At 41.8% G+C, this 72,089-nt stretch overlaps 1 protein-coding gene across 2 annotated transcripts; it reads right to left on the reverse strand.

Moving 5' to 3' along the window:
* Nucleotides 1–4,948: 4,948 nt before the first annotated feature.
* TMEM121 (transmembrane protein 121) lies at nucleotides 4,949–57,486 on the reverse strand. 2 transcript variants are annotated; one of them, XM_081948913.1, is made up of 3 exons: nucleotides 56,767–57,486; nucleotides 21,132–21,190; nucleotides 4,949–8,348 (listed from the first exon to the last, which is right to left on the reverse strand). In XM_081948913.1, exon 3 carries the CDS (start codon nucleotides 7,623–7,625, stop codon nucleotides 6,687–6,689), a length of 939 nt encoding a protein of 312 aa, XP_081805039.1. In that variant the 5' UTR covers nucleotides 7,626–8,348; nucleotides 21,132–21,190; nucleotides 56,767–57,486; the 3' UTR covers nucleotides 4,949–6,686. The 2 variants fall into 2 exon arrangements, with proteins under 2 accessions (XP_081805039.1, XP_081805040.1); XM_081948914.1 differs by lacking the exon at nucleotides 21,132–21,190.
* Nucleotides 57,487–72,089: the final 14,603 nt, after the last annotated feature.

A 72,089-nucleotide genomic window follows, 5' to 3' on the forward strand; every position in this document is an offset into this window, starting at 1 on the left:
TGCCTGCTGTATTGCTCTACTTGGACTTGCCTGGGCAAGTCCCTCTGGTGCAGCAGGCAATGGGATGCATGTGCAGAGAGAGAAAAGGAGAGAAAAAGGAGAGAAAGGAAGGACCACAAACCTGGCACTAGACGCAGCTTCAGAGGATGCTTTGAAGCAGCACAGCAATCTAGGGCTAGAAGGGACCTCAGAGGTCATTTAGTCCAACCACCTGCTCCAGCAGGAGACCTTATATCATCTTGGTTATTTTGGTGCCTCTAACATAGAGGAGAAATTCCCAGAAATCCCCAGGCATTGTCAACCTCTCTCCCCTAGTAAAAAAAAAAAAAAACTAGAGCAAAAACTTCATGCAGTATTAAAAAGAATAGAAAAGAGGGCTGCTGTGTATTATTAATGGATTGCTAAATTGGCAAAATGGATAACTAAATTGGCCACGCCCACCCAGTCACATGACCACCAAGCCTCTCCCACCCGGTCTTATGATTGCCAAACCATGCCCACAAAATAAGCCACACCCACAGAACAGGTAGTAAAAAAAATTGAAACCCACCACTACCTTAGTTCTAGGTTGCTTCTCTCTTTGGTTTCCATCCATTGTTTTTTGGTGCTTTGGAAAGTAGTTTGACCTTCTCATGTTTGTAGGAGCCCCTCAAATATTGGAACACTACTATCATGTCTCCTGTAGTCCTTCTTTCCATTAGATTAGATTTACTCAATTCCTGTAACCATTCTTCATGTTTTAGCCTCCAGCCCCCTAATCATTCTTGTTGCTCTTACTGAACTTTTTCCAGAGTCTCAACATCTTTTTATATTGTGGTGGCCAGAATTAGATGCAGTATTCCAAGTATGGTCTTACTAATGCTTTGTAAAGCAGTATTAGAACTTCACCTAATCTTGATTCCATTTTTCTATTAATTCAACCTAGGATTGCATTAGCTTTTTTGGCTGCTGCTACACACCATTGGCCCATATTTAAATGATTGTCCACTAAGACTCCAAGATCCCTCCCATAATTATTGGCATTATGCCAAGTTCCACCTAGTCTGTATCTGTACACTTAGGTTTTCTTGCCTAAGTGTAAACCCTTAGTTTTATCTATTTTGAGTTTCATTTTGTTGGATCATTGTTCAAGTGTGTCAAAATCTTTTTGGATCTAGAGTTTGCCTTCTGGGGTGTTGGCTATTCCTGCCAGATTAGTGTCATTTGCAAATTTGATGAGTTCCCTTCAATTATCTCATCTAGATTGTTTATGTAAATATTGAAGAGTATGAGGCCTTAAATGGAATTTTGGGGTGTCCCACTACTTACTTCCCTCCATGTGGACATAGTTCCATTGAGAACTACCATATTTTTCAGAATATAAGATGCACCTTTTTCCCTCAAAAAAGAGGCTGAAAATCTGGGTGCGTCTTATACACTGAATACAGCATTTTCCCCGTCGAAACCCCACCCCCTTCACCAAAATGTCCGTGCATAGCTTTTAGGCGCCTTTCAGAGTGCTCCTGGGGGCTGGGGAGGGCAGAAATGACCAACAAATTGGCTGTTTTTTGCTCAATTTTGCCCCCCCCCAGCCCCCAGGAGCACTCTATAACCTATCCATGCCCATTTTTTGACAAGAAACGGGCCTGTTTCTTGGGCCATTTTTTCCTCATTTTTGGCACCTTCCCCAGGAGCTCTCTACAAGCCTCCTAAAGTCTATTCATGCCCTTTTTATAAAAAACCTGTTTTTGTGAGGTTTGCAGAGTGCAAAAACTTTTTTTAAAAAATTGCCTCTTCAAAACCTTGGTGAGTCTTATACTCTGGTGCGTCTTATGCTCCGGAAAATATGGTACATGTGGAGCATGATTTGTAAGTCAGTTACAAATCCATTTTGTGGTGGTGTTGTCTATCTCACATTTTTATAGCTTGCCAAGAAGTAGGTTGTGGTCTACTTTATCAAATACTTTACTGAGAACTAAGTATACTATGTCCACAGCATTTCACTGATCCATTAATCTAGTCACTTTGTCAAAGAATGAAATAAGATTGGTTTGACATGATCTGTTTTTCATGAACCCATGTTGGCTTGCTGCTGTGACAAACCCATGTTGGCTTTGTTTTCTGGTAGGTGTTTGTAGATTATCTTTTCCAAAGTCTTCCCAGATATTGATGTCAGGCTGATTGGTCTATAATTTTCTGCATCTGTTCCCCTCCCCCCTTTTTTGAAGATGGGAACCACATCAGCTCTTTTCAAGACCTCAGATAGTTGCCTGGTGCTCCAAGATCTTTGTTTCAATGGTACTGAAATCATGTCTGCCAGTTCCAGTGGTGGGTTGCAGACAGTACGCCCTGGTATGGGGTTTTTTTCTTGGATTTCTTGTTTTTCTTTTTTAGTAGTATTTAACTCACTGGGCTTTCATTATTGTATTTTTCTGAGTTTCCCAAGCTTCTTGAATCGATTTGCTCTTTTAAGATTTGGTATCCTTCACAAGCTGTTTGAGTTTGTTAAAATCAACTTTTTAAAAATCTAAGACACTGGTTTGATTATGCTATTACTTGTGTTTGTTTTATATTGAATTCTAATATGACACGGTCACTCTCCCCTAAAATTCCTGCAACTTCAATCCTCTCGATCACTTATTTGTTGTTAGTAAGAATAAGGTCCAGTACAGCTGTCCCTGTAGTTGCCTCTTCTACCTTTTGGGTGCTGAGTTCGTCAGCTAGGTGATCAGGAATCTGTTTGATCTCCCACTTAATGCAGAGCTTGTCTCCCAGTTGATGTTAGGATAGTTAAAGTTCCCCATTACTACTGTGGTGTGTTTCCTACATACTAACTGAATAGCAAAAAGATCATCTACTTGGTTGGGTGGCCTATAGTATACACCTATGGCAATGCTACTGGGTTTTTTCCTTTTATGTTGACCCATATGTATTATAGAAGGCTTTCATCCTTTGTCATGTGTATCTCTGTAGAGAGAAAGTGAACTCTAACATAAAATGCAGGGGTGTCAAACTGGATTTATTTGAGGGCTGGATTAGCATTGTAGTTCTCCTCTGCGGGCTGGATAGGGTTGGGGAGATGAGCCAGATGCCTCCTGTAGCACCCTGTCAGTCAAAACGGGCATGGGCTCCCTCATGCCTTTTTTTTTTTGGCCTGGACGGCCTCCTGCAGCACTTTGCTAGCCAAAATGGGGCACAGGGGGCCTCCTGTACCCACACACCCCATTTTGGCTGGCAAAGTGCTGCAGGAGGCCATCCAGTCTGAAAATGAGGTGAGGGGGGTCTCATGTGGCCTCCTTGTGGACAACAGAGTGCTGCAGGAGGCTGTCCAGGCCAAAAACAGGGGCACGGGAGAGCCACGCACAGCCCCCAATGTCCCATTTTGGCTGCCAGGGGACTGGTCCTTTGCTATTTCCAGGCCAGCCCTGCAGGGCAGATTTAAGCACCCCATGGGCCGGATTCAGCCCACTGACCTTGAATTTGACACCCCTGATATAATACAACTCCACCTCTTCTTTTGTTAGGTCTGTTTCTTTTGAAGTTTGTATCTTTCTATTAGTACATTCCAGGCATGAGTTTCATCTCACCAAGTTTCTGTAATGGTAACTACAGTATACCATACTTGCCTTCATGTACTAGTATTTTGAGTTCATCCTATTTGTTCTGTAAACTTTAAGCATTAAGTGTATAGGCATTTAAGTTTTTTGTGGCTTACTCTGGGTATGCTTCCTACATCTACTTTGCATCTGCATTTTTCTTCTTTTTTTCTCTTTACTCCTTACCTCCTTATTTGACTGTTTATCTAATGGTTTATGCTTGGAATTAGGTCACATAAATATATATTTAAATTAAATATAATTTAATATAATGAAAAACCTGTTATATTTTATTATAATGTATTATATATTTTGCATAGAAAACCTACAATGGAATTGGCTTGATAAAATAAAATCCTTACCGTATTTTTTGGAGTATAAGATGCTCCGGAGTACAAGACACACTTTAGTTTTTGGGGAGGAAAATAAGAAAAAAAATCTGCCTCTGCCCACCAGCATCCATGGTATTCAGATGGCTAGCTTCCTAACTTGGAACACATGTTAACAAGGTAAGCCAACGAATAGGCATAGCAAGTAGGTCAACCAATGACGGCTATTTGGACTGAGTATTTGTCATGTGACAAACAAGGAGACAGGAAGGAGCCTTCTGGCTTAGCTGAGAACTGAAAGTGAAATTGCTTGTGTTTTGCTTGTATTTACTGCTACCTTGGAAAACCTGCTTTTGGTATTGGATTGTATATTATTGTTATTTTGAATCCTGCTTACTTTTGTGTGCTTTCTGAATGGGATTGCTGCTGCAAACTCTGACCAGCCAGATCAGCTTCAGAACTTATTGCAACCTGATTCAGGACAGCTGATTGGCCAATCGGACTGACGGAATACCCCCAATCAGTTGTTGCAGGCTGCAGGGATTGCCACAGACCATCGCTGTCTCCATGCCTCATACGTATTTGTGGCCTCTGATGGAGATGAGTGGGGCTACATTCAGTGTATAAGACACACCCAAATTTTCACCCTCTTTTTGGGGGGGGAAAGATGCGTCTTATACTCTGAAAAATACGGTATTTATTTACGGTCCTTCCTGGTACTATTCTCTGGCACATGAAATACTGTTTTGAATCAGTCATTTTCCTTGTACCTTGTCAAATTATTCAACCACGTTTCTTTAAAAACTATACTCTTCTGATGAACTTTATGTTGAAAGGGTTCTCTTTTACAAATTGGTTTTTGGATGTCTGCCTAATCGATTAATGTCCTATTTGCATAGGCTTGAAAAAAAGCAAAGACTTTTGGTTCAAAAGTTAACTCATTGCTCTTACCTTTGATGTTCATAGAGGACATGCTGACTTCTGGATAAGTAAGAGCAACAATAACCACAAAAGGAAAATATGCACATCAAAAAAAATGCTTGGTGGGTGGGTGTCCAGAACCCTTTATTACATAGAATGATCTTCAAACAAAATAAAATGCACAGGCCAAGGTGTGACTAAACTCTTTGGAGCTGCATCACACAGATCTCAGACAATTGACAAAATAATGAAATGCAGTAAGCATCTTCATATATTTCCTTCAGGGATAGCAACACCCTGAACATGTTTTGGGAGCCTAAAATTAGTAAACTAGTAAGAGCAATAAGGTCAATGTAGGTAGTGACTTGGTTAATTCCCAATACCCTACCCCAGATCCATGCAGAGCAAGACTGCATTATCCTTATACATTTGCATCCTTCAGGATATGTAGTATCTTCAAAACTTAGCTTCCTACTCCTTCTTCCCTTTACATTCCTCTCCACTGCTTTTTTGGCTGAGAGAATGGCTACTTTATACAACAAAAATGTTTGTTGCCAATTATTTTGCTTTCATTCACTGTAATAAATAAGTTGAATATTTTCTATTTATAGGCTAAATGTTCATATCCTTACCTAATGACAAGACTGAGCTTAAAAAGCATATAGTAAATCCCACCACAATAAGATTGACTATATATTTTTATGGGGATGGCAAAAGAACAAATTTGATTCCTTGTTTCAGGTTGCTAAGTGAGGAATGGCTATGCATGGCCAAATGAGGTATCTGATGCAGAATGAGCATTCACTGGAAAAAAAATCTGTTGGTATGTGATCAAGACATCAGTGAGGGAATGAGATCACTAAGAAAAAATAGTCTTGCACTGCTTTCAGGTTTGTGCAACATTTTTGCTAGGAAACTGTTGCTCTGTTTTGTGTCCCAATAGTTTTTGCCTAAAGGTATTGTCCCATGCCTTATTTTAGAGACTGTCTGTGTAGTTCATATAAAAGCAGCAGTTATAAACTAAGCTGCTGCAGGAATAAAAGTGAATGCTCATCATTCTGAGAATCTCCTTTTTCATTTATAGTACTACCTGTATATTTCCCCAGGCCAGTGTAGCTTGAAAAACTCTGGAACTTCATTCCATCAGAACTCAAGTGTGCATACAAGTGAATGAAACAGAAATACTTGTTTTCTGAAAAACAGAAATCTTGCACTGAATCATTTTAAATGTTCTTAAAATATGGGGTGTGATGTTAAATAAGATTCTTTGAAGGGCTGGCTGAAGACTTTGGCAATGTTAGAACTTTCCTGGCCAAATGAGTGAGGCTACTGCTTGCTGAGTGGAACTGAACAGAGCAAAGGATCTATTTAGTAAAGATTTAAAAAACTGCCCCAAATCCAGTTTTATGCAGCAACTTTACAGGACCTTTTTTGTTTTTGTTTTGTTTGAAAATAAGAAACTGTAAACACAACCATTTCCAATAAGACTCAATATACTGGTGCACTGACTGAAATGCCAGTCCTGATTCTCCCATCCTGCCCCATCCCACCCTGTCCTTTTCTTTAAAAAAGGCTGTGATAACAAATTCTCATTCCTTACAAGTTGAAGCACAGGTAACAAACAGATAGAAAAGATCAGATGCTGGAGTAGACGAGGTTCTGCTTGGAAGGTCCATTGGTTTTGCTTTCTTTCCAGAGGGCCCCTTGGAAATACCTGAGTTGCAGGGGGATGTTCCTCCATTTTTTAAAATCTTGTGCTAGAAGCAGCTCTCTATGCTGGAATGAGAGCAGTATTATTTCTCTGCCCATTCTCTCCACCCAAGTAAACAAGAACCAATGCTGATATCTAAGAGGAGGCTCATCATGTGTCCAAAATCTCCCTGGTGGGGGATGGCTCATGAGGAAGGCCTTGTGTATTGTGGAGGGTCTGGTTGTGGGGCACTGAATTCTGCTGGAGCTCAAGTGCAATGGCATTTTGTGGGAACTCCTTCACTTGCTTCTTGTATTCTAGGAATGTGCAGACCTTGGTAGCAATGGCAATTATATTCTTGCCAATGAAGATTGTAGAAACTCTGCTGTCTTGAAACAGGACCATATTAATGGCTCGGATGAATATGGTAACCATGTTTATGGTCACTAGACTCAGGACAGGATAGAGCATCATTTTCTGGGGAGCAATATGCTCTCCTTGCATGCTAATCTCACTCAAGGAAACACAGGGCAGGATCAGGAGCAATATGTAGCAATAGAAGAACATGAGTCCTTCTGCCCAGATTGGCAGACCAGTCTTCTGTGGTTCCCACAGGTTGGCTTGAATATCTAATATATCCAATAAGTCCAAGGCCACCCAGAAGAGACGCCCTCGCAAATCCTCTTTCTTCCGGAAGGTACGTATATATTCCATGCTGTCCAAGGCTACTAGCACTAGGTACAATCCTGGCACACAAATAGAGAGAAGCAAGGTCAGTGCCTTTCTAGCCACCGTCTCCAGATTTCTCTTATCAGCCTTATAATTCTGGAATATAAAATACAGTTTGATTTCCAGCACAAAGATATAGAGGAACCAAAGAATCATAGCATAGCCCCGTTTGGCTGTCTTCACCTCAGCCCCCACCCAAACAGCCACATAGCGCAGCACAATCAAAAAGCAGATGTCTCCTACCAGAACAATGATGCAGACACCAATTTTACGAGGCCCTTGGTTCTGCTCTACCAGATAAGCATCCATGAATGCCATGCTGGTCATAATAACAATGGTAGTAAGACACACATGGCGCTTATCTGGGGGTGGAAGCACCATGATGAGATGATGGAACTACCCACCCTTTTCTTCCCACTTTGTGGTATTGCTCCAAGGGCCAGTCTTACATTTATCAAGGGTGAAATTTCTTGAAATCGTTGGCAGTAAAACTTAATTATAAAAAAAATTCCAGTAAGGCAATGACAGATGAACCTTATATTTCATCTGATACTCTCAAGTTCTGATCACTCAAAAGTATAGCAATCATCTGAATTGTTTGCTGCATATAGATCAAGATTTCCACCAGCAGAAAGATCCTTTGCTGCTTCCCACAGCATTCACCTTCTGACCATGCCTGTTGTTAGCATTTCTGACAGTATCTTTGAGAAGACCTTCATTTCAGTTATAATTGTTTAATTTCACTATTAATGTTCTTTTTGAAGAATGATGAAGCCCTCACTGGCTTGTAGATAATCCTCCTTATGGGATTCTTGGCAGTAGCTCATCACGTTTTTCAGCAATTAAATAAATGATCAGGCATCAACCATAGTAGCATGCTAGAATAGCATGTCAAAACTTATTGCTCCCCAAAAGCTGAATGATTCAGAGTTTTTCAAAGCTGTAAACAGGGGTGATCATTTCCCAGGGTATCTTTTCCCCTGTAGGTCCCCCTGCTCCTCCATCCATGACTCTATCCGGAGCAAAATCCATGGAGAGTAATACTTGCACATCCAAGAGAGGCTTCTGATCCAGCATCTCTTTCTTGCTACTATCCATTCTGAGCTGGAAAATAAAAACCCAGAAGAAAAATAAGTGAGGGAAGTTTCAGTAACGTGATTCAAGAAGCTGCCTTTTTCATCATGGATATTGAAATTAGTGGAAAGGAACAATTCCTCTTTTTTACAACCTTGTATTACAAAACACCTTAAATACTTTTGGGGAGGGGGGCAAATAACCTGCATTTGGGAAACTTTGCTGGCTTTACAGATGATACAAAAGAAGCTCTGTCATCAAGGAAATTTAGGCAAAGTTAAATTTGCAGCATAACAGTATACTGCTGTTCTGCAATTGCCTTTGATGACCCTCCTTTTAACTGCTTTTCTAAAATTGAGATTCTTGCCTTTTAGAGGGAGATACTCAATCTTATAGGGAGTAGTGACCTTCCTCCCATATTTAGGCATACCAGGGGTTGTAACACAAATACATACCTAATTCCCTGGCTCAACTGATAAGGAGGCGAGCCTGTGGCTTAGTGGCTAAGACTCCTGCCTAAGATATAATACAGCCCAGGTTCAAATCCCAGTAAGGGTATGGCTAGCTGATGAGAGCTAATTAGCTCGAAATAGATCTATACTAGTCTCCCTTTATTTATTTATCAGTACAAATACAACACAAATATAAAAAGGCAACATTAAAAATAAAAAAATGGTTTTCTGCCTGCATGGTCTTCTGTGATGAGCCGAAGGACAGAAAGAGGGAGTAGTGACCTTCCTCCCATATTTAGGCATACCAGGGGTTGTAACACAAATACATACCTATTTCCCTGGCTCAACTGATAAGGAGGCGAGCCTGTGGCTTAGTGGCTAAGACTCCTGCCTAAGATATAATACAGCCCAGTAAGGGTATGGCTAGCTGATGAGAGCTAATTAGCTCGAAATAGATCTATACTAGTCTCCCTTTATTTATTTATCAGTACAAATACAACACACACACACACACACACACACACGTATGTGTGTGTATATATATGTATGTATGTGTGTATATATATGTATGTATGTGTATATATATATATATATATATATATATATATATATATATATATATATATATATATATATATATATATATATATATATATATATATATATATATATATATATATATATATATATGTTGTATTTGTGCTGATAAATAAAAGGAGACTAGTATAGATCTATTTCAAGCTATTTAGCTCTCATCAGCTAGCCATACCCTTACTGGGATTTGAACCTGGGTTGTATTACATATCAGGCAGGAGTCTTAGCCACTAAGCCATAGGCTCTCCTCATTATCAGTTGAGCCAGGGAAATAGGTATGTATTTGTGTTACAACCCCTGGTATGCCTACTGATCAGCATTTTAAAGCTGCATTTATTAGATGCCTCTTCCTCTGTTCTATACCTCAATCTAACATCAATTTTGAAGCTTCAAACTAATTTTTCATCTATTCACAGCACTTTCTCAACTCCTCTCAGGAAATATATATTTCAGAAGGCAAAATACATTGTATTGGATTCATTCTTCTGGCCCAGGTGTGCATTTATAGAACCAGAAAGAACTGGGCCATGACCAGAAAGAATAAGAAAGAAAATGCACTAATGGTTGTTGTCAAGAAAGAATAGCCACTGAAATCTTTCAACTATCTGTTATTTTACTATGCTGTTTCATTAGTGGGGTAATTGGGAGGGGGAATAGTAAGGAGTAGAATGTGTTTTTCCAAAATAAAACATTCCTTTCTAGAAGCCCAAGGTCATTCTTTGTCTCTGCACCTCTGCACCTGACCGGAAGTGGATGGGTGGAGATGCCAGCGTGGCAATGGAAGATTGGACTATGTGATGGACTTGTGGGTGTGGGGGCAAGATCATGAACTTTCAACTGGGTGGAAACCCCAGGAAGTTTTCAGATTCGGGTTTCCACAGATGTGCCAACATGTCTCTTAATAAATTGGAACTTAGAGCAATGCTTTGCCTTGACTCCGATTTAATTTTGGATGATATTTGGAACGCTGACACTAACCTGAGTCTCCTTTAAAAATAAATCACTAGCAACCCCCCTCAGTCCAATCTCACCTGCAATGCCCCAACAGGTTCCTACCCCACCTTCCGACAGAGAAATGTTCTCGACAATGGAAGAAGGGATGAATGAGGGGGGAAACTGCAGGATGGATAGCCAAACAATGTGATGAGGCAGTTCCTAAGTTTAGAGATGCAACTGGGTTCCGTCCCTTGCGGGGGGGCAATAAAATGCCGTTGTTACTGGCAACTTAGTCACAGAGTGTCAGAGTGCTTGGCTCCAACCCCAATATCACAAACGTGTGCACCAACCACCAGCATGGTAAAAGGAAGGCCCCAGAAGCCACCACAAAAGAGTCATCTAGGCCAACAACCTCAGGGAGGCAGATGCCCAACCTAAGGTGATGAAAAGTCCAACCAATGGGGAGGCCTTGGAGGAGGAAAATGCTGAAGACGACCCAATGGTGAGTGCACCCATCTGCCCCTTTATTATAAAATGCAACCTCCAAGTGCCTGTAATGGGAGTGGAGGGGGAAGTTGGGGCAATTGTGACACCGGCTGCACCCAATGCTTAATCAGCATGTCAATTGTGGAGCAGCTATGCATATGCACAAGACCTCTACGCCATCCCATTTGGTTTGAGCAAGTGGATGGAACACTAATTGGAGGTGCCCCAGCCATGAAAATTACCGAGTTGGTAAAGTTAATGATAGGCCGCCACTATGAATTCCTCAATTTCATTGTAGCTCCAAGAATGCAGGAATCAATTATCTTGGGGCTTGCATGGCTGGACAAGTGGGAGCCTACAATAAAGTGGGAGGACGGCATTAGGAAAATGACTATAGGCTTTGGGCCGTTACCACCGGTGGAGCCAAAAGGCGACCCAGGAACAATTGAACCCAACAGCCCAGACCCTCCGGAAGCTGCAGCACCTGCAACAGACACCAAACCCCCAGGGATCCAACAAGTACCCAAAGACTACTGGGACTTGGTGGGGGTGTTCAGTGAGGAAGATATCAACTATCTACCCCCTCACCAGCCCACAGATTGCGCAATAGACTTCAAACCTGGGGTTATCCTACCAAAGCCGAAAATGTACTCCATGATTCCGAAAGAGATGGTTGAATTGAGGAAGTACATCGACATCAATTTGAAACGAGGCTTTATTGAACCAGCGAAGTCTAAAGTAGCGGCCCCAGTGCTCTTCAGAGAAAAAAAAGATGGCGATGTTCGTCTCTGTGTTGATCTGTGAGCCTTGAATGTGGTATGCAAAAAGAACACCTATCCCCTTCCCCTCATGAAAGATATGTTGAACCACTTGGCTAAAAGCAAGATCTTCACCAAGCTGGACTTGAGAGAGGCGTATTACCACATATGAATCAGAGAGGGAGATGCGTGGAAGACCGCTTTTAACACCCCCCTTGGCAGCTTTCAATATAAAGTCATGCCTTTTGGGCTACAAGGAGCACCCACAGTCTTTATGCAGTACATAAATGAGGTGCTACATGAGCACCTGTACCGTTTATCTCAATGACATCTTGATCTTCTCTGAGACCCTGGAAGAACATGTGAAGCTGGTACGGCAAGTCCTGAACAAACTTCTGCCCGCCAAACTATACACAAAGTTATCGAAGTGTGAGTTCCACAAGACCTCACTAGATTACTTGGGTTATCGCATCTCCAACGAGGGGATAGAAATGGACCCAGGAAAAGTGAAAGCTGTGTTAGACTGGAAACCTCCAAGTACTCGCAGACAACTACAAAGCTTCCTTGGATTCACCAATTTTTATAGGCAGTTCATTCCAACTTTTGCGGAAATTACCCCCTCATTGACTGAACGAGGCCTTCCCCAACAAAGCTAAAAGCAACTCAATCCCTAAAGTGGACAATGGACTGTCAAAAAGCTTTGAGAAATTAAAACGGCTCTTTGCCCAAGAGCCCATACTGTAACATCCTGACCCAGAGCGACCATTCATAATCCAGATGGATGCCAGTGATGTAGCGATAGCTGCAGTGCTACTACAAAAGAATAAAGAAGGCCACCTCTTGCCATGCGCTTGCAACTCCAAGAAACTCACCACTGCTGAAAGGAGGTAGGCCATTTGGGAGAAAGAAGCGTTTGCGATCAGGTGGAGCATGCTCACGTGGAGACATCTCCTGGAAGGGGGGGGATATGCCGTTCGAGGTCTGGACTGGTCACAAAAGCCTCAAAGCTCTCAAAGCCCATCGAAGATTATCCCCCAAACAAGTTCGCTGGGCACAATACTTTCATAGGTTCAAATTCGAACTTAAACACATCCCTGCAGGGAAGAACTTGTTGGCAGATGCTTTGTCGAGAAAACCGCAGTACGACAGTAATAAGGAAAAAGTTGTTCGCCCATCATTTCTTCCTCCCTCCAAAAGGCGGCCCAAGTCACCACCCAAAGCCAGGACAAGCTGATGACAGAGCTAAAATCAGCACTCCCGGCAGACCCCTGGCTCAACAATAACAAGGACATTCTAACGATGAACCGTGGCTTACCCTGGAAGGGGTCCAAACTGTACGTCCCTGCGGAGTTGAGGCTGGAAGCTCTACAGCGAAGTCATGATGCGAAACTAGGAGGCTACTTTGGATTCCTAAAAATGCTCCACCTCGCCAGGCATCAATTTTGGTGGCCAAAGATGAAATCGGAGGTGGAAGATTACGTAAAAAGCTGTGCTACTTGTGCAATGTTGAAGACACGGCTGGGGAAGCCCCCTGGACTACTATAACAAGTGGCCAGCCCTAACCAACCATGGGAGGAGATCGCAATGGACTTCATCATCGAGCTCCCAGACAGCAGTGGGAATAGAGTAATCTGAACAGTCATTGATCTGTTTTCCAAGCAGGTGCATTTCATCGCTTGCTCAGGGTTGCCGTCTGCAAAGAAATTAGCGAAAATGTTTGTGAAACATATTTATCACCTGCAAGGTGTGCCCAAGAGAATCACTTCAGACCATGGAGTTCAGTTCACCGCCAAGTTCTGGAGAGAGTTCCTGAGGTCCATTGGGTCCACACAAGGACTCAGCTCAGTGTTTCATCCCAGCATGAACGGCGCGGCGAAGAGGGCCAATGCAATGGTGGAACAATACATCCAGTGTTATGTGGACTATCAGCAAGACAACTGGTCTAACTTGCTACCCTTCGCCGAAGTGGCATACAACCATGCGGTCCACAGTAGTACTGGATTAACTCCTTTCCAGATTACTTCGATGGGCTTTGAGAGCTTTGAGGAATTTGTTCCCATGCCTGAGCTGCCTAGAGAACCTCCCTCCTCCATGTCTCTGAATGAATGGATGGACACTCTAAAGAAATGATGGGAAAATACAAAGAAGTCTCTAGGAGATGCAGCAGAAGCCTACAAGAAGCAAGCTGATAAACACCGCTCACTCCAACCCGCCCCTTTTGTGTGGGGGACAAAGTTTTTGTATCTACCAAATAAATAAGATTAAGACTGCCTAGCAAGAAATTGGGCCCAAAGTTTCTAGGTCCATTCCCAATAGTGAAGATAATTAAACCAGTTACAGTTCAACTCAGTCTACCCAGAATTCTAGGGAAGATTGACCCAGTATTTCATTGTAGTTTGTTGAAACCAGTAATAGGGTCCAGCATAAGACCATTCACCCAAGCTCCCCCTCCTCCTGTAGTGATAGAAGGGGAGACACATTATGAGATGAAAAAAATCTAAAGACTCCAGGCTGTATAGGGGTCGCTTACGGTATTTAGTGCATTGGAAGTGGTACCCTTTGTCCGAAGTTACCTGGGTGAAAAGCTGGGACCTAAAAGCAGATAGGTTAGTAAAACAATTCCTTGAGAAGTTTCCCAACAAGCCAAAGGGTCCCCCTAGGGGGGCGGGGGAAGAGGTGGTTAATTCGGTTACATTAACCCCTATGTTATTCTCTTTCATCAGGAAACGTTTTTCTTCTGAGGAGAGGCCACCTGTCAGGCCTGCAGTCATATTTCTTTTAGGATCTTTGACCTGCCACACTATCTGTTATTTTACTATGCTGTTTCATTAGTGGGGTAATTGGGAGGGGGAATAGTAAGGAGTAGAATGTGTTTTTCAAAATAAAACATTCCTTTCTAGAAGCCCAAGGTCATTCTTTACCTCTGCACCTGACTGGAAGTGGATGGGTGGAGATGCCAGCATGGCAATGGAGGATTGGACCATGTGATGGACTTGTGGGTATGGGGGCAAGATCATGAACTTTCAACTGGGCAGAAACCCCAGGAAGTTTTCAGATTCGGGTTTCCACAGATGTGCCAACATGTCTCTCTTAATAAATTAGAACTTAGGGCAATGCTTTGCCTCTGATTTAATTTTGGATGATATTTGGAATGCTGACACACTGCCTAGAACAGGGGTATCAAACTCAAGGCTCATGGGCCAGATCTGGCCTGTGATGTGGTTAGATCTGGCCCATGGGGCTCCCAAGGACAGCGAAGGACTGGCCCTGGCGCCTCAGCCCCAGCCCAGGCTGGACAGGCACTGATCTATAAGTTGATGGCCCGCATCTGACCTAAATGCAGTCAGACTTAGATCTACAGGGCCACTCTGCTACCTCGGCCCCACCCCCTGGGCACTTGCTTGCTCCTTTGCGCATGCCCAGGGACTGGGGCCGAGGCATCAGGGGCGGTCCCTTGCTGGTTCCAGGGAGGCCCCGTGGATCTAAGGCTCACCATGTTCCAGGACAGATGGCTGCCATACTGTTATATATCAGCGCTGCACCCACCACCAGTGGCTCCATGGCCTGCTCATCAGCCCACCTTACAGCACGTGCAACTTCCCTTTCACTGGAACCACTCCTGTCCTGCTGCCAATCTCTCCCTCTCTCCTTGTTCCTTCCTGAACAAAGAGGAACAAGATGAGAATGAGAAGAAGGGAGGCAGGGAAGGAGGGAGGGAGGAAGGAAGGAAGGAATGAGCTGGAGAAAGCAACTTGGTGGGGGGCAGGGATGCAGCAAAAGAAACAGCATTCCTTGGCTGGGAAGTGGGCAAAGACAGAAAGGTAAAGTAAACCTCAGTCCCTGCAAACCAAGCACAGTTCCCGACGCTCGCAGGAAAGGAAGAAAAAGGTGATCCGAAAATTAAATCCCCGAGGCTGACATCACTCCAGCTGGCAGTTGATCTCTCCCGCCCTGCATCCCTGCTTGATTGCTTGCCTCCTATCAGTGACATGTGGTGAGGTTTATGGCTGGTGAGGCTGGTGACGTCATCAGGAAGGCGGGGAATGGGACCACGTGTGCTGGAGGCTGAGGCTGCCTCAGCCTCCAGCATACGTGATCCTATTCCCTGCCTTCCTGAGCGCGCTCTGCCAGCTCGCACTCCGTGGTCCCCAACAGCAGCTGCTTTTCAGTGCTTTTCTGTGTGTCTGGCATTTAGGACATCCGGCTATCTACCTAAATGCCAAACGCACAAAAAAGCACTGAAAAGCACTTCGCCTCCAAGCCACTTCGTCTTGATGACGTCACCGCAGCTGCTGGGCGCGGACGGACGGAGGTAGCCAGAGCGGTGCCGAGGCGGTCCGGGCGGACGAAAGAGTGAGTGAGCGAGCGATGGAGGATCAGGCAGCCTGATCCTTGGTCGCTCGCCCGCCGGACTGCCTCAGTGCCACTCTGGCTACCTTCGTCCGTCTGCGCTGGGTAGCTGCGGCAACGTCATCAAGATGAAGTCCAGTGGAGGCAGTAGAAATGTTGTCAGCGCTCCCGGACTTCGTCTTGATGATGAAGCCACGAAAGCGACTGGGGAACGACGGGAACCTTCCTGCCTCTGCTGGACTTTGTGCACTCCTCACAGCTGCAATATACGTCCAGAAGCGGTTTTTGTGGCTAATGGGGTTTGGGCTTCCAGCCCAACAGCCCCTGGCACTTCTGGACATCTATTGCAGTCGTGAGGAGCGCGCAAAGTACAGTGGAGGCAGGAAGGTTATTGGTGCTTCCGAGAACCCTCCTGCCTCCGCCGGTTGCCCAGCTGGCACCGCCCTGCATGCACACCTCCTCCTCCTCCTCCCTCCTCTTCCTCTTCACTCCCCAAAGGCTCTTCTCCTTACCGGAGCTTAGCGGGAGTCGTGTAAAAGGGATGGGAGGAAATATATATTATTATTATATATTATTTCATGATGAGAGGTAAGACTCTGCCTCCCCTGCCTCCCCTGACCGCACGTCCCTGCCTCCTATAGTTCCAAACCTCCGGTGGGGCTCCATCACTGATTGGTGCCCAGCCCAGCTGGCCTCTGCAGAAGCAGCCATGTGGGGGAGGCGGCGGCTGGTGAGTATGTGTGTGTTTCTCGCAGGGTTTTTAAAGTCAGAAGGTTTTTCTTCCTCTTTCTCCTTGCTTCACAGTATGGCTCTCTAGCTCTGGAAGCGTTGTTTCTGGGTTTTTTGCAAGAAAAGGCAGTGGGAGTGGAGGAGGCAGTGACTCAGGCTTGTAAAAGTCCCTTCTTCAATTCAGATTCGTCTCCTCTGTGTGTTTGTTTGTGTGAGTGTGTGGCTTTTCTTCTCCCCCTCTTCTTCTTCCTTTCCCCCATTTCTTTTTTTCTTGGAAACAAAGGAGGTCCAGGAAGGAGGGGTGGGGTTGTTCCAAAAAGTGAGACCCCAAAATTAAAAGAACGGCTTTTCAAATCCTTAAAAAGTTATGATGCCGAACCTGGGCCAGCATTTTCTCTCTTTCTTTTGGGAAAAAACAAGCAGCAGGTATCTGAGTGGGCATCCCTGGCTCTTAACAAAGACCACATTTAAAAGCAGGGGTTCACGTTCTCCCACCCCCCCCCCCCCGAAAGGGAAGGGAGGAGGAAGAGGAAAGGAAGGAAGGAGTTGGGAATGAGGAGGAGGAGAGGGAGGGAGGGGGGAAGGAAGGGAGGAGATGGGAATGAGGAGGGAGGAAGGAAAGATGGCTATGTCCACCCTGGCTATGCCCTCACAGTCCCCCAAGGTCAACCATAACCCTGATGTGGCCCTCAATGAAATTGAGTTTGACATCCTTACCCTAGAATCTCCCAGGATATATTGATTGGGATAAAGGTAGTAAAGGTTTAGTCTGGTAAGGTTCTTTCTAAATGTTAAAGCAAATAAAGAACAGAACTTAGGATCTGAACTTTGACTGTATTTTGTTACGTTGTTCTTGAGCTAGGCTTCACTAATGTCAGGGTTCTGCCACTCAGAAAACAGCAATGTAACAAATCAAAGTCATTTAATAATTGCTGCAGGACTGGATCCTTGGAGAACTGGCATCTCTAATATTTGAAATATATAATCTCCAAAATATGAAAGAAAAAAAATTAATCCAAAACAAATGTTTCATATAGTGACAGATGGCTTGATAGGTTTCAGATGGAGAAATATAGCACAAACCTTTTAGAAGGCTATTTTCATCCAGCTTTAGTTAGCAGATCATGATAGAAGCTACAAGCAAAATAAAGAATGGAAATACTGGCAAAATGTACACACATCAATTGAGAAGCAAATTGTGCAGCAAGTTGGTGATTGAACAGGTTTTTGACATGCCTAGCTGTCAATTTTGTCACCTGAAAGGTGAGGATAGAGGGTCACCTATTCTGGACTTAATCCTAACTAATAGGGATGAAATGGGTGCATATTCCAAAAGCAGTTAGAAGAAAAGGACAACCAAAGGCTAGAAAGCTCAGGTTTATGAGCTATGAGCCAGGCTCAAAGAGCTATCGGATTAACAATGAGGACAAAAGAATAGTGATTTCCAGGTCTGCTAGTTTTGCAGAGCAAAATTGGAACAAAATTGATGTAAATTTTGGCATGATCCACTTAGTGACGGTGATCCACTTAGTGATGGTAACTCACAGTGATGGTGTCAGCGTTCAGGAAGGAGAAGCTGAAAAAGATATGAAGAAAGAGGGCTGAAACACAGCAGCAGTCAATGCCATGCAAGTCAGAGCAATGGAACAAGGGGATTCCACCTGACAGGTATTCTGCTAGTAAAGTAAAGGTGTTTAATGTCTGGTATGAGCCAAGGAAATATAAAGAACTATTGTAATTACCTAAATGTGAACAAGTAAAGTGGAAAGAAGCTATGGACAAAGAAATGAAATCCATGGGTGAACATGGAATGTTCACATCTATGACTGCCACAGGGTAGCAAAGCTGTAGGATGCAAGTGGGTATATAAGAAGAAAGTACTACCCAATAATGAGGTAAAATATAAAGCAAGGTTAGTGACACAATGTTTTTCACAGATGAAAAATGTGCACTATGATGAGGTATTCAAGCCAACAGTGAAGAGTGAAAGCATAAGGTTGGCACTAGCATTGGCAGCAGCATATGGCCATAAAATTTGGCATTTTGACATAACCACAACCTTCCTCAATGCTGAGTTAGAGGAAGAAATTTACATGGTTCAAGCCCCAGGGTATGAAAGTAAAAAGCCTAACACTTTTTATAAATTGTATAAATTGAACAAGGCCATTTATGGACTGAAGCAGTCAGCCAGGAATTGGAATATGTCTCTAGATCAGTGGTTCTCAACCTTCCCAATGCCGCGACCCTTTAATATAGTTCCTCATGTTGAGGTGACCCCCCAACCATAAAATTGGTGCCTCGGTTCCTAAGACCATCGAAAATATGTATTTTCCGATGGTCTTAGGAGATCCCTGTGAAAGGGTCGTTCGACCCTCAAAGGGGTCCCGACCCACAGGTTGAGAACCACTGCTCTAGATACTCCATTGAAAGGTTCAAGAGTTGCAAGGCTGATGGTTGCATATACACTGGAAATTTACAAGGTGGCGATTGTCAATTATTAGCATTTGTGAATGATCTTTGTTTCATTGCAAAGGATGTATCAGTAAAAAGGATTCTCAGGTATTTGAAGGGAATTGTGAATTTGGGTCTTCAAATACAGGTCTGGGGAGAATATTAGATAATTCGGTTTTATTTCTATTCCAGTCACGAAGGGAGGAGTGTCAGAATATTCATGAACTGGAATAGGACATAGCAACAGGTCAGCCATTGGTGACCGACTGGAATAGGACATGGTAAGAAGGTCAGCCAATGTATAGGCATGGCAACTGGGTCAGCCAATGGGAACTATTTGGTGACTGAGAGCCATACCAGACATTAAGAAGCCTGGGCATGGCTGCTTAACTGAAACCAACCTCTCCTCTGCCTGTGTTTTGTCTGTAACTACTACCATGTTGGAGAATCCACTATTGGTATTGTACATTTACTCATGTGTTATTATGCAAATAAAGAAGTTAATGAATCCTGCTTGAATCAGTTATCTGTGTGTGCTTTCTGGATGTGATTTCTGCAACAAACTCTGACAGACTTGGAAAAAAATACCAAAACCCAGTTTCTTTCAGTATATAAAGAACAAGAAGAAAACCAAGGAACTGATTGGTCCATTAATGGGAGAAAATGGCAGAAAGTGACAGATAGCATAGAAAAAATATAGAAACCAGAATGACACATTTGGAAGAGACTTAGAGATCTTCTAGTCTAGGCCTGTCAAACTGGTGGCCCGTGGGTCAGGTGCATCACACGCAGGCCAGAACTACTTAAAGAAATATTTCAAAGCTCCTGGAGCACCACAGAACTACGAAAGGACTGGAAAAGTGCTGATGGGGATTCCAAATCTTCAAAAGGGAAAAAATGAATCCAGCAAACTACAGTCCAATCACCCTGACATCAATACCTCGAAAGATTCTGGAAAGGATAATCAAGCAGCAGATTTGTGAGCACCTAGAAACTAGCAAAGCTATTACTAGAAACCAACATGGGTTTGTTAAAAATAGTGCATGCCAGAAAAAACTTATTGTCATCTTTGACAATGTGACTAAATTAGTGGAGCAGGGAAATATGTGACTTCAGTAAGGAATTTGACAAAGTACTGTATACTACAGTCTACATCTTGATAAGATAGTACAATGTGGAAAACTGCGTCACCACTGATGGATTTACAGTTGGCTGATCAACCCCACTCATCATGTTGTCCTCAATGGAACTACATCTAGATTGAGGAAAGAATGCAGTAGGGTAACTCAAGGCTCTGTCTTAAGCCCAGTATTCTTCAACATCATAAATGATATAGATGAGGGATACAATGGGTCAAATTTGCAGATAGCACCAACCTGGGGGCAATTGCCAAAATTTTGGAAGACAGATTCAAGATTCAGTGTGATCTTGACAGACTTGAGCATTGGATCCTATTCAACAAGATGCAGTTCACTTAGGCAGGAAAAACCAAATGCACACATGACTAGGTGGTACCTGGCTCAACAATAGTAACTGTGAGAACTTGAAATTTGATGTCCTAGTGGACTATCATTTAAATATGAGCCAGCAATATGCTGCAGCTGCCAAAAAGCTGCCATTCCTAAACTGCAGCAACATGTATAGCATCAAGATCACAAGAACTGAAATTACCATTCTATACTGCACTATTGAGGCCACATTTGTAGTCATCAATTTACGATCACAATTGAGCTCAAATTTTTTGTTGCTATATGAGATATTTGTTAAGTAAATTTTGCCCGATTTTATGATCTTTCTTGCCACAGTTGTTAAGTTAATACCATAGTTGTTAAGTGAGTCTGGCTTTCCCATTAACTTTGCTTGACAGAAGATTGCAAAAGGTGATTGCATGACCCTGGGACATTGCAAATATCCATGTCTGAATTCTGAATTTTGATCACATGACCTTGGGGATGCTGCAATAGTTGTAAGTGTGAAAAACTGTTTGTAAGTCACTTTTTCAGTGCTGTTGTAACTTTGAATGGTCACTAAACAAATTGTTGTAAATCAAAGCCTACCTGCACTGGTTCCAAGTTCCAAGTTCTGGTTCCCATGATTCAAAAAAGATACTGAGACTCTGGAAAGAGTGCAGAAAACAGCAACAAAAATGGTAAGTGGTCTGGAGGCTAAATTGTACAAGGAACGGGAACTACATATGTCTAGTCTAACAAAGAGAAGGTCTAGTGGTTATATGCAGAATGGGACATGGTTGGTCAATATGGCGAGGCCAGCTCACAGCCGCCAGCTCACCATTGTCAATTTGCCTCTGCCAACTCACTGCTACTAAGTCACCACAGGACAACTGCGCATGGCCAACTCGCCACAAGAACAACTTGCCATGGGCAGCTAGAAAAAGCTGGGTGAGTGGGGAAGCAAATGGGTGGGCAGGGTGCAAAGTGGTTGCAGTGGCCAGGGAATTCCCATTACACAACACCTACCAGGCTTAATTCTGGGAGCTCTGGGAGCTTGATTCAGCAGTGGCAACAGCGGCCATTGCTGAACAGCCCAAACTCTGAATGTCCTGGAGTTTGGTATAGCAGCAGCAAAGTGGTGATGGCAGGTGTGAAGATGGAAAGCCCCCGGGTGCTGCCGCCATCACTCTGTGCTCTACCCACCCACCTGCTCACCAACTTGGCTCTCCCTCCAGCCACCCATCATGAGTTGTCCCTGTGGTGAATTGGCTGTGCTGAGTTGTCCTGCAGTGACTTGGCAGCAGTGAGTAGGCAGAAGTGACTTGGTGGTGGCAAGCTGGTGATTGTGAACTGGCCACACTAAGTTGTCTTAGCCCTGGCTACACTACAGCTGTCTTCCAGTGCTTTAGGAACCATCACATGGAAGATGGGGCAAACTTAGTCTACAAACCTGAGAGTAGGACAAGAAGCAATGGGTGAAAGTGTGTTTAAGGAGAGGTCCAAATTGGAAAGGACCACCCTAGAAAAAAGGAGAAAATTCCTAATAGAACAATTTATCTCAAGAAATTGCAGGTGCTCCAACACTGGAGGTTTTAAAGAATAGATTGGACAAGCATTTGTCTGCTATTCTGTTAACAGAATAACTTTATTCTGTTATTCTGAGAAACTTCCTGACAGTTAGAGAACAATTGACTAATGGAGCTGTTTTTTCCCAGAGTTGTGGATGCTCTATTGCTGTAGGTTTTCAAGAAAAGACATCCATATATCTGGGATGGTATCTGGGATGGTGTAATGTAGGACACATCCAAAATCCCTTCCGGCTCTGTGATTCTTAATCTAAATACACATTGCACCTCATCCATTGCTCAGAGCCAGGCATGGGGGAGTTGTACTCCTCTGCCTAAAGCTTGCTCACCTTTATTGCTTACTTCACAGTGGCCATGATAGGAGCAAGATACTCTCTAAAACCTTGCTTCTAGCTTACCAAGAAGTAAGTTATGGTCTGCTTTGTCGAATGCCTTGCTGATGTCTAAGCATATTATGTCCACAGTATTCACTGGTCTACTAATTTGTCACTATGTTGAAGAATGAAATAAGATTGGTTTGGCATGATCTGTTTTTAACATGCTGATTGCTAGTTATTACTTTATTCAATTCTAAATGTTGTCAGATCTGTTTTTAATTATCTTTTCCAGTATCTTCCCAGTTATTGATGTTTGGCTGATTAGTCTGTAGTTTCCTGGGTGTCCCCCCCCCCTTTTTTTTTTTTGACGGTAGCAACAGCAGGGAAACATTGGATGGCAGCAATCAGTTAAAAAATCAGAGGAAATAATAACTTATATCTTCATTCATTTAATGACCATTTGATTCAATTAACAAATTGAATCAAATTTAAACATTTGTTAAAATGAGTCTGATTCATTTGATGATTTTTTTTGACTTAGGGCCCTAATGGGTAGGTTCCATTAAGGTTGCACCTCGAGGACCACCTATACATCAATTTCACATGGAAAGATGTTAAGGAAAATAGTCTAGCCTTCCTGGCTTGTGCAGTACAGATAAAGGAAGACAGAAGTCTTAACATTGAAGTTTACAGAAACATCTCCCCCTCACACAGATCAGTATTTACATTTTGAATCCCACCACCCACTGGAGCACAAAATGGGTGTAATCAGAACTCTACACCACCAACTTGAAGGCCTGTCCACCAGCAAAGATGAGAAAGAACTAAAACACATCAGAACATGTGCTATCCCAAGTGGGCCTTCATCAAATCTCAAAAAAAGACCCTATAACAGCTCCTCCATAACGGACAATGAATAAACAAAGCAATATCATTCCATACATTACAGGAATATTGGAAAAGCTCAGGACGATCTTCAGCCAACACAACATATGTGTACACTTCAAATCCAAGAAGAAGCGGACGACTTCCGGTCCCCGAAGGCGACGGACGTTCGCGTCCGCTGCTCGTCTTCTCGGTGGGCTCCTTGGAGGGGCTCCCTGCCATAGGGCGGCTTGTTGGGACCCCCTGAATCGGCGACGGCTGCAGAGGGGTCTCCAACTTTGCCCCAGGAGCCGGGGAGCATGCGGGGTGCGCAGCAGCGCGCCTTCGCCGAGCGGAGCCTGGAAGGAAATAACTAATCGGATGTTACAGCTGAAATGCGGTGAGGTGGGAAGTTTCCCTCAATCTCCTTTTTAGCTAATCAATTGATGAACAGCAGCTTTTCTAAATTGTAGTCTCAATCTTTCGAAGTGCTAAGACTGGAGGAGGGGGTTTCCACCACCCCCTCGGAAAAGTGGCATTCAGAATATCCCTCTCTCTCAGAGGAGAGAGAGAGAGAGTTAAAAGTTACTTTCTTTTCCTCTAAGCAATGGGAGAATGACTTTTTGCTACAATTGCAAAAGATGACTGCTGAGTTGATTCTTTTAAACTATTTTATGGAAACTTTGGACATGTTGCTTTCTGATCTCCTGGGAAGGTGGAGCCAAGATGGCCAACTTCCTCCTTCTTCTTTGCATTTATGAATGAAGTTTCCCTTTTGAAAGAATTTCTGGCTTCGTATTATATCACACCCTAGAGATCTCCAGGAGCCTCTCCTTTCACGTATCTCCCACGTATCTCCCTTTGGAACATTTGATTCATATTACTTGGCTTGGAGCTGTATAGGAAGACTAACGTTCTCTTCTTGGCTTGCTTGCCTCACATTTTTCCACCGATGCCATTTCTTTGTACAGACTTATAGCTCTATCTGAACTTAATATGGGTCCTAAAAAATTACCGCCTGGTAAGGCATCTTCAGCCCTGACATCCTCTACGTCCAGCCCGATTACTCAACAGACACAACTGGCTTCATTTCTACAACCTAAAACAACTGAAGAGAGTTCAAATGATTTATCTGTTGCTCAAATGTTTCAAACTATTATAAAGGGACAGATGAACTGAAAAAACAACTGGCAGATTTAAATGATCAGCTCAGAGAAACGCAACAACAAGCAACACAAAATAAACAGAGAATAGGTGTGCTGGAGGAGGGCACGACTGGACTGAGGGAAGAGGTTAAGACAATTCAGAAGGGGAATATAGAATTTGAAAATCACATGATAAAGGTGGAATTTGAAAGAATGTCTTTTTTTCTTAGATTCCAAAACTTGCCAGAAACAGAGAATGAAGATCTCAAAGAGATCATGACCACAATTTTAGTAGAATACATTAAAAGAGATAAACAACAGCTATGGTGGGATATTGATTTGATTTATAGGATCAACTCAGCATACGCTAGAACACACAACGTTCCAAGGGAAATACATGTTAAATTTCTTAGAAAGACTACAAGAGATGAGGTCTTAGGAGCTCAAAGGGTGGGACCATTAAAATATAAAGACAAAGAAATAACCATTTTTAAACAAATTCCGAAGAAAGTAAGAGATAAGAGGAAGAAATATTCCTCTTTAGCAAAGAAATTATATAATAAAGGAATTTGATTCAGATGGTTATTGCCAGAAGGAATGCTGATTTTCTGGAAGGGCAGCAGAATTAGAATCAATACAGTTGTGGAGGCGGAGGCCTTCATTAAAAACCACAGTGCCCTCCTAGATGAAACAGGGGACAGTACACAAGATATGAAAGAGGGAGGGGCCGTGGCTCTGCCAGCAGACAGGGGGGAAGGATGCAACAGTGAAAAGACTCAGGTCACAAAAATGAGGTTGAAACATTATTGTAATTGTTGTTATAATGTAATTTTTGGAAGTGACACAAAAGATGATTGAATATACTGATGATATAATGTAAAACCAAAAGCTGCCAATGTTTATTCAAATCTTGATGGTTTTTTTTTCTTCTTTTCTGTAAAAGTTGTGAGATTTGGGGGGAGTTCTACCTTTCGCATGATGTAGCTGTCAAAATTTTCTATACCTATTTACCCTTTTCCTAAAAATATTTGTAAAAACCAATAAATTTTTTCAAAAAAAAAAAATCCAAGAAGAAGCTTGTTCACCCCAAGGATAAAACACCCAAATACAAACTGAGCAACGTGGTATATGCAGTACAATGTAGTGAGCAATGTGCAGATCCCTACTTTGGGGAAAGAAAACAACCACTTCATAAACGCATGGCACAACATAGGAGAACAAACCCATGAGGACAAGATTTAGCACTCCATCTGCATTTAAAAGGCAAAGTCCACTCTTTTGAAGACAGCAAAGTCCACATTTTGGACAGGACCGCTGGTTTGAAAGAGGGGTTAAAGAGGCTATCTATGTCAAAATTGAACAACCCTCTCTCAACAAAGGGGGAGGCATATAACATCATCTATCTCCAGTCTACAACACAGTCCTTACAACAGTTCCAAAAAGACTCCACACCCATTTTCACAACTCAGATGACCCTGACAACACAGATAAACCTCCAGGTGGCCTCAACAACTCTCTAAAAGAATACAAATGACCAGCTGTCTTCAAAGTGTACAATCCTTCCATTCTCCACCATTCAATCAGAGCTGAAGAAACTTCTGTGATGAGAAGTGAAATGTCTTCAAAGAAAAAACCAGGAAGTCCAGTTGCCTCTTGAAAAAGCACCTTTGGGACAACCATGACCAGAGATGGTATTCAGCAGATTCTGACCAGTTCTGGAGAACCGGCAGTGGAAATTTTGAGTTGTTCGGAGAACTGGTAGCAGAAATTTTGAGTAGTTCAGAGAACCGGTAGTGGAAATTTTGAGTAGTTCGGAGAACTGGTAAATACCACCTCTGACTGGCCCTGCCCCCATCTATTCTCTGCCTCCTGAGTCCCAGTTGATGTGGAGGAAATGGGGATTTGGCAGTAACGTTCCCCTGGAGTGGGGTGGGAATGGAGATTTTACAGTATCTTTCCCCTGCCATGTTCACCAAGCCAGAGCTGAAAGAGCTTTTGAAAGAGCTTCATCAACCTTCATGTTTATGGGTCTAATTAGTTTAAGACTAGAATACTCTGTGCAAGATCTTTGTTGCTTTGGAAATTAATTATGGATTTTGAAATGTAATAGAATAAAGGTTTCAAAGCATTCAAAGTGATCATCTAAACTATCTGATTTCCTCTGCTGACTGATGTGTTGATCTCTCTTGGCCAAGACAAGGAAGAAGGGGGAAAGGTCATTTGGTATGGGAGATTGCTTTGTTAAAGTGCAAATGCCTCCCATGAAAATGGGGGAGGTTATTGAGCCTCATTTCTTTTTTGGAGCTGAAGTACCATAGTGAAATGGCAGTGTGTGGAGTTGAGCATCATTTCTTGGTAGGAATCTGCATTCTGTGGAGGAAGGACAGGTGAGGAGTCCTTCCAAAGTAAAGCTTTATTACTTGTTTGGGTTAAGAAATAGAAGTAATGGATAGGGAGAAAAACAAGAAACTTATTTAAGTTGGACTGTATCATTTTGAGGATACCTATATCTTGTGTGGTGATTTTGCTTTCATTATAGCTCTAAGCCACTTTTAAGCCCTGGAGGAAACTTACTAAAGATAGAAATGGTGAATTCTTCAGCCAAGTAACTTGTCTGGAAATGGGCCACTTGTCTAGACAAAGAAAAGTGCAAGTAAGGTAGTAAGGAACACTGCACAGACATTTCCTTTCTTCCTAGCAATTATACAATGCCAAGCCCAATTTGGTGAATTTTCTCATATGTTCATGGAGCAATTTTTTCTTGTAAGTCAAAATACAGTGGACTCTCTAAATTAAATGGAGTATGTGGGACATCCAACTTCCTGCCCCTATTTTGAACTGTTCATGCATTTCTTACTGTCCAGTTCCCTTCCTAGAGAAAACTTACTAGTTATAATTTTCTAAACATTTAAAAAAATTATTGTATCTAGCAAAGTACAAATGGTACCCTAACCACTATATCAACCTGGCTCTCCAGCCTCTCTCTCTCTTTCTCTCCCCTCTGACTCATACAGTAGTATGGGATATTATGCAGACCTTTCCTGTTTTTCTGACCATTCTCAAAAATATAACATTTCACATTTGAGAACACTGTTCATTCATATGGAGGATGTTAGGCAAGATGGTACCCCAAATATCTGATCTCTATTTGCTATTAAATTATTTTAGGAAACATAGTTAAGTGAACATCATTATCAAGGCAGGACAAGAACACTTATGCAGCAGCTGCATCTGGGCTGTGGAAATCAGTTAAGGGTTGTGAACTCTTTTTTCCCCATCTAATGCTTAAAGGTTGATACTCATTTGCAGAGGGGAAAAAAGAAAAAAAAATGACTGCATGGAGAAGTAAAGCCTTAAGAAGTAAATGCATTTTGCACTGATGAGTTATAATATGGTTCGTGTTATTTCCATTTCAGGCAAGGAAAACCACCAAACACTTCCCTTGCCATGTTGCAGGAAGGAGCTGGGTGGGTGGAAGCAATGCAGCAGGCACCTGTTTGCTGCTGTCAAACCAGGCAGGTGTGGTGAGAGCATTCTGTGGGGTAGCAGAATTTATGCTAAACGACTTCCTCCTGACCAGTGGTGGGTTTTAATTTATTTTACTACTGATTTGCTCGTGCACGCTCGTGCACTTGTGTGGTGCTTCTGCACATGAGCAGACTTATCTGGGCGGGTGGGCAGAGCCTCCCACCACTGCCACTACTGGTTCGCCCAATCCAGGGTGAACCGGCAGAAACCCACCTTTGCTCCTGACTCTGGGATGGGAGGGAATCACAGCAAAGTAACTGTGTGAATGAACCTCAGACTTGTCCGGAGCTCCATTATGTATTCTCAGGACCCAATGTGAGCTTCACAAAAAGAAATATTTATCTTTACACCAGATTTATATTTGTTACTTAGTTCAGATACTTAGATTGAAATTCATATATGTTAATATTTGTTTATTAGATCAGCTATGTACAAACTGACCCAAGTACCACCAGGTCAGAATTTCAGGAAACAGGAAATTCTCCCAGGAGGAATTAACCTGAAGCCTTCACAATAACACTGTTCCAACAACAGCCCTTTTGGAGTAAAGCTACTTACTCAATAACAACTGCCCCTGACTCCACCAATGAAAAGTTGACCTTGATCTGCTTTAGTTTTCTCTCCAATTAATCCTGCCAGATTTAGCAGGCCTTTGGCATATTCAAGCATTCTCTGCATTTCTGCCTTCCTCCTATTTGCAGGCTGGATGGTAGAGGCTGAGTTCCATGCTGCCCATGTCTTAGGTGGCAAGTTAGCTGCTGGTTCTCTCTTCTTGCTGGAGCTTGGCAGCACCAACTGTGATTTTGGAAGAGGACCTAGCTGTGAGGTCATGAGAACTGTTGCTGTGAGAGAACTAATTCAGAAATTACAATAGTATTTATAAATTAAAGTGACAACATTTGCTGGATTATGGAGAAAGCAAGGAAGCTCCAGAAAAACATCTATTCTGCTTCACTGACTATGCTAAAGTTTTGGATTATGTGGATCGCAACATAGGAGGAGGAGCTTCCTACGAATGGCGATCGTCCTCTGAGCTCCAGGAACACCATGGAGCTCCCGACCGGGTAGGGACTGCTGCCGGCCCCCATACCATCGAAGGGGGTCGAGAGTTGGACAGCCCGACCACCCAGGCATGTTTCAGGCTGATATTAGCCCGACAGGGTGGTCGGTGAAGAGCGGAGAGGAAAGAGGCTCGGAGGGCTGTAAACAGCAAGGAGAGAGCAATGGCGATGGCGTGGTGCGATTGCGCAGATGGCGCTGGTGCTGGCGCCGAAAACACCGAAAGGAGAAGCTGAAAAGCCAGAAATGCCAGAAGAGGAGTAAGGAAGAGGGGGTGAGAGGCTCTGGAGGCCCCCAGAGACCCAGAGACATCAAAGGGCTTAAGGGGGAGCAACGGGATGCAACAGGACATTGGAATAATCAGCTGATAGGTGAGAAGGGCTGGGAAGCAGCCAGAGGCAGAGGCAGTCGGAGGATCAAAGGGAGATGCCTGCGGCGGCAGACGAAGGGAGGGAGCCGCAGCCAGGGACTCCTGGGTTATTTTATCATTCCTGGCTGCTCCCATACCGCTCCAGGCCCCCCCATCCATCGGGGGGGGGGCTGTATCCACCTGGAAACAGCTAAGCTGAACTTTCATCTACCCTCCACTATTTTTGCTACCTTTGCCTTCCCCCTACCACCTGGGATATTTAATCATTTCTCGCCCTCCCCCCTCCTGCCTCCAAGTACCAAGTACCACCTGGTCACTGGAATATCCCCTACCCTCCATTGAGACTCTTCTATTTATTAACTTTCTACCCTCCATTCCACCGAGACTCTATTAATTACTAACTTTGCATTATCTGCACCCCTACCCTACTGGGACTATTACAACGTTTTAATTTATTTGAGGTCTGATCTGCTCCGCCTGCGGGAGGCCCCTCTTTCGCAGGTATGGCCCTTGGCTCTCTCAGGGGCCAGCCTTGATGACGGGTTTGTGAACCCCGAGAGGTGGAAGAAGAGGAAGCTGAGGGGCTTTTTAGCTAAATGTTTTATATTGTTTTTAGGGGGTTCTGGGAAGGGAGGGGGGGATAACCAGGCCAGGAGGGAAGCCAGTGCCAGACGAACAGGTGAGTCCAGGAGGGAAGTGAGCGGAGTGGGGGGGGGAGAGGGAACAAGTAATTCCAATAGAGGGTTGTTTGATTACAACGGTCGCGGGGAGGGGGGGATGCGAGGACAAAAGAAGATTACAAGGTCGGTTGGGAGACCGTGGCTGTTGGCTACGCCCGGTCGTTTGTACCAACCCCCGCAATCTAGGTGGCCAGGAACTACAGAGCCCGGGCCTACGGCTGATGCTTTGCAATGCAAGGTCCGTAACCAACAAGGCCCCCCTCATTAATGAGCTGATCTCTGAGGGGGAGCTGGACCTTGCAGGGATAATGGAGACCTGGTTGGGCCACGAGGGTGGTTTACCCCTCGTGGAAATGTGCCCACCAGGTTTCCGCGCATTCCATCAGCCTCGGGCCCTGGGTAAGGGTGGTGGGGTGGCGGTAGTTATACGGGAAGGTCTAGAGCCGAGGGAGTTCACTGTTCCTCAGATATCCGGGTGTGAGTCCCTTGGTGTGAAATGGGGCCCAGGGAGGCAGTTGGGTTTGCTGATTGTATACTTGGCTCCTCGCTATACATCAGCGGCCCTGCCCGAGCTCCTCGAGCTGATCTCGGAGACGGCGGTTGAGATCCCCAGGCTTGTGGTTATGGGGGATTTCAACCTGCCGTCGACGGGAGCAGCGTCTGAGGTGGCTCGGGAGTTCATGGCTTCCATGACAGCCATGGGCCTGACCCAGTTAATTCAGGGCCCCACACACGAAGGTGGCCACACATTGGACCTTGTTTTTGTATCTGAGCAGTGGACGAGTGATCTGGGTATAGGGGACTTTGTTGTTACACCCCTGTCATGGTCGGATCACTCATGTCTCCGGCTGGACTTCCCTGGCGCTACCCCCCACCGCGAGGAGGCGGGACCAGATGGTCCAAGCTGGTACCGCCCCAAGCACCTGATGGAGCCGGATAGGTTCCAGACGGAGCTTGGGCCATTACCTGTAGCCCTGACCCGCGCTCGGTCGGAGGACCTAGCGGCCGCCTGGAATAGGGCGGCGGCTGGGGCCTTGGACCGGGTTGCGCCTTTGCGACCTCTCCTGCGGCAGCGACCCACCCGGGCTCCTTGGTATACCGAGGAGCTGAGGGTGATGAAGCGCCATAGGAGACGTCTAGAGAGCAGGTGGAGGTCCTCACGCTCCGAATCTGATCGAACACAGGTAAGAGCCTATTTACGGACCTACCTTGTGGCATTAAGGGCGGCCAAACGTAGATATTGCGCTGCTCTTATTGCGTCCGCGGATAACCGCCCTGCCGCCCTGTTTAGGGTGACCCGCTCCCTCTTGTCACAGAGGACGCAGGGGGCACCCTTGCAGGGCAGAGCAGAGGAGTTTGGGGAATATCTGCAGGATAAAGTCACTCAGATCCGGAGCGGATGGGCCCCCCTGAGTGGACCAGACGGGCCGCCAACAGCGAGTCTTGTGAGACCATCCTGGGAGGAGTTTGATTCTGTTGCCCCCGAGGATTTGGATAGGTTGCGTGGACGGCTACGACCCACCACATGTTTAATGGACCCGTGTCCCTCCTGGTTGGTACTGGCATCTTGGGAGGTGACCCGAGGCTGGCTTCTGGGCCTGGTGAATGCCTCATTGGGTGAGGGATCCTTACCAGCCGCCTTGAAGGAGGCGGTGGTGAGACCCTTACTTAAGAGGCCTGCACTCGACCCAATGGAGCTAGCTAACTATCGTCCAGTCTCCAACCTTCCATTTTTAGCGAAGGTTGTCGAGAATGTGGTGGCGCAGCAGTTTCCACAACACCTTGACGAATCCGAGTATCTAGACTCACGCCAGTCCGGCTTCCGACCCGGGCACAGCACAGAGACAGCCTTGGTCGCGTTGGTCGATGATCTCTGGAGGGCCAGAGATAGAGGTTGTTCCTCTATCCTGGTCCTATTAGACCTCTCGGCGGCTTTTGATACCATCGACCATGGTATCCTATTGCGCCGGTTGGAGGGGATAGGAGTCGGAGGTACCGTTCTGCGGTGGTTCGGCTCCTACCTCTCCGACCGGAAGCAATGTGTGTTGACAGGGGGACAGAGGTCGACCCCGAGGCCACTCACTTGTGGAGTGCCACAGGGGTCGGTCCTCTCGCCTCTCCTGTTCAACACATATGTGAAGCCGCTGGGTGAGATCATCCGTGGTTTTGGGGTTGAGTGTCACTTCTACGCTGATGATACCCAGCTGTATATTTCAACCCCAAACCACCCCAACGAGGCTGTCGAAGTGATGTCCCGGTGTTTGGAAGCCGTCGGGATCTGGATGGGGGACAACAGACTTAAACTCAACCCCTCCAAGACTGAGTGGCTGTGGCTACCGGCACCTCGGTTCAGCCAGCTGATTCCATCGCTGGCCATAGGGGGCGAACAATTGCCCCCTGTGGAACGGGCGCGCAATTTGGGCGTCCTCCTTGATGCCCAGCTGTCAATGGATGACCATGTGGCAGCCGTGGCGAGGGGGGCGTTCCACCAGGTTTGCCTGGTGCACCAATTGCGCCCCCTACTGGACCGGGATGCCCTACGCACGGTCACTCACGCGTTGGTGACGTCCCGCCTGGATTACTGCAACGCTCTCTACATGGGGCTGCCCTTGGGACGCGCCCGGAGACTGCAGTTAGTTCAGAACGCAGCCGCGCGGGCTGTGATGGGGAGTACAAGGTACTCCCACGTAACACCTCTCCTGCGCGAGCTGCACTGGCTACCTGTGGTTTTTCGGGTGCGTTTCAAGGTGCTGATTACCATCTTTAAAGCGCTCCATGGCACGGGACCTAGTTACTTGCGGGATCGCATCCTCCCACATACATCCCTGCGGCCAATTCGCTCACACAGAGAGGGACTTCTCCTGGTGCCGTCCACTAGGCAATGCCAACGGGCGATACCAAGGAGTAGGGTCTTCTCTGTGATGGGCCCAACCCTCTGGAATGACCTCCCCCCCGACATTAGAACCACTACTGACCTCCGCTCCTTCCGGCAAAAATTGAAGACTCACCTGTTCCGATTAGCAGGCCTGGCATAATTACAACTGTCCCTCCTGGCAAATGTATTAACTGGTTATTTTAGGGGTATTGTTTTTAACTTATTGTGTGTGTTTTAGGGGTTCAAAATCCTATATTTATATATATTGCTTTGTACAGTTCTTTTAATTCCATTTTTAACCTCCTCCATTCCAACTGTACATATTCAATTTTTATTGTATTTTGATATATTTTGCATGGACTGTACACCGCCCCGAGTCCCTTTTGGGAGAGGGGGCAGTCTAGAAGCATGAATAATAAATAAATAAATAAATAAATAAATAAATAAATAAATAAATAAATAAATAAATAAATAAATAAATAAATAAATAGCAGTGTATAGCAATAGGGGAAGTCCTTGATTTATAACAGTTCATTTAGTGGCTTCCGGTGGCACTGTCGGTGTTGGATGACGCTCCCTAGGGAACGCCAGCCCCGTGATTGAGTAATAAACTGCTAGAACAGCGTAAATCAGCTGTCTAGCACTTTGAAAACTCCTCCCTCGGGAAAAGAGGGGGGTGAGCAGATGGGCGAGGGCACAGCTCCCCGGGACCCCCAGGAGGGATCCTGGAGTATGAAGGGTGAGAGCTCCTCAGAAGCCCGACATAGCTCCTCATCCGGGACGCTTCTGCTTTTGCAGAAACGAAACTTCACGACCACCCTTGCTGCCAATGTTTAAATTTATATTTGAAAGATACGCAGGCAGAGTGAAGCAGGAGTGAATATAATTGTAAGTACAAACCTTAATTCCGATGTAACATACTTCCCTCTGTGAAGACAACTTCACAAAAGACAACTAGGTTCCTAACAAACCTAGCAGACAACTTTGTTTCCCAAAAAGTAGAGAAGGAAACAAGGGGATCAGCCATATTGGACTTAATTCTCACTAACAGAGAGGAAATGATAGAAGGTGTTGAAGCCATAGGAACCCTGGGGGCAAGTGACCATGCAATATTGGAATTCAACATTATGCAAACACAAGTAGTAGAACAAAGTCAAACTAGAGTCTTGGACTTTAAGAAAGCTAATTTCAATAAACTTAGAGAGAGCTTGGGAAAAATTCCATGGATGAGAATCCTCGAGGGGAAAACAACTCAAGAAGCTTGGGAAATTTTGAAAAATGAGATTACAAAAGCCCAGACTAGCACAATACCAATGAAGAAGAAAAATAACAGCTCCCAAAAGAAACCAGCATGGCTGCATAAAGAACTATCTGACAAACTGAAAGACAAAAAAGGTAAGTATAAAAAGTGGAAGGAGGGGGACATAACTAAGGCAGAATATCAGCAAATAGCCCGAGCCTGTAAAGATGAAGTGAGGAAAGCTAAGGCTCACAATGAAGAAAGGCTTGCCACAAAAGTAAAAATTAACAAAAAAAGCTTCTTCCAACATGTTAAAAACAAGAAAAAAGTTAAGGAAACAATTGGTCCATTGCTAGGAGAAAGTGGCAAGAAAGTGACAAGCAACAGGGAGAAAGCAGAACTATTTAACTCATGTTTTGCATCTGTCTTTACACAAAGGGATAAAACAGTCCAAACTATCAAAAACAGCACCACAAAAATCAGATTAGGAACACAAATTAAAATAGGGAAGAAAATGGTAAGTGAGCACCTGTCTACACTAGACGAGTTCAAATCACCAGGACCGGATGGATTACACCCCAGGGTTCTGAAGGAACTAGCAGACGAGATATCAGAACCACTGAATTATATCTTTCAGAGATCCTGGAACACTGGGGAACTACCAGAGGACTGGAAAAGAGCTGATGTGGTTCCCATCTTTAAAAAAGGGAAAAAATTAGATCCAGGAAACTACAGACCTATCAGCCTAACCTCAATACCAGGAAAGATTCTGGAAAAAATAATCAAGCAACGAATTTGCGAACACCTAGAAGCAAACAAAGTAATAACCAAAAGCCAACATGGATTTGTCAAAAACAGATCATGCCAGACAAATCTTATTGCATTCTTTGATAATGTGACAAAATTAGTGGACCAGAGGAATGCCGTCGATATAGTTTACTTGGACTTCAGTAAGGCTTTTGATAAGGTAGACCATAACCTACTACTAGATAAAATAGAAGAATGTGGGTTAGACAGCATCACCACCAGATGGATTCGTAACTGGCTGACCAACCGCACTCAACGTGTAGTTCTCAATGGAACTGCATCTACATGGAGGGAAGTATGCAGTGGAGTACCCCAAGGCTCTGTTTTAGGCCCAGTACTCTTCAATATCTTCATCAATGATTTGGATGAGGGAATAAATGGGGAACTCATCAAATTTGCAGATGATACCAAGCTGGCAGGAATAGCCAACACTCCAGAAGATAGACTTAAGATACAGAAGGATCTTGACAAACTTGAACATTGGGCACTATCTAATAAAATGAAATTCAATGGTGAAAAGAGTAAGGTTCTACATTTAGGCAACAAAAATGGAATGCACAGGTACAGTATAGGTGATACCTTGCTCAGTAGTAGTAACTGTGAAAGGGATCTTGGAGTCCTAGTGGACAACCATTTAAATATGAGCCAGCAGTGTGCAGCAGCTGCCAAAAAAGCCAACACAGTTCTAGGCTGCATCAACAGAGGGATAGAATCAAGATCACTTGAAGTGTTAATACCACTTTATAATGCCTTGGTAAGGCCACACTTGGAATACTGCATTCAATTCTGGTCGCCACGATGTAAAAAAGATGTGGAGACTCTAGAAAGAGTGCAGAGAAGAGCAACAAAGATGATTAGGGGACTGGAGACTAAAACATATGGAGAACGGTTGCAGGAACTTGGTATGTTTAGCTTAAGAGAAAGAAGGACTAGGGGAGACATGATAGCATTGTTCCAATATCTCAGAGGTTGCCACAAAGAAGAGGGAGTCAAAACAAGCAAAATTAAACGTTTCCAAGAGTGCTGGCAGTTCCCCAGCCCAGACACAAAAATTACAATATTTATTACCCCCAGCAGAAACAAAAACTCTGACACTTGAGGATCTCCAAAATGCATTAAAGGACCAAGCGGTTGTTTTGGAGGAAAAGATTTCAAATGCTTTTAAAGATGTGTCTGATGAAATGTCTGGAATTAAGGACTTAATTCAAACCCATAATCAACAGATTAGAGAAGACATAGCAGATGAATTTAAAGGCTTACTTGGTTATTTAACATCTCTGGATGAGAAGGTGGAAGAAATTAATCAGTCTAACATTAAGTTGGAGAATAAAGTTGAGGAGGCACAAAGCAAACTTGATAAATCAGAGGCAGAAGTAACAATGATACAATATAGAACAATGGAATTTGCTTTAAGAATAAGAGGTTTGAAAGAACAGAACCAGGAAGATCTGAAAGATATTTTTGCCGAAGCTTTCGCTCAATTAACTGGTGAACCAAAGGGGGAGTGTGTCTGGCAGATCGATAAAATTTACCGTGTTAATTCATGGATTGCCAGACAGAGACAACTACCAAGAGATATTGTAATTTATTTTGTCACCAGGAAAACCAGGAATGAAATACTGCAAGCAACTTACAAAAATAAATTACAAGTGGCAGGACAAGATGTGGTAGTATTGAAGGAAATCCCCCCCAAAATGTTGAGATCCAGAAAGGATTATGCATTTTTAGTGGATGAACTTAAAAGTCAACAGATTCAATTTAGATGGGAGGCTCCAGTCGGACTGGTGGTGAATTATCAAGGACAAAGATATCATCTTAACACAGTTTGGAAAGCAAGAGATTTTTATAGCAATGTATTAAAGGCTGGATGCCCCCCATCCCCAGGATTTAGAGGAAGAAAAGAAGCAGACAAAACCATACAGCAAGATATTCAGGCACAAGGGGGAGCTGCTCAAGCTCTGGACTTACCTGAAGAGATAAAAGAAATAATGGAACAAAGACAAACTCGAGCAGCCACTAAACGCAAAGAGCAAGAATTAAAGATGCAGCAAACCCAGACAATAATCCAAAAAATTACAAACACGAACACAGAAGCTGTGGGGGGAGCAAGACTGAAGGTGAAATCCCAGCAAGATTTCCAGGCAGCTCTTAGAAAGCTTCAGGGAGCTGAAGATGACAATTAAATTTCTAACCTGGAACGTTAATGGTTTAAATTCACCACAAAAAAGGAAAAAATATTTCACTACTTGAAACAATTTAAAAATGATATAATTTGCTTGCAAGAAACTCATATTAGAATACAGGATCAGAAATACTTGATGAACGCAAGATTGGGATCATACTTTGTGGCATCTGCTCCAGAGAAGAAAAATTGTATAGTTATATACTTAAGAAAAGATTTAAAGGCTGAATTAATCGAAGCAGATCCTCAAGGAAGATATATTGCAATTGAATTATTAATAGAAGGAAAGAAAATACTCTTAACAGGAGTATATGCTCCCTACCAACAACAAGAAAATTTTTATAAATTGCTTCATGCTAAATTAACACAATGGGATTATAAATCGTGTATACTATTGGGTGACTGGAATGGAGTAGTGGACACCACCAAAGACAAGAAGAGATTATTGCAAAATACTCAAACACGACCAAGACTACCTAAATACTTTTTTAAGTTGATGGATGATATGGAACTGAGAGATATTTGGAGAGAACGGAATGCTAAAGAATGGAACTTCACATTTTTCTCCGATAGGTATCAATCCTTTTCCAGAATTGATTTTATACTAATCACAAATGATTTACTTTCTAGGGTGAAGAAGACGAAGATATGCTCGAGAACAGATCATAACCCGATTTAGATGGAATTGGAAGATAGAGAGGGATCTAGGAGATCTTGGAGGTTAAATGAAAATTTATTTAGACATGAGAGAAATGTTACAGAATGTAAAAAAATATTGAAAGAATATTTTGCTTTTAATATACATAAGGGGACATCGATGGAAATGGTTTGAGATGCAAGCAAAGCTTACACGAGAGGTGTCTTAATAAATTTGAATAATTTATATAGGCGTAAACAGGGGGAAAAACGAAGGGAATTAGAAGAAGAAATAAAAAAGAAAGAGCAGGTGTTAATATCTAATCCAGACGATAAGAAGACAAGAGAAGCAATTACTTCACTGCGAGGACAGTTCAATATGTTGATGTCAGATCAAGTAGCTACAAATCTGATATATGCTAAACATAATACTTTTTGTAATGCAAATAAACCAGGTAGATGGCTAGCTTACATGTTAAGGAAAAAAACAAAAATCTCGTACTATAGAGAAAGTAGAATACAAAGGTAAAGAAGTTTATCAACAGGATATGATTAAAAAGGCTTTCTCAGTATACTATACAAGATTGTACGCTGGTGATAAAATACAAGGTTTAGATATAGATAGATATTTGGAGAAAGAGAAAATACCTATAGTTACAGATGAGCAAAGGGAAAGATTGAATCAACTTGTAACCACAGAGGAAATTCTCCTGGCAATTAAGCAATTAAAAATTGGGAAGGCCCCAGGTACAGATGGATTGACAGCGGTTTATTATAAAAAGTTACAATTAGAAATGGTAGATCCTCTTAAGGAATTATTTAACAAAATTTAAATGGAAGGAAGAGTACCGCCATCTTGGAGAACAGCCTTTATTTCCCTGATTCCAAAAGAAGATTAGGACCACACCCAGCCAAAAAACTATAGACCTATTTCATTACTTAATACAGATTATAAATTTTTTGCTAAAATATTAGCAAATAGGTTGATGTCAATTATACAACAAATCATTCATAATGATCAATCCGGTTTTATACAGGGGAGACAAATGAAAAGTAATGTAAGACAAATTGTTAATATATTGGAATATCTGGGGAAGAACAACCAAGTCCCCGCAGTGCTTTTATTCTTAGACGCAGAGAAAGCATTTGATCAAGTGAATTGGCAATTTTTTAATAAAAATAATACAAAAGATGCATTTTGGAGAATATTTCACACAATCTATCAAGGCAATATACCAGAAACAAACAGCACAAATTATAGTTAACGGTAGTTTAACAGAATCCTTCAAAATTGAAAAAGGAACAAGACAGGGGTGTCCCCTGTCTCCATTATTGTTTATCTTAACCTTGGAGTTATTGTTGAATAGAATATGTGGGTCAGATGACCTACAGGGAATTAAGATTAGGCATTATGAATATAGACTACGATATTCATACGAGCATTTGCGGATGACTTGGTTGTAACTTTAACCCAACCCGAGAAATCAGCTAGAGGTTTAATGAACATAATTAATCAATATGGTCAGGTATCTGAGTTCAAAATAAATCTAGGAAAAACAAAGATGATAGTTAAAAATATGACCACAAATCAAAAAGAAGAATTAGAAAGAGTAACAGGATGCGAGATAGTAGAAAAGGTTAAATATTTAGGAGTCTACATTACAACCTCAAATGGGAAATTATATAAGTATAATTATGAACCATTATGGCACAAAATACAGAGATGAATAAATGGAAAAAAACTACAATTGTCATTGTTGGGAAGGATAGCAGCAGTAAAAATGAATGTTTAGCCTAGGTTTCTATTTCTCTTTCAAATGATACCAATACTTTAAAAAGATGCAAATTTGGAAGAATGGCAGAAAGGTATTAATAACTTTGTCTGGGCAGGGAAGAAACCAGAATAAAACTTAAAATAATGCAAGACATACGGGAAAGAGGAGGTTTGAAAATGCCTAATTTAAAATTATATTATGAAGCAGTAGTTTTATCAACAATTAGTGATTGGATTAACCTAACAGAGGATAGAATACTGAATATTGAGGGATATGACTTGGTATATGGTTGGCACGCTTATTTAATATATGACAAGAAGGTGGATAAGATATTTAAAAGCCATATATTAAGAAATGCCGTATTGTGTGTCTGGAAAAAATACGAATATAGGTTAAATGATAAGATACCTATGTGGGTAGTACCCAGACACGCGATAGAGAATATAAGTATAGAACAAAAACAGGATGTAATTACATATAGAGAACTTCTTAATATAGAGAGAGGTGCTCTACAGTTAAAGTCTATGAATGTATTAAGAGAGGAAAGGATAACTCAAACCTGGTTCCAGTATGGACAGTTACAAGCTAGATGGAAAAAAGATCAGACAATTGGTATCACGCAAAATGAGGATAGTTTGGTAAAACAAATTAGGGACCAGAGTCAAATGCATATAAAAAGGTTGCATAATATACTGATAGAAATAGACTCTGAAACAGAGTTAGTTAAAGACTGCATGATGAAATGGGCACAAAATTTCGAAGAGCCAATAATGATGGAAACATGGGAAAAGATTTGGGTAAGAAATGTAAAATTCATGCAAGCTCAGAATTTGAGAGAGAATTTTTATAAGATGTTGTATAGATGACATTTAGATCTAAAAAAATTATCTTGTATGTATCCGAATTTACAACCTAAATGTTTCATGAGCTGTAAGCCATAGTCATCACAATTATGACAAATCATGGCTTGAACTATCTTGCTTTGCATGTAATGAGCCTATCTCATATATTAGTTTCACCTTTTAAGTTGCATTACTGAAATAAATGAACTTTTGCACGATATTCTAATTCTTCAAGTTTCACCTATAAATGCCAGATTTTGGCAAAATCTTCATAAAATGTGATCACATGATGATGCAACACTGCAAATGTCTGTAACTGGTTGCTGAATGCCCATAATTCAGCCAAGTGACCATGGGGGGCGGGGGGGGACTGACGGAAATTCATAACCCAGGGGAGGTCCATCATAATATCAAATGGTTGCTACCCAACCAGTCAACTTGTAGTGGGATTACCAGCAACAGTGAATGAACAGAGTAATGTTCACATTATGCTTTCTAGAGGGTTTGGCCTAGGTTGCTTGCCTCCCTGCCAGCTCCCTTCTCAGGCATCACAATATGCAACATATTCTCCCAATTCATATATAATACTGTCATAATTTTGATTTGTTTTGAAATTATATTCATGTATGATTAACATTGGTTTCATAAGCTTTCTCTCCGTTCTTGGAATGGACTTGTCCAACATATTGAGCTACAAATAAACAACCCATATTACAATGTGGCACTATGCACAAACCATAATTTGAGAAATTGGGTGAGACAAATAACTGTTCTATACTAGTAATAACTATTAAATGCTATAACTAAGGCTTTTCTTTTTGTATCTTTTTAAAGTGTGAGTACAGGTTCTTACTCTTTTCAATCATAACTCTGAACCGTCACTGGAATTATAAGTTGAGAACTATCTGTAGAAATCACAGTTTCCCAGTTTCTAGCTGGAGTCTTAACTATTGCATCAAACTGGTTTTCAGACAAGATTCTACATTAACTACTTCTATTGTTTAGATGTTGTAAAAGATTTGGACTGCAAAACTGTCAAGAGAAAAATTGACTATGGAGGGAACTAGTGTTCAATCATTTTCATATGCACAATTAAGAATGAGATTTCATATAAATAAAAAGGTGACTGAAATAAAACAACATAAGGTGAAATGTACACATTAACAAAGAATGAACATGTGACTGCTAAAAAGAACATTTGTTGAAATCTGAAATGGTAAAACAGATGCATGTTAAAATGGGCTAAGAATTTTGGTTATAATATATAGAGGGATCAATGGGAGACAGTGTGATTAAAAGGAATGAAATTCACCTTGTTTTACAACTTAAGAGACAACTATTATAAGATGATGTACCATTACCACATAAGTTATCTAAGACATATAAAGGTACTTTGAATCAATGTTGGAAATACGAAGATCACAAAGCGACATCTTACCATGCATGATGGTCTTGGGAAAAAGTGAAAAAAATATTAGGTACAAATACAAATGATGATTAATTAATTTTAAAAATATAAATAAAAAAACTAGAGTTAATTCAGACTTATAAAAAAGTGGTGGGAATTTCCACGTGAAAGTCTTCAATGAGACAGAATGATACAATGTTGACACAATTGCTGTCCAATTATTGAAAGAAAAAAAGCAAAATAAATATATACTGTATGTGTGAAACATTTTGAAAGTTAGAATTATGAGCATATATAATAGAGACAAATATTACACATATTGTGACTTAACTACACAAATTGTGCACTTGCATTAGAAGTCAATGACATGATAATACTTTGTGCAATGATTTCATGATGCGCATAGTGTTATTTTGAAGTAATTTCTGTCTTATAACAAATACAGTGGATATAAGAAGTCTCCACACCCGTTAAAATATCAGGCTTTTGAGATTTGAAAAAATCTTAGCAAGATAAAAAAAATTTCGCTAATTTCTGCCCTCCCCAGTCCCCAGAATTTTTTCTACTTTTAACCTATTTAACATATTAACACATAAAACTGTACACTTTAATTGAAAAATGAACTGAAATCTTTTAGAGGGAAAATAACAGTTTTCCTGAAAGTACCACGAAAGTACGACCTACTCAGAAAGTAAGTCCTACCTTGATTTTTACATGTGAACCCAATATAAGTTATACCACCACCCCCAAATAAGCCCTAATTAAGACCCCACTTACTCCAGGGTGCACAGGTAAAAATTAAGCTAGGGTGGGAATAGTGGTTGAAGCTGCCCTACTACTTAACTTTGGATAGTTGTAGTCACACATCTTGGCCCATTTCTTCTGCTGCAGCTGGCAAGGCTTTCCTGAAGGCCTCTGTAGCCAATAATAGAGCTCCAGATTGATCTGTTATCAGTTGCAGAGGTGTTCAGGAAATCCTTGTTGGCCTTGCCAGATGAAGAAGGCCAGCGCTAACTAATGGGCGCGGGTTGGGAGGGCTAGGAAGGGTTGGGATTCCGGGGGAGACATTAAGCCATTCCATTGGGGAGTTCACCTTCTCTACTGTTTGTGGGAGAGGCAGATATGGTGGGGGCCGAGGGCCAAATGATGTTCGGAGGACGCAGGTTTGCCGTTTAAGAGCGATCGCGCGTTCCGACCCTCATCGCCCTTCTCACACACCCGGGTGCTCGGGATTACCGGACTCTGGTCTCCGGCTGGTGTCGCTTAACGCCAGGTCTGTGGTACATAAGGCTCCCCTCATTTACGACCTCATACAGGAGGGTAGAGCGGACCTAGCGTGCATTACGGAGACCTGGTTGGGCCATGAGGGTTGTGTGCCCCTTAGCGAACTATGCCCACCAGGCTTCCGGGCGTTTCACCAGCCAAGAGCCCAGGGCAGGGGGGGGGGGTAGCGGTGGTTATTAAGGAAAGTCTCAGACCTCAGGAGGTCACTGTGCCTCAGATAGGCGGGTGTGAGTCCCTCTTTGTGAAGTGGGGCCTTGGAGATCAGGTGGGCCTTTTTGTTACATACCTGTCTCCCTGCTATGTTTCATCGGCCCTGCCGGAGCTGCTGGATCTATTAGCTGGATTGGCAGTTGATTTCCCCAGGCTCATGGTCCTGGGGGATTTCAATCTGCCCTCCATTGGCGAGACATCCGAGTCAGCTCGGGAGTTCATGGCTTCCATGACACCTATGGACCTAACTCAGTTAATTCAAGACCGCACCCATAATGGGGGACACACGCTCGACCTGATTTTTGTCACTGGGCAGTGGATGAATGATCTAGATTTAGGGGATATTTCTATTCAACCCTCTGTCCTGGTCCCATTAGACCTCTCGCCGGCTTTCGATACCATTGACCATGGTATCCTACTGCGACGACTCAGGGGGTTGGGAGTGGGGGGCACCATTTTACAGTGGTTCTCCTCCTACCTGTTGGATCGGTTGCAGTTTGTGTTGACTGGAGGGCAGAGATCGAAAATATTTGAAATGTATCCTTTCTTTTAAAAAAAATCGGTTTGGTCTTTTTGGAAATGGGTTTAATCTTTTTTTAACTTTTGTGATGTGTGTTTTTAATGTTGTACGCCGCCCTGAGTCCTTTTGGAGAAGGGCGGCATATAAATCCAAATAAACCTAAACCTAAACCTCTGATAACGAAAAAGAGGCTGGGGGTGACATGCGCAAGTGAGGTGAGTCAGTGGATGACATTCCCCCGAAAATAAGATCTGGTGCCATTTTTGGTGGCAAAAAAATAAGACAGGGTCTTATTTTCAGGAAATCTATTTTGATCTGCAACATGCTCGCGGAGGCCTGCGGAGGCCCAAATGGAGCAGGCCGAAATGGAGCTTCTGAGGGTTGGATTTATATAATCAAAACCACAATTGAATCCAATGGGGCTCTTTTCTGATCAAAAATTAGTTTATGCTGTAAACGCCCTCCAGTCCATCCATCTATCCATGCAATAGAATTTCAACAGCAATAGCAATCACTTTAATATCACCCCATAGTGATTTACAGCAGCAGTTGCCAAACTTTCTGGCTCCATAGACTGGCAGTGGTAGCGAAGAAAGGCTGTGGGTGAGGCATGCTCACCGTCCATGTTCACAATGGGCTGCGGACTGGGAGTTGGGACTCCTGCTTTACAGCACTTTCTGAGCAAGTCAGTATATTCCCCCCCCCCCCCAACAACAATCTGGGTGCTCATTTCATCAACCTTGGGAGGATGGAAGGCTAAGTGAACCTTGAGCTGGTCAGGATCAAACTCCTGGCTGTGGCAGAGTTAGCCTGCAATACTGCATTCTAACCAGTGGTGGGATTTAGCTGGTTCACACTGGTTGTTAACTGTTTGCTCAGTTTGCTGAACCGACTGAAACCTCGCCCCTTCCTCTCAATCTCTCCTTGTCAGGAGGCTCCTCTCAACTCCTGGCTGCTTGCCCGAGCTTGCTAGGGCCCCATTTAGGCCTGCATAGGCCTCCCCTGGCCTGTTACATGCCAAAATGGAGCCTCTGTGGGTGAGATCTGGCCCTCCCAGGCCCGTTCGGGACTCCCTAGGCTCCTCCAGCCTGTTACTGAAATGGAGCCTCCTTGGGCCCAAACCAGTCCTCCCCACCCCATTTTTCATGGCTTTACTATACTTACTTTTTGAAGAGCGGCAGAAGAGGCTGACCCACGTGGCAGAGAAGCCAAAGTCTTTTATTCAGAAGCCTGTGAAGCTGTAAGAACGTGAAATGTAAGAAAAACAGCTTTCTCCATCTGAATAAAAGACTTTGTCTTTTCTGCCATGAGGGCCTGACCCAGTCTGGTCAGGCTTAATTTGTGTCCAGTCTGCTTGCTGCTGACTGGCTAGTTCGAATGAGCAGCTTCAGGGACTGGGGCACAACAGTCAATCAACAAAGGGCTTGCAGTTCAGCCAAGCTCCTCATTGATTGGCTGCTGTTGCTACCTCAATTCCTGAAGCTGTCCCCAAGAGAAAAGCCTTTTACTCACAAGCTGGTTAAAATGTTTTCCTTAGATTTCCTGTTCTTACAGTTTTGCCATCATCTGAATAAGAAAACTTTGGCTTCTCAGCCAGTGGTCAGCCTCTTCTGGACCTCTGGAGATCTTCAAAAACTAAGTAATCCATGGTAAATGGGGTGGGGAGTAGAATCTGAGATGCTAGCAAATCAGGCCCAGTCTGTGGAGACCCAGAGGGTAGGATGGAGTGGGAGAAGCAGTTATGGGGACACCAGGGGAGCATGAGGTATCTAAATGGATTGAGGGACGTCTTGGATAGTCTGGTCCAACACTAGGTCCCACATGCTGTTCCCCAGCCTGAGATACCTCATGTGCATTTAAAGACCTGCACATTCAATTAACAAATGCATTGGGGAAAGCAGGGAGTGATCACATTCATTTAACATGATTCAATTAAACGAATCCCCAGGTTACAAATGTACTGTATTTTTCAGAGTATAAGACGCACTTTCCCCCCTAAAAGTGGGTGAAACTTTTGGTGCATCTTACAGACCGAATGTGGGCCCCCGTTTTAGGACTCTCGAACCCTCCGCGCATTGTGTTTTTGCCCTCCCTCCCCAGCCCCCAGAAGGACACACATACATACTCAATCTCATTATAATACTAAAACTAAAATGTTCTTCTGTTTTCATCATCAAAATGTCAAAAACACTGGTGTTTTTGTTATTTTGACCAGACTGTCTCCTTTGGAGTGTCAAGTTGTCCATCCCCAAAGTCTGCATATCTTTGACATGTTTGTATTTTTCACACCATATAAAATTTGTCTTAATATACAATTATTACATGATATACACCAATCTGATGAATTTATGGTGTGGTTTTTGTTTGTTTCTTTTTAAACCTACTGAAAGTAATCAGTGCCCTGATCCATACTTGGAACATTTTACAGAGATTGTAGACCCTTTGGCCATTTCATTCATTTTTGCATAAACTGAAAAAATAAAGATCTTCCATCATGGCATCACTGATCTTACTTTTTCCCCAATGCCATTTAATTGTATGAGAGTAATTCTGCAGCAAATCAGGTGTGTTTTTGGCAAAAGCGGGCCAGGGAGGGCAAAACACAACACATAGAGAGTTTGGGCCCAAAATCAGGGCGTTTTTTGCAAAAACAGGATGTGTGGAGCACTGTAGAGTGCTTCTGGGGGCCGGGGAGGGTGAAAATGTGACATGCAGAGGCCAAAAATTATTATTTTTTTCTTGTTTTCCTCCTCTCAACCTATGTGCGTCTCTGGTGCATCTTATAGTCCAAAAATATGGTAATTGGCAAGCTCTATTAAATTTGTAACTGGAGGATTACGTGTATAATGAGAGTAAGGAAGGGTCTCAGGGAAGTCCTGCCTTAGCACCACACAAGTCCCATGTAAGCAAGCATTTCTAGGCTTGATTCTTTTTCCATGTTTGTGCTTTCTTGAGCTTTAAGATAAACAATGGAAACCTTGGCCTAAGTTCTCTCACACTGAGGATGGGGTGAAAGATCTTCATGGTTGTGATTCCCAAACTGTGGAACTCTTCCACCTCAAAAGATTCGTTCATGTATCCTTTTCCCTCCAGGGCCAGACTTCATTTTCCTCTGGAGCCAATTTTTTAATTTCTACAATTATTGTAGATTGTGGTTAATATGACTCTTTATAAAATCACACCTATGTTTCATTTTCTTGTTTTTAATAATAATAATAATAATAACAACAGCAACAACAACAATTTATATATATATATATATATATATATATATATATATATATATATATATATATATATATATATATATATATATACACATACATACATACATACACACACATACATACACACACACACACACACACAACAACAACAACAACAATAATAATCGAAAATGAGAAGGTGAAGATCTTGTGGGACTTTCAAATACAAACGGATCGTCATTTGGAGCACAACATGCCAGATATCACGGTTGTAGAGGGCCGAAGTGTACAGTATTGATATCGCTGTTCCTGGAGATGCCAGAGTCGAAGAAAAAGAACTAGAAAAAATAATGAAATATCGCGACCTGGCCATCGAAACTACATGGCTATGGATGAAGCATGTAACAGTGATACCCATTGTCATCGAGGCACTTGGCACCATGTCCAAAAATTTTACAAGATACATCAACAAATTGCAGCTTCCTGCAATACCACCAGCGGAACTGCAAAAAACTGCACTACTCAGAACATCTTATATTTTAAGAAGGTACTTGGTTGATACCTAGGACACTGGTGGCAAACTGTATCAACCATTAGCACCAGTCACTGGTATTTGTAATTTTTGAATGTTCAGTTGGCTGAGTTTCATGTTTAATGAATAAAGTATATAATAATGAAATTTGTGCCAGCTGAACTATTGCCCGGATTAACAAGGGTTCCATTGGATGCTATGGCTCCTGGGCATTCTGCGCAAAATGAGCTACAGGGCTCAGCTCCTTCTGCTAGGCAAACAGGGCATGGAGCTGACAAGCTACTGGAAGAAAAAGTGAAAAAGTGAAAAATCTGGACTAGGGAAGAAAACATCTCTATCATGGAAGCTTACTATCAATCCAAGCCAGCAAAACATGGATTTCAAAAACGAATGTATCAGATTTGGAAGGTGAACCACACAGACTGCGATATGAGTGAACAAAGGCTAATGGACCAACGACGTGTAATTCTGAGGCACAAATGTTCCACTACAACAGAATTAACAGGAATCGAAGAGAAAGCAACTAATGGTCTGAGTACACCAACAAAGAAGAGTAACATCAAGAATGATTTGCAGACTCAAAAGCAAACTGAGGAAGAAAAAGAGGAAGAGACTGCTGAAATGGATGAAGATAAAAAATAAGAAAGCACTGAAGAACAAGCACCAACAGATAGTGCTCAATGAAAAAATAAAACATCAAATGGAAGATGCTGAAAGAGCACAGTTGCCAAAGCTGAACCAAGTGAACTGGAAAGAATTGGGAAATGTACTAAAAAAGGTCAATGAGGCTATACAAACCATTTGAACCACTACTTTAGCTGAAACAAACCAGCTGATGTATGCAGCAGCCTTCATAACCATCAAAGAATTGGGTTTGAAAATACAAAAGAACCAAAGAGGCAAGAAGGGGAAGCCTAAGTGGAAAATTCAGTTGGAATTGAAGATCAAAAAATTCCATGGAGACTTGAGCAACTTGAAGAACCTAAGGCAAGGTCAGCTAAAGAATAAGCAGGTCAAAAGTAGCCTGGAAGCAAGATACGATTTGGAGAATAAGTAGATTGCGGTAGTAATTGAAGAGCTGAAACGAAGGGTTGTTGCCATTGCTGAAAAGATTAAATGGTATGAAAATCTAGTAACTCAGTTCAAGGAAAACTCACAGTTCAGAGCAAATGAGCACCAGTTTTACAAGAGCTTAGAAAGTGGAGATGGAGTAACAACAAATGAAAAGCCTGATAAAGAGAAAGCTCTGAAATTCTGGAAGAATTTGTGGGAAAACAACAAGCACAACAGAAATGCAAAATGGATCAAGCAGGTTGAGGATTCTATTAAAGTGCATAAAATGGAAGATGTGAAAATAACAAAAGAAATGGTGCAAAGGCAGTCAAGAAATGTGAAGAATTGGAGTGCACCTGGACCAGATGAGCTACATGGCTTCTGGTTAAAGGCACTTACCAGAGTGCACGAAAGATTGGCAGCCCAAATAAACCAGATCTTAAAAACACCTGAAAATGATGAATGGATGACAACTGGAAGGACATTTTTGATCCAAAAAGATAAAGAAAAAGGAAAGGACCCTGGAAACTATAGACCAATCACCTGTTTGCCAACAGCATACAAGCTCCTTACTGGTATCATTGCACTAGTATCATTGCAAACCAAATTTACGGATACTTGAAAAGAAATGACTTGCTTCCTATAGAACAGAAAGGATGCTGCAAAAATTCAAGAGGAACAAAGGATCAACTGCTGATTGAAAAGCTAATCCTAAAGAATTCAAAGAAAAAATGAACCAACCTGTTCATGGCTTGGATAGACTAGTGTTAGAAGATAGAAGAAAGTGTTTGATTCAGTTCTCCACAGCTGGATCAAGAAATGCCTGAAAATCTTTGGCGGCAGCAGCAACATACAAAAATTCATGGAAACTTCAATGAACCTCTGGAAAATGAAGCTTATGGCTAATGGAAAAGAAGTGGGTGAAGTTGAAATTAAATGAGGCATTTTCCAGGGTGATTCCCTTTCACCCCTACTTTTTATACTCTCAATGCTACCACTGACAACCATTTTGAAGAAGATGAACAGTGGATACAAACTTGAAAAGAAAGGACTGAAAATTTCGCACTTGGTGTACATGGATGATTTGAAGCTATTTAGTAAAACAAAAGCTGAACTGAATTTATTAATTGAAAGCACAAAAGAATTTAGCTAAGACATTGGTATGCAGTTTAGAATTGACAAATGTGAAACAATGGCAATCAAAGCAGGCAAGGTCATAGAAGATGATGGAATAGGAATTGAGAATGAAGAAATGATAAAGGCAGTAAAACCAGAAGAAGGCTACAAGTACTTAGGGATTTTAGAGGCCTCTGAGTTAACACATAATAAAGTCAAGGAATTAACCTCAGCCAAGTACGTACGACGAATTCACAAGATATTAAAGTCCAAACTGAGTGGAGGAAACATCATAAAAGCCATAAATACCTGGGCTATACCTGTAATTCAATACTCTGCGGGAATAATTGACTGGACCCAGATGGAGTTGGACAATTTGAACAGAAAAACAAGGAAGCTTATGACAATGAATCATGCTTTGCACCCTAAAAGTGATATTGATCGATTGTATCTACCAAGAGCAGAGGGTAGTCGAGGACTCCTACAAGTAAAGCAGACTGTGGAAGAAGAAAGACACAGCTTGATGATTACATCCAGAAAAGTGAAGAACCAATGATTAAGGAAGTAAATAAAGGAGGCCTTTTGAAGACAGCTAAGTTAAAAGCTGAATATAAGAAAGAAGTAATTGAGAAGCGAGCTGAAAATTGGAAAAGCAAAGCTATGCATGGCCAATACTTGAAAAGTATTGAAGGCAAAGCTGATCAAAAACTAACTTGGAACTGATTAAGATCTGGAGTACTGAAAAAAGAAACAGAAGGCTTTATTTTGGCAGCTCAAGAACAAGCCTTAGCCACAAATTGCATGAAGGCAAAAATTCAGGATGTTACCACCAAGAGCAAATGTCGCTTCTGTAATGAGAAAGATGAGACAGTCGATCACTTGATCAGTGGGTGCAGGAAAATTTCACAAACTGACTACCTACAACGCCATGCTAAGATTGCTAAGATTATTCACTGGAAATTGTGCCAGAAGTTTGGATTTGAGTACAGCAAAAACCACTGGGAACATCAGGTTGAGAAGGTTTTAGAGAATGAGAAAGTCAAGATCTTGTGGGACTTCAGAATTCAGACTGACGGGCACTTGGCCTACAACACACCTGACATAACAATTGTTGAAAAGAAAAACTATGGTTCATTGACATTACAATACCTGGTGATGCGCGAATTGAAGATAAAACAGCAAGAAAAAATCACAAAGTGCCGAGACTTGCAAATTGAAGTTGAGCAAGTGTGGAAAAAGAAATCGTATGTTGTCCTGATTGTAATTGGAGCCCTTGGAGCAATACCTAAAGGGCTACCTCGCTATTTGGAAATTCTAAATTTACCTGACTTGAACATTCTGATTCGATAAAAAACCACCCTACTTGGAACAGCTTATATCCTCCGACGTTACCTTAACAGTTCCTAGGTCCTTGGATAGGACTCGAGCTGTTGAGCTACCAACCAGTCCCAAAGGCTGTGAATCTCACCAAAGATTAACCACATAATAATATTAATGATAATGATAATAATAATAATAAGCCGGTCCCAAGCCCGGATGAGAAAGGAGGAGGATTGGGGTCAGGTTGGCAACCTGGCCCCATTAAAAAAAAAACCGCCAACCCATATAACATAGTGGAAGAAACAAATAAAAATTCTATACCGCATCGGTCGTCGCGCAGGTTAACAAGGGCCGCGGCGGATGTTGAGGTCCTTGGACATCCGTCGACAAGTGGGCTACAAGTGGACCAGCCAACAAAATGACAAAAATATAGTGCAGATGAAAACTGTGCCATAATGGCCTGTTACTACAACTCAAAGCCTGGAAAAAGAGGTTATTTAAAGCAAATGTATGAATTATGGAAACAACAATATCCAGATTCAAATGTTAGTGAACAACGACTTGCAGATCAAAGGTGATTTATTACACGGAATAAAGTGTTTAGTGAAGTTGAACTTGAGGAAATTCAGGCAAATTACAAAACTAAGAAAACAGCATCACAAGCAGAAATAACTGATACTCAAGACACACCTAAAGACATTGTAGTAGAACTCCCAGAAGAAGCTGTCGGGGAGGAAATAATAACACTATCACCAGAACCAGTTATCACTGAACCAACTGATGAACTAACTCAAAAACAAAAAGAATTGAAGGACAAGATCATGGAGCATTTTCTGTTTAATAAGGAACGGCAACGTTTACCATCATTAAAAACTGTGCCTAAGAAAATTTTGGCCCCTATCATGAAAATGGTTAACGCAGTGCTTTCAACAATTGAATCGGGATCCATCTTGGAAACGAACCAGTTAATGTACAGTGCAGCTGCAATAGTCACTAATGAACTAGGCATTAAAATCAAAGCACCTAGTTACACAACGGAAAAAGCATCAAAGCCAAAGTGGAAAATTCGATTAGAACAAAAAGTAAAAAAATTAAGGGCAGATGCTAGCAACTTGAAGAACATGTGTGAGCAACGGCTTAAAAACAACAAAATTATAGATCAGCTAATCAGAAGGTATAGATTAGATACAAGAAACATCAATGAAGCTGTAGAGATTGTAAAACAGCAGATAACAGCAACAGCTAAGAAAATTGGAAGATATGAGGCACGAATCATCCAGTATAAACAAAATCAGCAATTTCTATCAGACCAACGGCGTTTTTATCAAAGTCTTAATGTGAATGGTGGCACCAAAAGTCAAAAACCAGAAAAGCAGGCCACAGTTGAATTCTGGAAAGAATTGTGGGAAAATGCAAAGGACTACAATAAGGAAGCAAAATGGATACATGACTTTGAGAAAAGCATTGGCAACAAACAAATGCAAGTATTAGAAATAACAACTGAGATGGTCAAAAATCGAGTAAAAAAAGTAAAGAATTGGACATCACCTGGAAAGGACCAATTACATGGTTTCTGGCTCAAATATCTGACCAGTTTACATGCAATATTGGCCATGCAACTGAATGATTTTACAAAATGGCCAAATTGGTGAATGGTTGACAACTGGAAAAACATACTTGATTCAGAAAGATGCAACTAAAGGAACAATACCTGAAAACTACAGACCAATAACATGCTTGCCAACAACCTTCAAATTACTCACAGGCATTATTGCAGATAACATTATGGATTATTTGGAAACAAACAACATCTTGCCAGTAGAGCAGAAAGGCAACAAAAGAAGGAGCAGGGGCACAAAAGATCAGCTCCTAATTGATAAAATGATATTAGAAAATTGTAAGAACAGAAAAACAAATTTGAATATGGTCTGGATTACAAAAAGGCATTCGACTCATTGCCACATAGTTGGATCATAAAATGCTTAGAAACAACTGGCATTAGCAAAAATATTACATCCTTTACTGAAAAGGCGATGAAACAATGGAGAACAGAGTTGGCAGTAGGGAATGAGAACTACGGAATGGTTAATATCAAGCGAGGAATTTTCCAGGGTGATTCACTTTCACCTCTTCTCTTCATCATCACGATGATTCCACTATCAGTAATCTTTTAAAAAAATGAAATTAGGCTACCAAACAGCCAAAGAAGCCGAAAAAATTTCGCATTTATTATATATGGATGATTTGAAACTCTATGGAAAGTCAGAAATAGAAATCCAATCATTAACAAACACAGTCCGAGTATTCAGCACCAATATTTCAATGCAGTTTGGCATGGAAAAATGTGCCACTGTATCCATAAAAAGGGGCAAAATCGCTACATATGAGGGAATTGAAATGCCCAATGGCCAACTAATTAAATGCAACGAAAATGAAGCCTACAAATACTTAGGCATTCTGCAGTTGGATAACATCAAGCATGGAGAAGTAAAAACTATTGTCAGGGGAGAGTACACCAACAGAGTTAGGAAAATTTTGAAATCTAAATTGAATGGTGGAAATACAATCAATGCCATAAACACCTGGGCAATACCAGTTATAAGATACACAGCTGGTATAGTTAACTGGACACAAGCTGATTTGGACATTTTGGACCGAAAAACCAGGAAACTAATGACAATGCACTACAGTTTACATCCACGTGGTGATATTGATAGACTATACCTACCCTGAAAATCAGGTGGCAGAGGATTATTACAAGTGAAGCAAATAGTTGAAGAAGAAAAACATGCACTGGCTGATTATCTAAAAGAAAGTCAAGAACATCTATTAATCGAAGTAAAGAACAAAAATCTATTGAAGGCCCAATATATGAAACAAGAATACAGAAAAGATGTGATAAAATTAAGAATGGAGAGTTGGCAGAACAAAGCATTGGTTATGGTTAACAGCAGGTACATTAAAGAAAGAAACAGAGTCACTAATCCTGGCTGCGCAAGAACAAGCTATCCGCACAAATGCCATTAAGACCAAAATCGAAAAATCCTCTAATGATGCCAAATGTAGACTTTGCAAAGAGGCTGATGAAACTGTTGACCACATACTCAGCTGCTGTAAAAAAATCGTGCAGACTGACTATAAAATGCGGCACAATTCAGTGGCACAAATGATTAACTGGAATTTGTGCAGTTATAATATTAAAACAGCAACAAACTGGTGGGAACATAAGCCTGAAAAAGTCATCGAGGGTCAGATGGTCAAGATCTTGTGGGATTTTCGCATACAAACGGATAAAATACTGGCGCATAATACACCAGACATCACACTGGTTGAGAAAAATAAGGTTACAATCATAGACATCGCAATACCAGGTGATAGCAGGGTCGCCGAGAAGGAATATGAAAAAATCCCGAAATACCAGGACTTAAAAATTGAAATCCAACGATTATGGCACAAACCAGCAGTGGTAATTCCAGTGGTAATCGGCACACTGGGTGCTACTCCAAAAGCACTGGAATTACATTTAAAACAGTTAAAAATTGACAAAATCACCATCAGTCAAATGCAAAAGGCCGCACTGCTTGGATCCGCACACATATTACGAAAATACATTACGACGTCCTAGGCCCCTGGGTGGGGCCCGACTAGTAATTAATGCCAAATCCGGCGAAACAACTGGCCGCTGTGATACAATTCTGTTGATGCAATAATAATAATAATAATAATAATAATAATAATAATAATAATAATAATAATAATAATAATAATGAAAGAAAGAAAGAAAGAAAGAAAGAAAGAAAGAAAGAAAGAAAGAAAGAAAGAAAGAAAGAAAGAAAGAAAGAAACATACAATTTGTTGACATTGGGGTACCAGGAGATGCCAGAGTCAAAGAAGAACTGGAAGAAACCACAAAATACCGCGACCTGTCCATCGAAACTACGTGATTATGGATGAAACATGTAACACTGATACCCATTGTCATCGAGGCCTTGGTACCATGTCCAAGAATTTTATAAGATACATCAACAAATTTCAGCTTCCTGCAATAACACCAGCGGAACTGCAAAAAAATGTGCTACTTGGAACATTGTATATTTTAAGAAGGTACTTGGTTGATATCTGGCAGCAAACTCATATCAACCATTAGCACCAGTCAATGGTATTTGTGATGCATTTTTGAATGTTCAGTTGACTGAGTTTCATGTTTAATGAATAAATACCTTCCTTAACATTGGTAAGTGGACTAGGAGAAAAGGAGAAGTAGTGTGCATATACTAAAAGCATTTCATTGCTATCTCCTCCCACATCTAAGTCTGGACTATTTCTGCAGAAGGGGGAAAAGAGAATCCAAGAGAGTCTTATCCATCTGCTGAACTGTTCCTGAGAGACACTGTGCCGTGTGTGTGCGTGTGTGTGTGTGAGAGAGAGAGAGAGAGAGAGAGAGTATACATGTGGAAGGGAAAGTATTTCATGTGCCCCACACAGTAACAGTAACACCCCTTTTTCAATTCTTCTCCCTTCCCCAAGATTTCAAGTAGCACAAGAGCTATTGCTTATATGTCCACACATACATGTGAGTAAGTAGTGATTGCAAAGAATAGGTGTTGATACTATCTCAGATCACTTGCCTGCATCTTTCATTTGGAATGTACAAAGAAGAGTAGGAACAAAGCATGTTGTGCTGCTCAAGGGGCTAAAGCACACAGAGAGCAGAAAGGACAACAACTATTTTCTACTTATTTGTTCCCTCAGAGTGGTGCTCAGACCGTAACTGGAATAATTTTAGATGGTCAAGAGACTATCAACAATTAGAAAGGAAAAAGTATGCCTTCCTGGTACATAGTGAAATGCAGAAGGCACCAGCTGTCCCTTCAGGACCAGCCCCTTGCTCTAGCTCCCTTTTCAGAGGCATAATAATGACAAATCGGGCCCATTGGCACTGCCAAGAATGGGACACAGAAAGCCTGCAGGTACCCCCACCTCTGGGTCTCCCTCCTGCCCTCCCTACCTCCTCCCCAGCAAAGTAGTGGAGGTTAATGCTGCAGTGGACCAAGGAAAACAATGCAAGCCAGCAGATAGAGGTGGCCGGCTGTTCTTATGAGAACTAACTGCTAATCCATTCAACTGTGTGGACTCTGTGGGCCTTGAAGGAATGCTACTGCTGCTGCACCTCTCCCTCTTCTGGTGGGGACCGGAACCAAGGGTGGGGAGGATTGTTCTGCATTCTTCAGTTCAGGTGAGCTAGTGTGAAGATGAACCAGCTGCTTCTTGACTGAGTACCTGAACTGGCTTGCTTGTACATCTGCCTCACCCACTGAGCACTAGGGTTGGATCTGGCAGGCCCAGTCCTCTCAGCTGTCCAGCAAAAATAGGTAAGCAGAGGTGGAAGACTGGAGCGAATGGGAAGGCAGCGCCATTGGGCTCAATTGTCTTCCCTTCATCAGCATTGTAAGCACAATCTGGCACTTCTGCCCACCTTCCTTGGAGCAGCGGAGTGTAGAGGGACGATAAACTGGATTGCCCCCCAAGATGCACTGCTCAAGATTCCCTAGAGCAGTGAGTCGGCATCGAGGGGCAGGAGGAAGTCCAACTCCCCACACCTTGGAATTTCATCCAGATCTTCCTTGCGGGTGTGAAGGAGAAGAGCACAGCACACCGTCGGATTATGGTGCAGTCGGACCCTTACCTCGTTTTTTTCGGGGCTGAGTGAATTCCCTGCCTCTGCTGCAGCGCGTTTGAGACGCTTCCAGATGAAATGGAGAAGAGGGGGAATCGTCCTGACCCACTCCCAGCACAGACAAACGACCTCTGTGGAAAGAATCGCTTCTCCCCCCACCTCCCGCCCCACGGCACGCCGGCTTTTCGAGAGGACGCCGGGCAATGTCTCTTGGCTCTACGTTCACGCAAGTAGGGGAGGCGGCAGGAGCGATCGGGGCGAGATTGGCTGCCGCCGCCGCCGCCGCCGCTTGCGCAGGAGAGGCTGCTAGGTTTGAAGATTTGGGGTGGGGGAGAAAAGGAAGTGGCGGGAGCGTCCGCAGGTGGAGAGGATGGAAATCGCAGTTTTGGATGACGCCAACGATGGGGAGGGGGCGACAGCTGCGATACGCCCTAGTGAAGGACAGGAATATCCTTCGGAAAGAATGGGAGAAATATCACGGGAAATAATGGGCATGCCGATAAGGAGACTCCATTAAAATCAGGATAAGATGCGAAGAGGTGATAGAATAAAGAATGGATAACCAGGAAAAACAATGAGTAGAAATAATCGCATTGCCCTTTCCTGTGGGCTTTAGATTAATTTCTGCCCTTTCTCTAATATGGTTTAATGAGTTTTGTTCAACATTTAATTTTTTAAGTACTGATATTTTCTCATTAGTCTGAAAAAGTAAACGACTGACGGAAAGATGGCCCCTGGCGCCCGAGGAAATGGAATGGTAGGCCTTAAAATGCAATATTGCCCCCATTAATTATTATATTATTGCGCCTCCTGCTGTAGAACTTGAAGCCACTTTAATTGTTTTTTAAATTATAGTTTTAATTACTATTCTCTGTCTTTTATTTTTCTTAGAACTACACTAAGCATCATTTTGATGGAAAGGTTGAATAATAATATTAATTGCAATTTCCATCTATTAAATACTAATAAGATAATAGGTACATTAACATAATAAATGTTAACTATTTCAATTCTTCTTTTTAAGGAAAAGTTCCTTTGGATTTTTTGATTCAAAATCGGATATTTCCTCCTATTCTTCTCCCTTGTGAGAACTGAGGAGAAATTTCCTGACAGTTAGAACAATTAATCAGTGGAACAGCTTGCCTCCAGAAGTTGTGAATGCCCCAACACTGGTATAGGGTTTCCTGCCTAGGCAGGGGGTTGGACTAGAAGACCTCTAAGGTCCTTCCAACTCTGCTATTGTATTGTGTATTTTGTGCACACATAAAGGTTTGATTCCTGCTCTCTCATGCCGAATCTAAAGTAGTTTAAATTTCCAGTAGACTTCCCTGGTAACCAGTGCACCTCAGTTTTCAAGTTCCAAGGCACTACCAGAAAGACCTTTGAATAATTGCATTATCTCTTTTATTCATAACCCTTTCTTGTTTTTTCAGTAACTTCTCTATTTCCTTAAAAGAGACAGAGAAAAGGAGAGAAAAATAATAGCTGCAGGTTGGCTTTTGACTAGTGGCACTAGAGTTGACCATCTAGAAGTACTACACCTCCTTGGTACTTTTCACTTCGCGTTGGCTACAATTGCTCAAAATATATTGATTGGAACCAACTTGCATACAGTCAAATTCGGGTATGTTTCTCTTCCCTCCTGCTTTTCCAAGTTCTGATTTATGGCAGTTGGTTAATTAAAATTTCCCACACAGGCAAGATTAGGTTATCAGTTGTTAGTAAGGAGATGGTGCTTTTTTCTTGATGTTTCTCCCTTGTTGCATTCCAGTTCTCATTAATTGGAGTTGCTTAAGATATGTTAGTTAAAAGACACTGGGACGAAGCAAATCTTCACGCTCCTAGACTCCTTTAAAAACAAACTTTTCAAGTCCAAAACCAAATTTAGAGTTTGTGTTTAAGTGGGTTGTGCTCAAGTGGATTTGTCACTTCTCTTCTTTCTCCTTTCTGTCCAAATTATTTCAAGCAAATGGCTCTCTTTGGGGCTAATGATTCAACCCTCCGTTTTCCCCCTTCTTTCTTTTCGCAAAAATCCCGATCTGTCCATTAATATTATTTATGCTCTCAAGGTTCATTGCCTTTTCCACATTCTGATTTATAACTGTGGGTTAATAGATCTTACCAGGCTTTCATCTCACCTCTGCACACTCCTGTTTAGCTGATTTGGCCTGGAGCTAGCTATTGTGCAGCCATGTTGTCATGCTGCTGCCCCAACTCCGATTCAGAGGGCAAATCTCTGACCTACGAGGGACCTGTTGCACTCCCTCTGGGTCTGATGAGATGCTGCCCTTTCTTCACAGGGGGGGCTCTGATCCAAAAATGGATCTCAGAGAGAGTTTGTCAGACAAGGTTCATGTGAAACTCTTCAGAGCTCAAATCCCCCATGTCTGTCCAGCTGGAGAACTTCAGGTCAAGAACTGGGGAAATAAGAAATCTTTTTTTTCTTTTTTGTCTGCAAAAGATCAAGATGGCTCCAGCTTCTCTTCTGTTTTCACAGTAGTTGAATTAACTAAATTTAAGGTGGACCAGAATTTTGAAATAATATTGATATAACTAACTGCAATTTTGGAACCAGACATTAAGGAAGAACAAAAGACCAAGATGGCTCCCGTCGCTCTTTCCCACAGCAGCTGAAGTAGATACATTTAAGGTGGACCAGAACTCTAAAATAAGAATTGCATAACTAACTCTAACTTTGGGACTGGACATTATGGAAAGGTGGGAATTTGAAGAACTATGTGAAATTATAAAAAATATGCATAAATCATTAAAATCAAGCCTAAATAGAATTCTGAATTCAGAGAAGCAGGTATTCAAGGAAGAGGGGAAGGAAGTAAGGGGGAGAGACAATGAAGGGGTAGAAACGGTGGGAAATAAAAAGCAGACAAAAAGCTCGACAGGACTTGGCAGTGGTATAGGGAAAATTATAAAGGGGGGATCTGTCCCAACAAAAGGGAATAAAAAGCAGACAAAAATGTTTTGGAGGTTGACAGTGGCATAAGGAAAATTGAACTAGGAGGTTACACTCAAACAAAGGGAAATATAAAAGATCTTTTTGACGGAGGATGGACGGACATGTCAAAGCAAAGAAAAGGGAGAAGGCAGGAATAGAGAATTGGGACAAAAGATTTGCTAGGAAAAAATCAGACAATTAGAAATTGTTATATAGGAAAATATAAAGCTAAGATAAGGGGTTTATTCCTAAATATGACAATAAAATGAAGTTGCTAACTGACTGAAACATGGACATATATAGAACTTTTAAGATGATGAACAAAGTGAGATGTGTACCTCTTGTTATTCTATATAGTAGATTAAGGGAATTGTAATGAACATTGAACAGTAAGGATTGCCATTTATAGACAATTAAAGGTAAACTAAACCAAGATATGGAAAAATACCATCCTCATATAAGCATACATGCATCTTATGTACAGTTCAAACGATGCCAATGTTTACAAGGAAATAAAAGAAAAAATATATTTCTATGTGACAATAACATGAGAGAAAAAGAAAAATGAAATTGTAACCAAGGCAACGAAAAGGGTGAAGTTAAAGGAATCTTCCAGGATCTCACAACCATCAGTCCCATGAGAACTGAAAGGGAGGTTTGCACTCATATGGTGCTGCTGAAGGGAGGTGTTTACACTCTGTCAAGGCCAACCATCTTGAGACTCCAGATGGGAGAAATACATGAAGATGGGCTTTTCCACAACATCATACCGGACGTTGATTGGACTCTCAGTGTGGACCCTGGGGGAGGGATTTGGGGTGACTTTCAAATCTGTAACTTTCACACATTTTGAATCAGATCTCTCCTTGCTTTCGCTGCTATCACTTCAAACTTAGTAAAAAATATCTCTTCTCTAAATCAATGGAGTTGAGGAGTTTCTTTCTTGAATTTTGAATGGAGACAGGCCTGACAGTGTCTGTGGTACAGAGTCCTGGACTCATATCCATATAGGAGAGAAGGGATAATCAGATTTCTGTAAACTTTCAGTTTTGTTGAGATACATATGTTGGGTTGAATGAACACTTTAATATGCAGTTGTCCTAGTGCCCGACTGGCCTTGCTGATCCTGGAGTCAATTTTTTTGTTCAAAGACCCATCACTTCAATGTAAAGGGATGACGTATTGAGACTTATTGATATTTGAAAAATAGATTTAAGATATAGACAAGAGAACAAGTAAAGGGTTTGCTTGTGATTGGTTTAATTATTAATAGACTTTTTGAAAGTTTTAAATTTGATTAAAACCAGTTTTCACAGGAACTAAATCTGAGCTGGATATTAATTTATGTTCTGGAGATGACCACTTGATTTCTAAAGTATATAAAATGTTTCTCAAGATGAATATAGAAAATGACTGTAAGGTAAAATGTGCAAAAAAAATTGGTATAATGTAAATAGTAGAATATATGGATGAATGGACTAAAATATACATTAAATTATAGTTTGAAAGAAAATTTTTATAAAATCATGTATCGTTGGTATTTGACCCCAGATAGATTAGGAAAAATGTATAAAGGGATTTCTAATAAATGCTGGAAATGCAATCAAAATCCAGATTCATTTTATGATATGGGATGGTCTTGCAAATATGTGAAAACATGCTGAATAAACATAACAATGCAAACATATTTAAGATGCAAATATTAATGAAACCTGAAACTTTTCTTTTAGGTATGATGGACTAGGCAATTTAAAAACAGTTTGGAGTGCTATTCCTTCACATGAGGATGGCTGCAAGAATTGTACTTGCAACACTTACTAGAGGTTAGGTTAGAAGAAGAACAAGTTAAAGGAACTATGTTAGCTTGGGGGGAAAATTTTGGGCATGGGATTGAACAAGGTTTGGGATTTGTTTTATCAATAGTTAGATAAAAAATCATGTTAATGGAAAAAGTGGGAAAACTTGTTATATTTTAAGAATAATAAAATGATATATGCAATACTATAAGGGTTTAGCACTGTTAAACATTAGAATGATGTAATGGAATAATGTATGTATGATTTCAATATATAGAATATTTTGTTTAAAATGTAGGAATAATAATTGGAGTTGAACTATTGATGCAAAATGATGTATGTATGTATGGATTCAATATTCAGAATATCTTGTTTAAAATTAAGGAATAATAATTACAGTTGAAAAATTGACATTTAATAATAATGTACTTATGTTTATCTAATGAACAATTTGTGATTCGATATATAATTGTAAGTGGTGACCATGTGAAGGACGCACAAAATCTTGTAACCAAACGGCATGCTATATGAAATGAAAGAAGGTTGTATGTGTTTTATGTTTTTTGTTCGTTATTGTTTGTTTAAAAATAAAAAAAATATTTTAAAAAAAGAATTGTACTTGCAAACATTGGAAAGAAAAAGAGATGCCAATTGTTGAAGAGTAGATTTTAAAATTGACTGAATTAACAGAGATGACAAAATTAACTGCTTTAATTAGAGATAATGGACTAGACCAGTGGTCGGCAAGTCGCGGCTCGCGAGCCACATGTGGCCCTTTACACATTTTAATGCGGCTCTTCTGTGTGCCGGGCGCCCGCTCCCCTCCCTCCTCTCGGGCACTTCAAAACAAGCGCCCCTTTCCCTTTTTTCTTTTCGACCCACAATGATTAGGGAGGATCCTGAAGTCGGGCGGGGATGAGAAGTGAGAAGGCAGAAAAAGAAACGGAGGCTAAGGAGCTTCCCCCCGCCCCCTCCCAGCAAAAATCTAACCGGGGAGCCGGGCGGGCAGTAGCAAATTAGCCGATCACGTGCAGCATGATCGGCTAATTTGCTACTGCCCGCCCGGCTCCCCAGTTAGATTTTTGCTGGGAGGGGGCGGGGGGGAAGCTCCTTGGCCTCCGTCTCTTTTTCTCCCTCCTCGCTTCTTGGGGCTCCACCAATGGGGGAGCAAGGCCCGCCCAGCGCCAGGCTTTGGGCTAACACAGAGGTCTGCAAAGTTGGCTGTTTTAAGACTGGTGGACTTCAATTCTCAGAATTCTGGGAGTTGAAGTCCACCAGTCTTAAGAGCCAATTTTGCAGATCCCTGGGCTAATATGATTGATGCCCTTGGTGGACTTCAATTCTCAGAATTCTGGGAGTTGAAGTCCACAAGCCTTCAAGCTGTCAGGTTTGAAGACCCTGGGTTTTTTTTCTCTAAAGGGTTAGGGGTGCAAGGGTCTTGCAACTTGACAGCTTTAAGACTTGCGTGCTTCAAATGCCAGAGTTTATTGAAACTAAAAACAGTGTACCATCCTATGTATTTTCGGTTTTAAAAATGTGGCTCTCAAAATAAATTTCAATCGTGGTTTTGGCGAGATTTGGCTCAGTTGAAAAAAAAAGGTTGCCCACCACTGGACTAGACAGTTTTTTAAGAGACTGGAAACTGTTTGTGGACTTTCTATATGCTAAATACAACATGTTTAACAGAGGGTTTTGAAAATTAGTGGGTACCCAGCCATGGTGGATCTTAAATGTCAAATTTAATTGATTACTTTTACTTTTTTTTGTACATCATTTTCTTTTTTGTTGTTAGGGTTAAATGTATGCTTCTGTTTTGTTTTGTTTGTTTTACTGTTTTGTGTGTTATTTTTTATGATAAAACAATATTTTTTTAAAAGACCCATCATTCAAGATTATTTTTCTCAAATAATTGAAGCAGTTTATATTTGTATCTGGGGGTATATCATCAACAGTGATTTTTGGTTCTATGGGCTTGATATTTGACATGGACTGGTAAAAATACTTCAGTGTTCAGGTGAATAGGCTGAAAAATATAGTAGTATCTGAGAATTTGTTCAGCATCAACTGTAAATCACTGTCTTTGTGTGCCAAGAACACATAGTCATCAAGAAAGAGGGTTTCTTGAATGATTGCATGGAGGCACTTAGTGTATGTATCCAACCAATGAAACTCAGAGAGAGGGTCATCCGATGGGTACTTGATGTATACTTCTCCTTCAGATCCTGGACAGCATGTGACAACATGCACATGAAGAACCTATCAAATAGGACTGACGCTAGTATACAACTCCAATGGAAATGCAAATGCTGTGTGTGCGTGCACACATGCGTGTGTGTGTAGAGTCTTGTAATCTTCCTTATCACATCAGTGTCAACTTTGAAACAGATTTGGCCTGTCACAGCCATTTTCTCCATTTCTCAGCTTGACACGCTTTGGGGGGAGGGGGAGGAGCTTGGAATGTCAGACCTGACATCAACACCTTATTATCTCAAGAGAATCAAGGTCATCTCAACAGGTGCTGGCCAGAGACTGGAAGAGGTTACCATTACCAAGGAGATGACAGAACACTTAATTGGACAATGTCACCCTTAATCAGGGGGAAGGGAGCTGTCTAATCTTTAATTATACTGAAAGCGCGGGAAATAGCCAGAACTGGTTTTGTAATTCAACAGGTTCATTATTCGGAACCTTGACATTAAACCAGCTCTGTCTTCTTAAGCTTTAATTAGCTACAAATTCTTCTGGGTTCCTGAGCCCCAGCTGCCTACCCGATCAACTTTGGGAGGACAGAGAAGACTATAGGGAAGACCTAGGAATGGAGCAAAAGGTAGACTCCGCTTCTCAGCTCAGGGTTCAGTGAAGGAGATGCAGCAAGCGACCCCTGCACATCTCAGAGCCCATTTGGAATTGACCTGGCTGAAGGATCGAGTGGAGAGGAATGAGTGGCAGGAGGAGACCCTGAGGACTGGGGACTTGTACTACTGGGCAGAGGAAGACATCTGGAAGAGGATCACACTGAAGGCAGCCAAAGCCGAGTTCCCCCTGCCCTGCCCTTGAACTTTCACTGTGCTGGTGCTGAGGTGGAGAGCGAAGAGGACACACAGAGTGGAGATACTTGATGGCCATTTGCAGCCCCTCGGTGGAGCAGCTGAGGAAGAGGTTGCGCAGAGTGCTGCTGGCCAGAGCCGGAATCCAGCCAACCCAGTCACCTCCAGCCCACCAAAGCCTGAGCCCCATCCGGGGGCAGAGCCACCAGTCCATCCCCTAAGGGGGATGCTGCAGCTGGCCCTGGCCCTCAATAGAGCCCATGAGGCCTCAGCAAGCAGTGAGTCCTCCTGCAGCCATGGGCCTCACCACTAGAACTCCATGTGGCGGCCCCCATGCTGTTCAAGGAGGATGGATTGATGAGGCTATGCTTGGATTCAGGGAAATAAATGGACTGTGCCTGCAGAACATGTACCACCTCCCACCTTATGAAGGACATGTTAGGGCTCTTAGCCAAAGGGAAGATCTAAGTTAGACTTGAGGGAGGGGTGAGGATCAAGGAAGATGATGAGTGGAAAACCGCTTTTAATTGCCAGTTAGGGCGCTTCCAGTTCAAAGTAATGCCATTTGACCTTCAGGGAGCTCCTGCAGTGTTAATGCAGCTGATCAATGAAGTGCTGTATGATCACCTGTATAACAGGGTCATAGTGTAACAAGATGACATTCTCATCTTTATCAAGATGATGGAAGAGCACGTGAAACTAGTGCGACAGGTGCCCAAAAAACGTGGCAGCCAATTTATATGCCAAACTGTCCAAATGTGAATTCCACAAGTCTTGCTTGGACTACCTGGGCTACCAAGTGTCAATCAAGGGTGTGGAAATGAGGAAGGTGAAGACCATACTAGAGTGGCAAACCACTAGGACCTGAAAGCAGTTGCAGAGTTTCCTGGGGTTTGCTAACTTTTACCAGCAGTTCATACCCTCTTTTGCCAAGATTGCCCTGCCAATCATCGGACTATTAAAAACAGAGAAAGGGAGGGAGAAACTTTGACCAAGCCAACCATTGAACTGGACAATAGAGTGCCAGAAGGATTTCAAGGAGCTGAAGCAGCAGATTGCTGAGGAGCCACTTCTGGTTCCTCAGCCCCAAGGAGTCCTTCGTCATCCAGGCAGACACCAGCAATCTAGCTGCGGGGGCAGTGATACTTCATAGAAATCAGGAAGGGAAGCTGCAGCCGTACGCTTAACACCTCCCAAAATTAACCAAGATGGAGAGACTGGGCAGTGTGGGAGAAGGAAGCATTTGCTGTAAGATGAGCCCTATTGACCTGGCATCAGTTCATTGAAGGGAGTAAAGTGCCTTTCAAAGTATGGACTGACCATAAGAATCAGGAGGCAGTTAGAATCCTTCAGAAGCTCTCACCAAAATAGGTTCAGTGAGTGGCAGTACTTTGACTGGTTTAACTTTGAGTTACAGTACATTCCGGGAGAGAATAATTTTTGGGCCGATGCCCTATCTCACATGCCACAGTACAATAGCAATCAAGAGGAGGTAGCAAATGCCATCATTCCCCTGACACAGAAGGTGGCACAAGTGACTACAACACAACAGGCCAGGATGAATTCATTGGACCCAGGGCCAAGTTAACCCAGCAGCTAAAGAGAGAACTATAGTTAGAGTCGTGGTTCAAAGATCATGGGGTGAGGAGCTGATGTCGAGAGGGACTAGCCTGAAAGAGAGACAAATTGTACATCCCTAAGAACCTGTGTGTCCAAGTTCTACAGCAGGGCCATGATGCCAAGCAAGCTGACCACTTCAGGTTTCTAAAGAACCTGAACTGAGGGAAGTGCCATTTCTGGTGGCCAGGGATGAAAAAGGACATCGAGAGCTATGTGAAAAGCTGTGCCATGTGTGCAGCCATGAAGAAAAAGTCAGGGAAGAGCCTGGGGTTGTTGCAGCAAGTGACAGATCCAACCTAATAGCAATGGACTAGTTGAGCTCCCTGAAAGTGGGGGGAACATAGTCATCTAGAGGGTGATAGATTTGTTTTCCAAGCAGGCTCACTTCGTAACCTGCTTGAACTTCCTGTCTGCCCGGAAACTGGCCAGATTGTTTCTGCAGCACATTTATAGGCTGCATTGCGTGCCAAGGAGGATTATCTCAAATGGGGGGGGGGGGGTTAATTTACGGTAATGTTTTTGAGGGAGTTTGTGAAAAGGATGGGGTCCTCCCAGGAGCTTAGTTATGCATTTCATCTGAGTACAAACAGGGCCATTGAATGAGCTAACAATGATAAAGCAATATTTGAGGTGCCACATCAACTACCAGCAGTCCAATTGGGCAGACGTTCTGCCCTTTGCTGAGGCTGCCAATAATACAGTCCATTATAATGCACGGACTTACCCTGTTCAAGGTATGCATAGGCATATGTCCCCATACCTGAGTATCCTTGGGAACCCCACTCCTCAGTGAGTTTGACATAATGGGTGGACTCCCTGCAGAACGCATGGGGAAGCATAAAGTGGGCATTAGCTAAGGCTGCTGAAACATAGAAAGTGCAAGCAGACAAGAGGCGATCACCCCAGAAGTCATTCCATGTGGGGGAAAAGATATACCTCTTCACAAAATATCTGAAGCTAAAACTGGCCTGCCAGAAACTGGGTCTGAAGTTCATAGGACCTTTCTCAATAGTGAAAATAATTAACCCGCTGATTATGGAGTTAAAACTACCACAGCTACTGGAGAAAGTATGCCCAGTGTTTCATAGCAGTTAGCTCAAGCTGGTGGTGGGATCAGAATTGTGATCAATAGCCTGGATAGCATCCAAGCCAATAATGATAGAGGGGAGACACATTGTTTTGACCCAGGCTTCCTTAAAAAGCAAGAAGCGGAGTCTTGGTCCCGGCAAAACTTCTTTTATTTACACGACTGTGAATTCCTTTCTTTCACAGTCAGCAAGTCTTAGCAAACAGTATTTCCGAGGAACGTTTATCAACATGCACCTTATCTTGTTTGGAGCACTGCCAGATAACTAGTTTCCAAATGCAGGGCAAGGCAAAACTTTGCACATAGTCTCTTACAGTCACAAACAGAACTTTCCACTCTTGAATTGTTCCTCTTTCTATTCCAGTATCTCAATGAGATACTGGAATGATTTTTTTCAGCCACCAGGAGTCCTGAATGCTGGTGACGTCGTACTCGAGCAGGCCATCTCTGTCATGTGGTGCTGGCTGGAGATGGTCAGGTTGACGGAGTGACAGGCTGGCCATTCTGGAACAAGGAGGGATCTATGGAAGACTAAATAGACTCACATTGAGTGTGGCAATGTCAGGCAGTAGGCAACTGGGTTGATGACCACTTCAAGGGAAATGGGCCAAGGTACTGGTGGTCTAGCTTCCTGACTGCCCAGTCTGATGGAAGGTGCCTGGTGGACAACCATACCCGATCTCCCACAGCCAATGCTGGCATCGCTCGCTGAGATCGGTCCACAACTCTTTTGGTTTTTTCCAGATACCGTAGCACCAATTGATGGACGACCTGTAACTTGGACAGATAGTCATTAGCTGCCAGAACCTGTGAGTCGAATTGCGTGAGGGGAAAGAACCAAGGATGATACCTCACATTGGCCAAGAAAGAGGTCATTTGCATGGAGGTGTGCTGCAGTTGTTGAATGCAAACTCTGCTACTGCCAGATAATCTGACCAATTGTCTTGCTGCTGGTTCATGAAGCAGTGAAGGTATTGGTCCACGCATCATCATCATCATCATCATTTATTCTGAATTTCTGATGCAATAAGTCTAGAAAACTAGTATGTTACCTAGTGACTGAATCCATGTTCTGAATGCTATGCTAGTTGAATGATAAGGAAGCTGAGTAATTTTCACAAAGATAATAACTGAAGGACATAATTAAGGCATATTATGAAAACAATAAGTTCTAATTTTTCTGCCTTCCATGCTCAAGGACAATTGATGTGATGGCAGATCTGATAGTAAAAATCAAACCCAGAAGAAAGTAATGATCATTGTTTCTATAATGTTGCCAATATGAGACACATTGACCTATATTAAAGCATGCAGATTTGCCATATGGTATTAAAAACACGGAAATGCATTCTTTCAGAAATCTGTGGCTATGGAATAAAGAATAACTTTCCCAATATTTTTTTTCTTAAGCTTTTCTTTGCATATTAGCCAGTACAGGAAAACTAAAAAGAATGTTTAAGCAATCAATTTCCTGTCAGAATATCTGAAAACTGAAATGCCACATTACAAGGACAGCACTGAATTAAGACATTGATATAGTTCATACCATTTAAAATTGCAGGGAGCCCCCCCCTCCCCAGATTAAAATATTCTTTATTCCTAATATTAAAAAGAGGCAAGATAGAATATTTCCCCTAAAGGAAAAGAGGAGAAAAATCTTAAAGGCAGAAAGCATCTCCAGTCTTCATGTCATAGGAAAACAGCTTCAAAAAAAGTAGCTTGAAGTTTTACAATGATGGAAAAATTAAGTCTACAAGATGTATGGAGAAGAAGACACTTGAGAGAAAAACAATATACATTTTACTCAAATAGACACATGTTGTGGTCAAGAATAGATATAATATGGACAACAATAGATCTAATTGCTAAAACACAAACGATTGATATAGAAATAAGTATATGGGCAGACCATAATCCAATAATAACGACATGGAAAGGTCAAAGAAAAAAATGAGATGGACATTAAATCAAAATCTATTAAATGAAAAAGAATTTCAACAATATATGGAAAAAGAATTGAACTTTTTAAAAAAAAGAATAACAAGGACGACACATCCCTACAGAATGTGTGGGATACCAGCAAGGCATATACTAGAGGACTAGTAATGACTTATTTAGGAAAAAGAAACAAACAAAGCAGACAAACATGAAAGAAGATAGAGGAGGAATACAGGAGACTGGAAATAGAACTACAAAGAAACCCACAAAATGTTAAAATTAAAAACTTGATGGCCCTAGAAAAACATAAATTGAATTTAATGGAAAATGAAGAAGTGGCAACTAAAGTAAAAGCCATGACAAAATTTCTTCGAAAATGCAAATAAATCAGGACAATGGTTGGCGTATAAGATGTAAAAAGAGAAAGAAAAAAAAACCACAAATCAATTATTAGACCAAGAAGGGAATATTTGTTACCAAAAGGAAGAAAAGGAAAAAATAGTAGAAAAAATATTATAAGGAACTATACCAGCAAGACACAGTGGCAGAGGAAAAGATAAAACAATATCTAGAGAAGGCAGAAATACCTAAGACTCCAGAAAAATTTAAAAAGGCACTAGAAGAGAGAATAACAATGATGGAAGTAACAGAAGCAATTAAAAGACAAAAAAAAGGGAAAACATCAGGTCCGGATGGATTACCAATGGAATTCTATAAAATACTACAAGATGTGCTAAGTAACATCATGCTAGAAGTATTCAATGAGCTGTTACTGAAAGCAAAAATACTGGAAACTTGTCGGAGGCCTATATAACTCTTATCCCAAAAAAAGAAACAGACTTGCAGCAAATGAAGAACTGTAGACCAATCTCTTTATAAAATGTGGATTATAAAATCTTTGCATCGATAATGGCGGAAAGACTTAAAAGACTGTTAAGTGAATTTATACACTCAGATCAAAATGTGTTTTTACCCAACAGACAAATTAGAGATAATATGTGAATTATATTGAATGCATTAGAATATTACGAAGTACACCCTGGGAAACAAATGCCATTATTATTTTTGGATGCACAGAAAGCTTTTGATAATGTAAATTGGCAATTCATGATAATGCAACTGCAAATGATGGATTTTGGGGAGGGATTTATAAATATGGTTAAAACTATTTACAAAGAACAATAGGCTAAAGTGATGGTAAATGGAGATATGACAGAAAAAGTGCTGATTAGAAAAGGGACCAGGCAAGGGTGCCCACTATCTCAACTATTTTTTTTAATTTATAAATAATTTTTATTAAATGTTTTTATCTTTAAAAACAATAGGGAAGACACAATAAGACACAATAAGACAAAACAAAACACAGAACATACATAACAATATACAATAATTTTATAGCTTTCTCTATCGGCTTTGCTTCTTAGCTTTTATAATTCTCCCTTCTGCATTGCCTTCCTCTCACTATAACCTTGTCCTATGATTTAACAAACATAGTATTAATACTTATAATAGTATTCATTATTTATATTCATATATTTGTATTCTCTATTTTCTGTCTTGGCTTCTGTTTTCTAGCCACGTGTACATTTTATTCCATACTTTATAGATCCGATTCTTCTCTTTCTTTTAGTTCTATTGTCATTTTATCCATTTCTGCGTATTCGAGTATTTTCCTGATTGTAGTTTCATCTGAGGGTGTATTGATTTTTTTCCAGTTTTGTGCGAAGACAATCCTGACTGCAGTGAGTATGTGTATGATTATGTATTGAGATTGTTTGTCCATTTTTTGATCCAGCAGTCCTAATAAGAATGTTTCTGGTTTGAGTTCTATTTTTCATTCAGTAATTTCTTCTAACCACTTCCGAATTTTGCACCAGTACTTTCTTGTGATGGGGCATGTCCACCACATGTGGTAGAATGTTCCAGGCTTGTGGTTGCATCTCCAACAATTAGGCAATAAATTTGGGTATAGAGATTTTCTTTGTAAGCTTCTGCTGTCATAAATTTATAGTTTCTTTCCCACAGTTTATCCCATTTTTCTAACTCTATATTATGGCCAAAATTTCTTCTCCAGCTAATCATTGTCTCCTTTACCGTCTCTTCCTCCATTTTATATTTTAAAAGAAAATTATGTAATCTAGTGATCATTTTTCCTCCTGTTCCTAGTAATATTTTATCTAATTCCACTTGCGTCTCATATATTCCGTATTGTTCCCGATCTTTTTTAAATCTTGTTTTAATTTGTAGGTAGGGCCACCACTCCATATTTATTCTCTCTGCTTTCAGATCTTGTACTGATTTTAGCTCTCCTTTTTCATCTAAGAGGTCTGCATATCTTACCATTTTACTAAGGTCTATAGTGTATGGATATGTCATTGCCTCCATGGTTGATAACCAGCTTGGGATTTTCAGGTAGTGCATTTTTTTTTATTTTTTCCCAGACCCTAAACAGAGCATCCCTTACTATATATCTCTGAAAGTAGGAGTGGGATTTAGTCGTTCCCTCCCAGAGGAAGCCGTGCCAGCCTAGTTGGAGATCATGTCCTTCTAGCATAAGGATTCTTTTATTTTTTAATTGGATCCAGTCTTTTAACCATGTTAGGGCTGCTGCCTGGTAATATAGCTCCCAATCTGGGAGTCCAAAGGCGCCTCTGTTTCTACTATCTTGTAGAAGTTTGTATTTAATACGTGGTTTTTTCCCTGACCAAATAAATTTGGATACCATTTTATTTAGTAGTTCGGAAAAAAAATTTCTCTAATTTAATCAGTATTGTTTGAAAAAGATAGAGTAATTTGGGTAGTATATTCATTTTGATTGTTGAGATTCTGCCAATTAGTCATATCTGTAGCTTAGTCCAATTGTCCAAATCTTTTTGTATCTGTCGTAGCAA

The sequence above is a fragment of the Natrix helvetica genome, assembly GCF_964273705.1.
Source record: "Natrix helvetica genome assembly, chromosome: 3".
Taxonomy (NCBI): Eukaryota; Metazoa; Chordata; class Lepidosauria; order Squamata; family Natricidae; genus Natrix; species Natrix helvetica.

Excerpts from the sequence above, each read along its gene's own strand:
- TMEM121 (XM_081948914.1), bottom strand. The coding sequence starts at position 7,625 with ATGGTGCTTCCACCCCCAGATAAGCGCCATGTGTGTCTTACTACCATT.